The sequence below is a fragment of the Anabrus simplex genome, chromosome 1, assembly GCF_040414725.1.
Source record: "Anabrus simplex isolate iqAnaSimp1 chromosome 1, ASM4041472v1, whole genome shotgun sequence".
Taxonomy (NCBI): Eukaryota; Metazoa; Arthropoda; class Insecta; order Orthoptera; family Tettigoniidae; genus Anabrus; species Anabrus simplex.
Genome location: NC_090265.1, coordinates 1,779,680,569 through 1,779,752,657, shown reverse-complemented (window position 1 = coordinate 1,779,752,657; position 72,089 = coordinate 1,779,680,569). Strand labels below are relative to the sequence as shown.

The 72,089-nt window shown below is 40.5% G+C and overlaps 1 protein-coding gene across 1 annotated transcript; it reads right to left on the bottom strand.

The window, feature by feature from the left end:
* Nucleotides 1–17,630: 17,630 nt before the first annotated feature.
* Nucleotides 17,631–69,931, bottom strand: LOC136883158 (lysozyme). The gene is made up of 4 exons (XM_067155342.2): nt 69,814–69,931; nt 23,514–23,696; nt 22,215–22,288; nt 17,631–18,453 (listed from the first exon to the last, which is right to left on the bottom strand). Exons 1-4 carry the CDS (start codon nt 69,878–69,880, stop codon nt 18,319–18,321), a joined length of 459 nt encoding a protein of 152 aa, XP_067011443.1. The 5' UTR covers nt 69,881–69,931; the 3' UTR covers nt 17,631–18,318.
* Between the last annotated feature and the right edge of the window lie 2,158 nt (nt 69,932–72,089).

The following is a 72,089-nucleotide window of genomic DNA, read 5'->3' as shown; positions in this document are numbered from 1 at the left end:
AACGGTAGGGGTAGACCAAGGTATGAATATGGCAAACAGATTAGAGCAGATGTAGGATGCATTAGTTACGTAGAAATGAAAAGGTTAGCACAGGATAGGTTGGCGTGGAGAGCTGCATCAAACCAGTCTATGGACTGATGACTCAAACAACATGTCTTAATACGAGTTTGTCTCTCGGTCATGGCCATCCATCAACGGTTGCTAGGTAACATCGCGTTACACATTTTGTATCGCTACTGCCAGATGACCGCCAGTCGTACGACATAGTCTGAGCGGTTGCTAGGTAACATTGCCTGCCATCCACCCAAACTTTACATCGCAGCCTGCGTGGTTGCCAGGTGACACCTCCATTACACGATTTCCGACGGTAATTTTTCAGTTGATCCCCATCCCTTAAAACATATTTATGCCAAAGGATTTTTCTTCTTCTTCTTCTTCTTCTTGTGGTGCCTTCTCCATGACTGTAGGTTGTCCACAATCAGAGCGAAGTCTGTGTGATGTTCGTCTGTCCTCATCAGTACACCAGAATGTAGTCCTGTCCAATAACATAAGTTCCTCAGGCAAATGTGTTTCCTTTGACCGCGACCCCCACGTCCATCAATTTTACTCTGCAAGATCAATTTAAGTAGGTTCTACTTTTCATTCCTCGTAATATGCCCACGGAAGGCTATCTTTCTTTTCTTGATTGTTCACATCAACATTCGTTCCCTCCTCATGAGTCTGAGTACGGCAGCAATGGAGACGTGGACAGTCCGCGAGATACGTAATATCATTCGGAAGGTCCACATCTCGAAGGCTTTTATTCTCTTAGTGGTGTTACTTTTCAGCGTCCATGTTTCAGCGCCGTACAGAAGCACTGAATATACTGTACACTAGCGGAAATGAACAATGTTACACCATGAAGTACCACTCCAATACTCATCAAACTTTGTGGAGATGTTCACCATATAACAGGTATTAAATAAATAAACTTTCAGTCCATTCGGAACTGCCCCCCATCATCATCAACAGTATGAGGTATGACCCCCACGGGCACGAATACACTCTTGTATTTGGTGTGGCATGGAAGCAAACAGCCACCGAATGTCATCTTGATGGATTTCTCCCTATGTCTGAAACACATGCTGTGTCAGTTCGTGACGATTGCTGGCTGGACGCTGGTATGATCATATACGTCTTCCCGTCTCCCAGACATGCTCTATGGGTGACGAATCAGGAGACCGGGCAGAACAGTCAACGATCCATACATTCCTCAAGTGGTTTCTGGTGTGAACTTCAGTGTGAGCTCTTGCATTATCCTGCTGGAACATGCCATTTGGTACCCTCGTCATGAAGGGTATGACAACAGGTTTTACCATTCTTGCTACATACTGGTGATCATTTAATTTCCCTTCAACAAGTACCAAATCCGTGCTGTTGTCATATCCAATTGCTTCCCACACCATGATTACATGAGTTGGAGAAGTATGAACCTTGATAATCGCTGCTTCCTGTGACCTTTCACCAGGTCGTCTACGAACATGTTCACGTCGATCTGACCGCCACAAACAGAAGCGAGACTCATCGGTGAACACCACCAAATGTCACTCAATGTCCCAGTTGACTCTGCCTCTACACCATGCAAGTCTCTGTTGTCTGTGGTTTGGTGTCAACGGTAAACAACGTATGGCAGCTCGAGATCTCAACACAGCTGTCAGTAATCTGTTCCCGACGGTTCGTGGTGACAGTCTGCCTGTATCCTCTGCCCGAATTTCAGTTGTTGTCATCTGTCTGTTCGTCAGATCCAGCTGACGAATCTTACGATCTCCTCGTGGTGTAGTCCTTCTGGAAGTGCCTGCTCTTCGTGCCACACTGTTGTCCTGAGTCCATCTCGTCATTACTTGTTCTTCAGTCATTGCACTACAGCCAAATGTCAGTGCAGTCTGTCGATATGATGCTCCCTTATCCCTCATGCCAGTGATTCGACCTTTCATTAAGTCAGAAGGATGACGATAAGCTGCCCTTGCACGGCCTCTAGGCATGCTGTGTTGCGGTTTCTTCCTGAAAAGATACAGTAACGTTGGACACGCCCAACAGCAATCACGTACACACACCAGCCGCCATTTTTAGGAATGGTGTTTTTCTGTACTAGCAATTAGGTCTTATGAGGATGAAATTATAATCAAAATATTTCATAGGCATGGAAATGCTGGGGTATCAGTTTGGTGGCATTCGGTCAAGGTGTTCATGGTGTAACACTTCCCCTTTCCGTTAGTGTACATAGCATATGACGCTGTGTCTCCAAGCTGAAGTTTACGTCACACAGTAGATTCCTCATTCTCAAAAAGCTAACACGAGACATTTCTATTCGTACAGGGGTCTCTAAAACCGGGTCTGAGTCCTCAGTAATCCAGCGCTAAGGTACTTAAACTTCCGCACTTGTTCAATTGCATCCCCCATAAATGGTCATAAGAATGTACGTGTTAGGTCTTCTGGAAATGGCCATCACTTTGGTCTTGTTGGTGTTAATTTTGAGAGCAAGTTTATCCCCTTCTGCCATCATTCTGTTTACCAGACACTGAAGACATTCAGTACTGTCAGTCAAGATTGCAGTGTCATCTGCGTACTTCAGATTGTTGATCAGCCAACCATTAACTTTTACTCCATCCTCCAGTTCTTGAAGAGCAGCTCGGAAGATCTGCTCAGGGTACATATTAAATAGCAGAGGAGATAATGTACATCCTTGCGGTACTCTCTGTTTGATCCTGGGACGCAAGTCTCGGAGTTTCCAATTCTTACGGAAGCTTCTTGATGTCCATACAGCTTTTTTTTTTTTTCATTTTACAAATATGAGATCTTCACTACTTATTCCAATTGTGTTCAGAATTCGCTGGAGTTCTGAATGTTTGACACAATCGAACGCTCGAGCATAATCAATGAAGCGGACGTATACATCTTTAGACTAGTCTCTACAATTTTGTTAAAGTATATCAAAGTTGATATCGTGATCGTAGCTATGGGACCTCCAGTTTTAAGTGGAATATGAACCGCAGACACGTGATTTATTATTTGAAAAATTATAAATGCATTGTGGTTGCCTTCGAACCGTGGCCCTCTTCCCCGACAATCTAGCGACAGTATCAAGTGGACTAAACTTTATGAAGCATAAGAGACTATAATACAAGTGTACGCTCGTCCAAGCTTCTAAAACCTAGAGATCATAGCTCAGCTTGTTGAAGATAAGTCGCAGTTGATAGGAAAGGCCACGAGGTCACAAGACATTTGAATGAGTCTTCCAGACGAACTTCGTATTGTGTATAAAGATAGCTCAATGTGTCATATACATGTCACCAGTCGAGTACGAATATATACAAGTGATCCAACAACATGTATCTAAACCTATCTTTCTAGCTAACCATATTTACACCGCACGATAGGACTGGGAAGCTGTCTTGTCCCTGGAAATCGGGCTCTGAACTGTGACCTTAACAATGACAATCTTATACGCGCTTTTTCTTCGAGGTTTTCTGTAAATCAATTAAAGAAATTTCGGAGGTGTTCCTATCTGATTCTTCATTCTTGCGATGTATGCAGGAAATTGAATACCAGGAATCCGTTATAATAGATTAGATTAGATTAGATTCATTTTGTCTGATAAGATTAGAATCATAAGACTCTGCCTTCCCTCTAACCATAAAATTACAGAAAGTATATACATGCATACATACTTCATCGTTATAGAATGTTATGATTAAGAGCGCTCCGACAGTAAAGAACAGTAAATGAACTGAGCGTCTCCACAGTTTTGCTCTCTGGCCTCGGATAGTTTCCAATGTCTTCCTTTAAATCATTATAAGTTACATCACACCATCGTCACTTTGGTATCCCTGTCTTTATCTCGCCTACCGAGAGCCAGTCCATTATTCTCCTTAGGTTGAGAATGTTCTGTGATCGGGCCTCTCCTCTTCACCGTCTTTGTTCTCGATCTCCCAGGTTGTGTCTCATCCTCAATGGCCCAATATGCCGACAATACTCTGCTCTACAGGTGTATAAGAAAGACGCCCTTGCTCTACAATCTGATGTGGAGAATCTGTCGATGTGGTGTGGTGCAAATAGCTTGAATCTAAATGTAAATAAGTGTACATATATGAGATTTAGTAGGTCCAGAAATCCCCTCAGGAACATTTATAAATTAGGGAAATATATCATTCCGCAGTTCAAACTACTTGTAACTCTCTGTGACAATTCAAAATAGTGTGAGAAGGCAAGGTGCAAGGCAACAAAAATCATGCAGTTCCTATAGAGGAATTTAAGGGAGTTCAGTCCACGAGCAATACGGTCAGCTTACCTTTGTATGGTTCGGCCCATACTGACGTATGTTCTACCTGCTTGGCATTCCACAACAGCGGACAACATGCGTAAGGTGCAGAGACTACAACGTCGTACCGAAAGGCTAATATAACCGTCACTCACCCTCCCATCCAATAAAGTTACCTTCCATTGAGATAATAGCCAAACAAACTGACCTGATCTTTCTCCGGAAATCCCTCTCTACCTCTGTACATATTGATCCCTTCCAACGCCTATCGTTTGTTTATGCTCAGCTCAGAGAGGAGGAGGAGTTACCCTTGCCCGCCTTTCGCCCTTACCTCTCTCTGCCTTTCAGAAAGGTTTCTACTGGCGTTCCGCAAAGGTATGGAACTCGCTGTCGAGCGATGTCAAGAACTTGCCTGTTCCAGTATTTCAAATGTATATAAAGAGAAATGCAATTTAATGGAACTGCCTCAAATGTTTGTGGATATGTGGGTGAATGATTGGTAGAGTGAAAGGAAGTATACGAGCACAGGAATGATCGAATGAATGACCGATTAGCTAGCTATCGATAGACAAAATGAACGAGCAGTAAGAAATTATATATATATATATATATATATATATATATATATATATATATATATATATATATATGTATATATCTTGCAGACTACAATGTAAGCATGTTGTAAACTATGTACCTCGTCTCATCTCAAGATAGGTCTAGGGAACAGTTTATATGTACATGGCGCTCACACTTTTCTCTAGACCTTCCATATTTCTGAACAGAATTGTGGTAAATAAATCATACTAATACTAACTAGCCGGCCCCGAGGTGTAGGGCTAGTGTGCCTACTTCTTACCCGGAAGCCCTGGGTTCAATTCCCGGCCAGGTCAGCGATTTTTACCTAGACCAGAGGGCTGGTTTGGGGTCCGCTCAGCCTACGTGATTACAATTGAAGAGCCTTCTGACGTTGAGCTGGCGGCCCCGGTCAAGAAAGCCAAGAATAATGGCCGAGAGAATTCGTCGAGCTGACCACAAGACACCTCATAATCTTCATGCCTTCGGGCTGAGCAGCGGTCGCTTCGTAGGCCAAGGCCCTTCGGGGCTGTTGCGCCATTTGGTTTGGGTTTAATACTAATTAAGTAAACCGGTCTCCTCCATTCGCTTGAGAAGACTCCACCACCGAAGCACTCTCGCACTCACATCTTCGTCTACGCAGTTTATTATCAACGTAGCCTTACCTTCTCATTGTGAGTGCCTTCTTCCATTTTCCCCACCCGGACCTTCTTCAACTGGCCACTTGTTCAGAAACATTGCTATTTTGCAACTCTCGCTGCGCCATGTTTCTGGTAATCGACTTGTGCACATGCACGCAATGCATCAGTGTGAACAAAAACTATTGGACACATCGTTTGGAGAGATTTCTTTTTGTTTCTTTGTTTACAAGTTGCTTTACGTCACACCGACACAGATAGCTCTTTCGGCGACGATGAGACAGGAAAGGATTACGAGTGAGAAGGAAGCGGCCGTAGACTTAATTAAGGTACAGCCCCAGCATTTGTCTGATGCTGTAACGGTTCAAATCCCGTTACAAGATGATATCTGTATCTTTATTATTGTATGATTTTATCTGTATTTTATTATTATTATTATTATTATTATTATTATTATTATTATTATTATTATTATGTCCGTATTATTATGTTATCTGTGATATTGTTACTATTATTGTAATTATCCGTTTTATTCAATTCGATTTTGCAATTGCCTGTTGCTTGCAAGATTGTACTTAGATGTATGGATATATACGTATGTGTAGAGTAACACTCAATACCTGTACAGTGAGAATTGTTGTATATATCAGAGATTGGAAGTGACGTTGTTATATTGCTATACCATTGGCGATTCTGCCAAGTCATCGCCACTCCATGGCTACGTCATCGTATTTATTTAGCAATGCGCTCACGGACTCAGCCGAGCCGGCGGCGGCTTCACCACTGTCTGTAATATCTGTCGCGTAGGTGGGAGTATGTCATTCTTATTTCTGGAGATTACGTAGCTGTGTCAACTAACGTCTATAAAAGGTGGGTGCATATTGTAGCGTCAGTCATTAGTTATACGGATGCAGTACAGTGAAGTAGTCTACTAGATCAAGAGGCCTTAGTTGGTCAGTCAACCAGTGTGAACGAGAGATGGTGAAGACTCAGTGAGCTATTATTGGTCATTGAGAGAGTGAGACCAAATGGTTGGTCCGTCACTTAGTGGAAGACACGGACGCAAGGGCTTACCATGGAGTCAGAGAGGGCAACCCTGGACCTGCCAAGAGGTCATACCATATTGACTTACAAAGAAGTCAGATGATATGGAGAAGAAGCAGTCACAAGGATGTATCACCAAGTTAGGCGTGACACATCTACAGTAAACACCAGATCAATGGATTACGTCGTAATTACACTCAAAGTGTTGAAGGTACAGTCAAGTGAATCAGTGAGGGAAATATTTCGTATAAATTGTTAAATGTCCGGTCAAGAAGAATTCAAATTCATGCCTAGTTTCTTTCAGTTGCAATGTCATAATTTCATATTTTCATCTGTTTTATCGCAACAAGACTCACTATTTTTTGATATATTATTTAAAGAATATATATTGTTCTATCAAACGAATTCATAGTTTCATTTCATTGACAGTAAAATATCTTAACCTCAAAATTAATGGGGAAACCGAACGCCAATCTCCTTTTCCCAGAACTGATATGGCATGTTGTCAAAAGTAAGCTTATTACCCCACACCCTAGAGATAGTCAAGAGTCTCATTCTATTATTGCTGTGCTGAGTGACAGCTGGCGCCCTTCAAATAACGTATGTGTAAGTAAGCAGGTAACTAGTAAGTGTGAGTACAAGGTTCGACGAGTGTGTATTTTATTTAATAAATGTTAATTTTCATAATTTCCATTTTAAATGCAGATATTCAGATTTCCCATATTAAATTCAGATTAATATGTTTGTAAAATTAGTCAGTCAGCGACTTAGAAAGCTCACAATGCGAAAATTGGGATCCACGGAAAATCATCTGCAGAGCTGCCGACAGTGGGGTTCGATCCCACTATCTCCTGAATGCAAGTTCAACTTAACTTTTGACTTACTTTCGTAGATCACAATGAAATATTAAATCACATACGAAATTAGAACATAAAGATGTATTATAACGCTTTTTATATCTAATAATAATTTCGTGTGGCTATTTCTAGCCGGGTGCAGCACTTGTAAGGCAGACCCTCCGATGAGGGTGGGCGGCATCTGCCATGTGTAGGTAACTGCGTATTATTGTGGTGGAGGATAGTGTTATGTGTTGTGTGTGTAAGTTGCAGGGTTGTTGGGGACAGCACAAACATCCATCCCCCGAGCCATTGGAATTAAGCAAAGAAGGTTAAATTCACCGACCCAGCCGGGAATCGAACCCGGGACTCTGTGGACCAAAGGCCAGCATGTTAACCATTTAGCCCCGGAGCCGAACTTTATATCTATAATAATAATATTATTTGCTTTACGTCCCACTAACTACCATAACGGTTTTTGGAGACGCCGAGGTACCGGAATTTAGTCCCTCAGGAGTTCTTTTAAGTACCAGGAAATCTACCGACAAGAAACTGACCTATTTGAGCACCTTCAAATACCAACGGATTCAGCCAGGGATGAACTTACCAAGTAGGGGTCAGAAAGCCAGCGCCTCAACCGTCTGAGCTACTCAGCCTGGAACTTGCTATATCTAAATATTGAACCCATGACCTTTGAGTCATAAGGAGCTGGAGTCCTAAATTCATTACATGAGGCACCATATAAATTACAAGTCATGAGGAGCCCTAGTTGCAGTTATATTTCAATTACTACTGATCTCCATTTAGGGCAGTCACCCAGGTGGCAGATTCCCTATCTGTTTTTCTAGCCTTTGCTTAAATGATTGCAAAGAAATTGGAAATTTATTGAACATCTTCCTTGTTAATTTATTCCAATCCCTAACTCCCCTTCCTATAAACAAATATCTCTCCACTGACAACAGGGAACATACCACTTACGTTCTGACCAGAGACGGGACGTGGAGAACAGGTGGGTTATTTCTCGTTCTGACGCTACAAAAATTACGTCACCCACACGTGAAGAATGTTCAAAGTCAATTTTAAGAAGAATTGGCGACGAAACGTCAGGAAATCGTACGTAAAACAATTTGGATGTTAATGGTAAATAGCTCCAGAAGAAAAATTGACGAAGAGGCGCTTGTTCGTTTAAACTCTGTTGCATCGACTATAATATAGTGCCTAGCTTAGGAGTTAATTTAACGACTGAGTTGGTTAAGAGAAGCCCTTAATGCTTATCATCAGCACCGCTACTAAAGTAAACATTTATATGTAAGTTCAGAATCGGCCATAACTACATTTTCTGAGAGGTGGAAACTATGTCTGTAAACTTTTGGCGGTAAGTGCGGATGGCATTGTAGTGGGAGAAAAATTAAAAAATACACGCCGCGCCATTTGCAATCCTCGCGTTGTGTCCAGTGAATTTGAGACGACACTGCGTCCTTCAGACTAACATCATAAACTAGTTGAGAAGACTAAGTTCCGAGTAGGAAGATAGTTTTGGCCAAACGTGGCTGTATAACGTCATCTGCACGTGGAGATAGAAGGTAAATTAACGGTATTCCGACATGTGGAACCGTCATGTAGATTCACATCCAGGCAACAGACCGTCATTATAATGCCGAAATCCTTCAGTTGAATTAGAAAATATCATTTTTTTTTACTTTATTGCGCGTGTGGATCGGTGATTGGATGCACGTGTTCGGTTCGCGAGGAACAGAACGTGTGAAAGGCATTTTTTTCTATGTCGATATTTTCAGATGAGTGATATAAATTAAAATAAACATTTTTACCCAGGATAGGAATCCTGATGAAAGGAAGAGTATATTTTGTAAAGCCACTATTTGTCGAGATTGAGAGAGGCTGGTGAACCTGTTAAGATGCAAGGTCACGTACGAGTTCCAGGTATGTAAACTACCTTTTGAAAAATTCATTTGTTTATTTCATTATGTCACCATTCCATTTGTGTGTCTATGGCACATTTTGGTCACCCTTTTTATTTCGTGAAAATTTCAGATGAATACGACGAAAGGTCATTTTATGTTTCTTGGATAATCAGTAGTAACGCGAATCTAGCGTGTAAATATTGTATAGTAGTAGATTTGATGGCTGTAAAACGAATATAATGTCCAGAGCGAAGTATCATTACGGTACGTTTATTTCCAATATTTGCAGTTTGCCCAAGTGAAGATATTAATTTATCACGAAATTCTGTTCAGTGTAAAGATGAAATTTCCTGTAAGTGTAATCCATGGTGTACCATTTAGAACGGTTGCGTAGTAATGATCTTGCGGAAAGCACACCATCCTGTGTTCGAAACTGTGAAATTTGTCAAGTGAAGGTACGAGGCGAAACTGGCGTGTGATTTATGGAAGGGAAGTCTTATTCGAAAGGTCTGTTAAAATCTGTGTATAACTGATGAGAGGAAAATAACGGTAACATTTTGTAAGTCAAATTGTGAGCTCCGGTTTTGCAAATAGTTTTGTTGTTAAATTCAGATATGCGAGGAGAGTTGGTTATATTGCCACAGATTGTTTTATGTAACAACATAGTGAATCACGTAAGTGAGATATTCCATATTATTATAGTGTAGAGAATTTGAGGTAGCAAGTGGTTCAAGTCTTGCAGTGGTAGGAAGATATGTGGAACAGGTGATTGAAATCCTGTAGTGTTGAAGAGTCTTCTTGTGCCGGGATTTTCATTGTTGGGAACCCGAGGATTTATTTTTGTGTAATTTAATGATATGGAAATAGGGTCATTCCATAGTTAGGGTCACACGTGAAACCGTAGGACCGTGGTGGATAAGAATATTTCAAGTGACGTTTTAAATTAAATCTCTTCGCATATTCTGTGTTGGTTAAGAATTGTACTTCACACGAGTTGTCAGCGAGGCGAGATTTTCATTTGATACAGTTCAAGATAACGTGTGTGTTTTTTAAGATATAGTGAGAAGGGGTCTTCTTTCCAGGTAATAAGGCACCTGTTCTCGACCAGCGAGGCAGTTCATTGACGAAAATAAATTGTAACTGAGATTTTGTCCTTTATAATAAATGTTTGCAATTAGCTTTAATTATTTAAGAAGATAATCATTTAGTAGAGAACTTCAATTAGCTTTAATTATTTAAGAAGATAATCATTTAGTAGAGAACTTGAGATTCACTATCGCGACGACGGAAAGGACACGTTATGTTGTGAATAACCATTTTCAGGGGTGTCAAAATTTGAGAATCTGTAGTGATGTTGCTTCGTATTGTTGAGGGTTGTCCAAAGTCTTGCGACTATTTTTTAATTGAATGTTACGATAGCTTGTCAATCCATAGAGTTCGTGATGGATGATTGTATTGTTGTTGTTGGTTTCCAAGGCACAAATGTAGGTTCATGTAGTATGAGGTCATGTTTGTGGAGCACATGGGGCGCAGTAGTCCATCCACCCTAGAGCTGGGTGAGGTGTATTACGACAATGGGGTCTCATCGGCCTGAAATCATATCGAAAGAGGTGCCGGATTTGACATGGGTTGTTTTATTTTGCGTTGTGGGTAAATTTATGCAGATTATAGGATTTAAGATTAGGATTATCCAAGCTAGTTTCTTAATAATTATTAGTGTTATAATGTAAACATTTTGAGTGGCAAAATGAAATAAATAAATGGTACCGATAGTTATGACAACGTATTTCGCATTCCAGCTGCGGAACAAGAGAATTATGATCATTATAAAGAAATAAATAAAATTAAATATTTCTTCAAAAGAATGTTTCTGGTAAACATGTCCAAGTGATAACGTAAATCTAATTGAAGCAGTTAGGGAGTTTAAAGAAACAACTTCGTTCGTGATAGTTAAATTTCTTGTTAATTAGGATTATGCGGTTACTTCATTAATTAATTAATTAATAAAATTCAGTGGAACCGTATTTTGAGAATTATCTTAAAACCAAGTGACTAGCTTGAAAATGTGTTCTGGAAATCTTAGTTTTATTTGCTGGGAAATTTCAACTTATTAACGTAACGATTAAGGGGACATGTCCGATGGCAAGGGACTTTATTGCCACAAGTATTGTGAGCGTTTTGTTGTTGTTGTTGTTGTCGTTGTTTTAATTTTGATTTGTTGAGCATCAGATGTGCTGGGGATTTGTTAATGTGGTGGTCATCAACTACTTGAACTTAATTGCGTTCAGTCTTAAGCTTAGAAGTTGGGATGATGATGGGGTCATCAACCTCAGTGACTTAGATTAGGGCCATCTGCCAGTATAGCATCATTTAACTTGCGGTCATCATCCGCAATGACTTTAACGTAAATCACAAAGATAGATGTCGGTCCATGACATAGTCGTGGGACACATCGATTCAATTAAGAGTCCATGCCGAACAACCACTGTGTGGCACATACCGATTGGACTGCCTTAATTATACTAAGAGACCAGAGCTCGAGTTACGGGGGTTGGATCATCACGAATCATTATTGTAGTACATGCATTCTCACGTGGAAACCGATCCTAGGGATGTCCAGACTTTCTTTATTTCCTTCTTGAATTAAGACGGTGGTTTATAGTAAGGATGCCCCTCAGGCAATTGAGTTAAGGTCTCCAAAGCCAGCGTCTTTCATCATCGTTGTTATCATTCTTTTAACGAACAGGACTGAGTTCGTTGATCATGCTGTTGTGAAATGGCACAAGTTTCTCATTGTAGACATTAGTTTAAAAATACTGTACCCACCTCTTACCTAAGCAAGTGAGGAAGAACCCGTCAACGACCCAAGAGAATAATCTCATGCCGATTAGCTGATAGGTAAGGAAGGTAGGTATCCTTCGAAGGGCCTTAAAGGGTTCAATATAATCTTTTTCTAATAACGAGACAATCGGAGTGAGTGACTCAGACTGTAAAGCACTCGACTTCTGAATCTAATCAATCAATTAATCAGTCAACCAATCTATCTATCTATCTATCTATCTATCTATCTATCTATCTATCTATCTATCTATCTATCTATCTATCTATCTATCTATCTATCTATCTATCTATCGATCAATGAATTAATCAATCAATGAATCAATCCCTACTGATCTGTATTTTTGACAGTGGCCCAGCTGGCAGATTCCCTATCTGTAGTCTTTTCTTAAATAATTATAAAGAATTCGGAAATTTATTGAACAAGTCCCTTGGTAAGTTATTCCCTCACTCCTCTTCCAATAAACGAATATTTACCCAAATTTCTCCTCTTGAGTTTGAACTTTGTCATCATATTGTGATCTTTCCCATTTTTGAAAACACCACACAAATTTATTCATCTGCTAATGTCATTCCACGCCATCTCTGCATTGACAGCTCGGAACATACCACTTAGTCGAGCAGCTCGTCTCCTTTCTACCAAGTCTTCCTAACCCAAACTTTGTAACATTTTTGTAACGCTACTCTTTTGTCGGAAGTCACCCGGAACAAATGGAGCTGCTTTTCTTTCGATTTCTCCAGTTCTCTAATCAAGTAATCCTGGTGAGGGTCCCATACACTGGAACCAAACTCTAGTTAGGATTTTACCAGAGATTTATATGCCCTCTTCTTTACATCTTTACTACATCCCTAAATACCCTGGTAACCATGTGCAGAGATCTGTACCCTTTATTTACAATCCTATTTATGTGATTATTCCAATGAAGGTATTTCCTTATATTAACACCTGGATACTTACATTGTTCCCCATAAGCTACTTTCACCCCATCAACACAGCAATTAAAACTGAAAGGACTTTTCTTATTAGTTAAACTCTCAACCTCACTTTTAACCACATTTACTATCATACCATTGCCTGCTGTCCATCTTATAACATTGCCGAGGTCCTTGTGCAGTTGCTCACAATCTTGTAACTCATTTATTCAAGTTTTGCATTCGATCTAGAAAATATCCTAAATAGTAGTTCAGGGAATAATTCAATAATATTTGGAGATGCAAATATATACTTGCTCTCAACCTCCAGAAACAGAACTTGGTATGACAATTTAATAACAACGTATGGCTATATGAGGGTTGGGGCAAAAATCATGGTAACAATTTTTTTTCTTGAAGATACCAGTCCGGTTGGAAAATGTGACATATACAGACGAAAGGACAAGGTGTTAACTACATATGTGGACAATGAATAGCACTGAACTATCGTAACTCACTAACTTATTACGGTAGTATACAGGGCAATATGGCCTTCCTGGTGCAAAAGAATGACAACACAGTACACATGAATTTGACATGACAAGCCTGGGCCTAAAGAACATCAACGTAGTCCGCTGCTACTGACACCACACACTGCCAACAATGTGGGAGGCGCTGAATACCATCTGCCTCAGCATTTGCCACACCATGTGTGAGTCGGGTCACCTGTTGGCGCACAGCATTAGCAATGTCATCTCGTGTTGAAAACCGCCTACCACGTAGTGGTTCCTTAATCTTTCGAATGAGATCAAAGTCACATGGCGAAATGTCGGGAGTAGCAGTAGCTGCCCTACACACTCTGCTTTATGTGATTTTGCATTGTCGTGCAGGATTATTGCACTGTCCACAAGATCCGGACGTTTCTTCCGAACGCCACGACGTACCTTTCGCACCAGGAAGTCCCTGTAGTACTGTTCGGTCACTGTTCTGCCATGTGGAACAAAGTGGCAAACAATGACACCCCTGACGTCATACGCGACGATCACCATCAATTTGACTGGGTTAGGATTCTGATGGACCTTCTGCCTCCTTGGTGATCCAGCATGTCGACACTCCGCGGACTGACGTTTCAGTTCTGGTTCGTATGCCCTGGCCCAAAATTAATCGATGGCGAATATTCGTACCAAGAATTGATCGCCGTCCTGTTGCTAGCGTGCAAGGTGGTCGGAACATATTGCATAGCGCACCCACCTTTGAACTTTCGTCAGTGCATGCGGTACCCACCGCGACGCGATTTAGCGCAGTTGCAGCTCATTACGCAATATCCTGTGGACGGTGCGTTTCTCGATGCCACTTGCCCTATCTAACTCCAGTAGCGTCCATCGTCTGTCTTCATCCAGGAGCTGCTCGATGAAGGCATGCCACGTCGGTCCGCACACTGACAGGTCGTCCCGAACGTTGCTCATCACTGGTTGACACACGTCCTTGCTGAAACTTTCCTACCCACCGTGCTACTGCACGGTATGGTAGGGCATTATTCCCAAGGGCTTCCACTAATTCACTGTGACATTCCATCGCATTTCTCCATCGGAGAACGGCTGTTTTGATGTAAGCGCGCTGCTCAACACGGGTTACGTCCATCTCGCACGATACTCACCAACTGACTAATTTCACAGCCGTCGCTGAGCTATTATCAGCTATCACAGAGCCATATGTTGTTCTGCATACACACTATGCCTGCATAACTTCCACACGACACATATACGTTTGTGATCCGTTCACATATCTACAAGAAAAAAATAGTTACCATGAGTTTTGCCTCAATCCTCGTATAACATGTAATAACAAATACCTAACTAGAGTATCGAAAACAACCTCCACATTAATTGATCACATACTGGTCACAAACAGTAGTAAAATATGTAATATATTCAATATAACAAATAACTTAAACCATCACTGCCTATTGGTATGTGCAATTTCTAGTGGAAAATCAGTTCCAGAAGTACCAATAATCAAAGATAGAGGCAAGCAATTTGTAAATTACAACGAATGAAATGAGCATATACTAAAAATAAATTTAACTGTGAGGAAATAGACATAAACACCTATTAAGTTATAATAAATTCATCGAGTATATTAGCAAGGGAAGTTAAACCAGCTTAATTTCAATAAAAAGAAAGAACCCCAAAGACATAACCCTAAAACCGTGGATTACCCAAGAATTACTAACACTTATTCACACCAAAGGCTCACTATTTCCGAAAACAAAAGTAAAAAGCCACTCTTCAGAAGTAATTGAAGAATACAAAAGAATCAGTAATAAAATAACCAAATTTAAAAGAGAGTTACAAGAAAGGTATTATGAACGTAGATTTCAGAATTGCAAAAACCAAAAAGGAACATGGTATGTAGTCAATGAAGTGTTAAATAGGAATCCTGGATACAAGCATGAAATCAGCCATCTGGTGGTAAATGATATCAGTATTACAAACACGGAGGACATATGCAATAGTCTAAATGAACTATATGTTAACGTAACTCAAAATATAACAAAAGGCCTTCCTGAAGATGAGCAAGTTCATGGTAGCACAACAGCTGAAAGTCAAACTAATAGTATTTACATATCTCCAACTGATGAATGTGAAGTGCTCAAAATTATCACTTCTCTAAGGAATAAAAATAATTTAACGGAAGTTAAAACAACCAATGTCAAGTCAAAAACCTGTGTTGAAAGTTTAGTGCCAAATATTGTGGAAATTGTTAACCGTTCAATGCTCAGTGGAGAAATACCCCAATTACTCATATGCTAGTGTTGTACCTATCTTTAAATCAGGAGATAATACAGATCCGTCCAATTACAGGCCAATTAGTATATTGTCTGCGATTGGAAAACTCATAAAAACGGCAGTAAAAATGAGATTGATATATTTTCTATGTAAAACTAATTACTTTTCCGATAATCAATATGGGTTTCTCTCAATTAGAGGAACTGATAATGCATATTTAATACAGTGATAGATTTTCAAAAGACCTTAGATGAACATAAATTAGCAGCAGGGGTACTCATAGATCTTAAAGAAAAGCATTTGAGCTGGTTGACCACAGCGACGTCTGAACAAGTTAAAAATAGCAGGAATGAGGGGTTTAGCATACAGAAGGTTCCAAAATTATTTATCAAACAGAACACAATATGTGATGATTAACGATACTAAAAGTTCCAAGCAACAAACAAAAACGGGGTACCGCAGAGCTCAGTACTGGGTTCTGTTCTGTTTTTTATTTATATTAATGATGGCATGCAGTCTTTAACACTAAAGGGAAAACGTGAATTACTTGCCGATGATATCTTCATAACTAAGCGAAACACAAATTATGGAAGATATAAATTGTGACTTGAATAAGTTATCGGACTGGGCTTTATCTCAAAAAATGATCATAAATGTGACTAAAACAAAATACTTAATCTTTTATAAGACAGCCCATAAGATCACAGCGGCCAACACTGTTACAACCGAATAATAGAGAGAGACAACTCAGCTATGTGTCTTGGTATAGTATTATACTCAACACTTTCCTGGAAAAGCCATGCTGATTACGTAATCAGCAAAATGACCCCTTTGGTAGGAATAATATACAGATTAGGATACAGTAATTTCTCTCACCAACAATTGAAGTGTATATATTATGCAATGATCCACCCACATCTAACATACATAAGCTTCATTTTGGGTAAGATATAGGAAGAATTATGTTAATAATTTTGAATCGTACAAGAAGGATTCCTCTTCCTCAAACAGTCACATGAAGTTTTTCAGAGTCAAATATTCAGCCGTTCCATAAGCAAATTGCATTTTCATCATCAGTCTTTATGTATAAGCCAAACAGGAACTTAACTCACTCCGCTGTTATTTTCTTCCATTGTAATGAAATTCATAGATATGAAACTAGAGGAGCATTAAGGATATATCCTTCTCACTCCAGTTCAGTAAAGTATGGAGTGAAAGGCATAGAATCGTCAATGTTTAGGGAATATAATGTATTGCTTCCTATTATAAAGAACTCAAAATCTGTTAAATGTTTTAGGAAAACCTGAAGGAATATTACTCCTACACAGATATCTTAATATAACCTTTATATAACTTACTTTAATTAATACATTACTATATTGTCCATATTTAATATCTTACAGCCATGAAATATCTGAATATACTTCTGAAAACTATGATGCTAACATGTTGAAAAAAAACAACTATGTCATAGTTATCTAAAAACTTACTTGTCACATTACTGAATAAGCTCGAGTATATGAAATGTAATTATTGGGTCGCCTTAACAAAAGTATGTACTGTACAGTGCCCATCACGAATCAGAGGCTCGTGGGCTTTTGTCACAATAAATAAATAAATAAATAAATAAATAAATAAATAAATAAATAAATAAATAAATAAATAAATAAATAAATAAATAAATAAATAAATAAATAAATAAATAAATAACATCATCTGTAAGATCAAAATTAGAGGATGCTGTATCAGGTAGCCAGAATGAGCAAAAACCCCACAAATTTCACAAAAAACATTTTTATTTCATAAATAAAATACATGTAAATAGAACATAGCCATAGGTGTTTATGATACGAGATCCACTTAGATGAAAATATCTATAGTGAGTCTTATCCTTAATACCTATAGACATGATCAATCCAACATAACACAGTATACTAAACTCATATAGTTATAGCTCTCCTGTAACTGAATAATAGGCTTGTATAGATCATAGTAATATATCATAGTTAATGACACAACTCTGGCAGTGAGCAAAATATTATTGTAATTTACTCTACAATTGTCTCTCAATATGAACATATTGTGATGTCTTTTATAGCAAAGCAGGACGACACAGTGCATGTTGAATAAATAATCCTGGCATTTCCAAGAATATCCTTAACTTTTTCTTTTCGTTACTTTAGATAAATTTATAAAAATATTGAGGGATTTTCTTCCCCATTGAAACAGCTGAGGTAAGAAATAACAAACGTCAATAAAAGGAACATAGGATAAAAATTTTGTGTAGGATATATGCTGACCGAAATTAGGAGAATTAGTACAATGAAATTAGATGATAGGCTTTATGTTTGCTACAAAATTTAGAAGCATTAAAATTGGAAGACTTAATAACACTGTGTCGAAGTTAAGACGAAGTTTATGAACAAGATAACTCCTTAATTAGAGTTTCTAAGTAGCAGATTTAGTTTATCCAACTTGGTTCTGGCAAGCCAAGAACTTGTTGTAATAGTTGTAGTCCAGGTTTCCGTTGCATCCGTATCCTCCCAGTCGATGTATGGCAGCATAGTCGTAGCAGTCCACAGCTCCATCTCCGTTACAATCCTGCAAAATTGAAAAGATCACAGATATAGTAATTCTAAGAATCCATCTCCGAGATTTGCTCGATCAAAGAATTCCGTCTGTTTCAATCTTGAAGAGTTCAGGAACAGCACATTAAAACATTAAATTACGTAGCCCATACAGCATTTTAACCCTTAAATGCGCATTTTATATTTATTTTCAATATGATAGTTTTCATTCCAAAAATAGTAGATTGTTACCATAAACATATTTAAAAAGTTATATGTCAAAATTAATATATTTTTAATTATTTGGATGAGTTAAGGGTTTTGAATGTTTTGCGTTCCGGTATATGCAAAGCTGTACGATTATTGTAGCTACTGCCACACTTCAATCTTAGAGATGTCCTGCTTCACGAATTCTCTGAGGTAAACAACATTTTATTTGTTTTACTTTAACTGTTTATAGTTCACACCACTCCAATTGATTAGCAAGAAAAGTCATAAAATAAAATATTGTTCATTTTATAATACACTAGTGACCCCTAGCGAGTTCGTCTGTAAGGCAGAAGTAAATGGACACTTGCAAAAATTATAACAAGACTGATTCTGATGGTTCGGTCAGCTTCCGCTTCGAACACTAGCGCTGTGCCCCGTCCGGGGAACCATCTGGTGACGAATGAACGTACCATTTCCACTTCTATTATAACGTCTAAATTTTAAAAAAAGTCATTGTTTAAGAAGCATTTCTCATGGACAGTCGTGATTTTCTTCTGATGAAGCAGAGCACAGTTCTCTGCGAAACGTAAAGAATTTCACCTTATTTTCTTGACACGGCATAAGCCTAAAAGCCTATACAATATCATGTATATTAGTACGGGCCGTGAAAGCATCAATGGCAACAAGTATATTCTCCTTTCCACATTTGCAATGTTGTGCATTTAAGGGTTAAAATATATTAATATACTTTGATCTATTTCCATCAACGTGGAAATCATAATATCTAGAGACAATGTCTTTCGGATATAAAATAAACGCAGCAGTGTACAGGATGAGAGGTGTTTTTGTTCACATTCCTAAAGATATTGTCAATCTATTTTCATACTCTCAAGGGGAGTCACGACCGAAATATGGAACTTCTACAATTTATCATTTATCACAACCAAATTTAAAACACAAGGATATATTAATAAGATGAAGCACCACATAAAATTACAAGTCGATTAGTTAATATGTTGCAAAGTTATTCACAAATACTGTTTACTATGTTGCATGGAAAATGCTCCTCGCGGCACACTTCTCATTATTTTTGACACTGACTGGAATGAGCAGTGTGCACACGGAATAATGACAGAGGAGTGTTCGCGGCTGTCTACGGCCTGGTCATTGTAGCTCTGGAACTTTGAACTGATAGATCGGCAACGTAGAAGTTTTCGTTAAAAGTGAGAAAATGTGCGGTTTTTCATTAGATCGAGAGTTTCATATGACAGCATTGCTTTTAATCGCGACATTCGTACTGACGTGGACATAATTGTAATGACCTATGTTGACTTCAGTTGGGAAAAACCATAAAGCAGTCTTTCTGAGAATTCCGTAGCGATGCACGGGCACATCAGCTAGTCATTTATATGTATTAGAAAACACAGAGGTCTAATAATACTGGCTTGAGGAATTCACCTCTTAATTATTACAGGGTCAGATAAAGCTTCGCCTACTCTAATTCTCTGAGTTCTATTTTCTAGAAATATAGGTACCCATTCGGACACTATTTTGTCTAGTCCATTTGCTCTCATTTTGTGCAGTAGTCTCCCGTGATCTACCCTCTCGAAGGCTTCAGGTAGGTCATTCGTGATACAATCCATTTGACCTCCTGAATCAAAGATGTCTGCTATATCTTGCTGGAATCCTACAAATTAAGCTCCAGTGGAATAACCTTTCGTAAATCCCAACTGCCTTCTATCGAACCAGTTGTACATTTCGCAAACATGTCTCATATAATCAAAAATAATGCTTTCCCAAAGCTTATATGCAATGCATGTCAAACTGACTGGCCTGTAATTTTCAGCTTTATGTCTATCATCCTTTCCTTTACACATAGGGTCAACAATAGCAACTCTCCATTCATTTGGTAAAGCTCCGTCATGCAAACAATAATCAAATAAGAACCCATTATCTTTAGGATATCCCCAGAAATCTTATCAATTCCAACTGCTTTTCTAGTTTTCAATTTTTGTATCATATTGTAAATATCATTGTTACAATAGGTAAATTTTAACACTTCTTTAGTATTAGTTACCTCCTATATCTGGGCATTAGCCTTGTAACCAACAATCTTTATATACTGCTGACCGAATACTTCTGCTGTTTGAATGTCCTTGCATACACACTCCTCATGTTCATTAATGATTCCTGGAATGTCCTTCTTGTAGCCTGTTTCTACCTTAAATTACCTATACATACCCTTCCATTTTTCACTAAAATGTGTGTGACTGCAAATTATGCTTGCCTTCGTGTTATCGTTATCTGGCTTCTTTGCTATATTTAATTTCCTAGTAAGTTCCTTCAAGTTCTCCTTACTTCCACAGCCATTTCTAACTCTATTTCTTTCCAACTTGCAGCTCCAGCTTAGTCTCTTTACTGGTACTTCTCTGTTATAATAAAGCGGGTCTTTACCTTTTTACCACCTTTAAAGGTACGTGCCTGTTTTCACATTCTTCAACAATTGCTTAAATCTATCCCGGAGTATGTTTACATTTTTATTTACTGTTTTCCAGCGATCATAGTTACTTTTTTTTAAACTGCCTCATGCCTGCTTTATCAGCAATATAGTACTGAAAAATAGTCCTAATTTTAAATAACTTCCTTTATATCACATTTATGCTTAACTACAGTACTACAAAACCAGTTTTGTGATCACTAATACCATCGATTACTTTGATTTCTCTATAGAGCTCATCTGGTTTTACCAGCACCGCATCCAGAATATTCTTCCCTCTAGTTGGTTCCATCACTTTCTGAATCAGCTGTCCTTCCCATATTAACTTATTTGGCATTTGTTGGCTATGCTTCCTGTCGTTCGCATTATCTTCCTAATTGACATTTGGTAACTTGAGATCACCCGCTACAGTCACGTTACTTTCTATTTCGTTTCCCGAGTGTTATCTGCAGTAACAGTGCAATAAGAAGTCTGTACAATAAAGATGTGCCGTAACTAATTCATGTCGCGAAAGCTTGTCAGTGAGCGGGTCACTTGAACTTCCGGAGCGAAACTCATCTCTCACAAACACGTCGGTTTGTACAGCTCGAATGAATAACATATTTTCATTTAACGTAATTTTAATGGAATGGATATGTTCAGTGCTTTTCATCTCGCCCAGTAACCAGCTGACCTCCTCGAAAGCATTCTTAGAGGCGTGGCGTGAAATGAGGTCTAACTGGATTCCCGAATCATCCGGCATGATGTGAGTGAGATCTATTAAACTGAGCTGTGACGTGTTTTAACTTATTTTTGAATTAATATTTAAATGGAAGTTTATCTTAAAGTCACCCAGTGGTCATTTTATATTTGAAAGGGTAACAGTACTTTTCTCTTTGTTCCTCTTATTATTTATGGTATTTTCTTTTTTGATTGGAATAATGAGTTAGATGATATGTTTGAGGTTCAATAACACATTCCTTGGTATCTACTTCAAAAGTGGCATGATGTTTGTGTACCATTGGCTAGTTGGCCCTAGACTAAAGTAGTATTACTTATGGAACTATCATAGTTCAGATTGCTGGAGGTTGAATGATGATGGTACTCACCTTCCCGAACTTTGCCATGTAGCCCTGCACAGTTCTTGCAGCACAGTACACATCAGTAACACAACGAACGTAAGCTGTTGAAGAAAAGAGAGAAGACACGTGATTAGATAACACGAATTCTGATCTGCAGGGCAAGTGACTTGCACAACACAGTATGCATTAGAGAGATAGTTAATGGATTCCCCTCACTGCGGAGAAAAGTGTATTTTATAGACAAGTAACAGAAAAGTGTGATTTATTGATCCGTAAAAGTATATCTACTCCTTAAATCTAAATACGAGTAAAGAAAAAGTGAAAAATCGGTAGAGGATTTCTTAAAGTTGTCACTTTATTGTTATTTTATAAAATAATATTACTGGCCGTTTTTAATTTTTACTTTTGAAGTACAAAAATTTCACTTTTCCTTACAACATTTAAGGCAGAATAGATACTAACCAAGTACACCAAGACTCAAGTTACGCATAGTTATGTGGTAGTCTTACTTTATTAATCAGTTTACCCTCCAGAGTTAGTTTTCCCTCGGACTCAGTGATGGATTCCACATTTACCGCCTCAAGGGCAGTATCCTGGAGCGTGAGACATTGGGTCGAGGTTGAAACTGGGAAGGAGGACCAGTACCTCACCCAAGCGGCCTCACCTGCTATGCTGAACAGGGGGCCTGTGTGGGAATTGGAAGATTGGAAGGGATATACGATGAAGAGGGAAGGAAGCGACCATGGCCTCAAGTTAGATACCATCCCGGCATTTGCCTGGAGGTGAAGTGGGAGACCACGGATAACCACTTCGAGGATGGCTGAGGTGGGAATCGAAACCCTTCTGCTGAGTTGACATGCCGAGGCTGAGTGGACTCCGTTCCAATCCTCGTACCACGTTTCAAATTTTGTGGCAGAGCCAGTGATCGAACCCGGGCCTCCGGGGGTGGCAGCTAATCACACTAATTACTACACTATAGAAGCGGACTGTTATGTGATAGTAAATTTTAAAATGAAATTTAGGTCTAGAATTCCGCTTTGACATAATTTACGAGTAGAAATCGTGGAACAGTTTGTTATCCCAAGTCAAAAATTGAGTAACTATACCTGTGCGTTTCTGTGTTAAATATTTAGATAAAAATTGTCTAATGAAGTAAATTTTGTTTTGTCATCCTGCACCTCCATGGTCACCTTGTGTGCAAGGCAGACGTCATACTTCTCGGCCAATAGCCCATACATTTTTTAAACCACTCCTGTATGTCACATCAGGCTCAAGTCAGTGTGAAAACGTTGTATAGCTGACAATGTAATTGATGTGTTCACTCACCTCCTTCGTTAGCAGGATCATCTTGAGCAATTACAGGCTTGCCCGCATCAGACCAATAAGCCCACGTGATTCTGAAGAGACCGCAAACATCTCCAGAACAACCCATAGTACGGTTGCAGCCGGAAATAGCTTCGCAGATACATCCTAGGCAGATGTCAGTCACTGGACCACCCCCCTGCTGGGCTGAAATTAAGAAAAAACACTCTCTTATGTTCTGAGACAAATTTTTATTTATTTATTTATTTATTTATTTATTTATTTATTTATTTACTTATTTACTTATTTATTTATTTATTTATTTATTTATTTATTTATTTATTTATTTATTTATTTATTTATTTATTTATTTATTTATTTATTTATTTATTTATTTATTTATTTATTCTGAATACAAGAGACCATTAGTCCCAGTTACAATATTCATGGTGAACCTTACCTATGCGTAAAATAATTAACAAAAGTAATATTTAAATTATTTATCACTGACAAACAAATAACATGAAACATAACATAACTCTAATACCACACCACAATACAGCGTGCTGTTTTTCAATCATCATCATCATCATCATCTGTTTACCCTCCAGGTTCGGTTTTTCCCTCGGACTCAGCGAGGGATACCACCTCTACCGCCTCAAGGGCAGTGTCCTGGAGCTTCAGACTCTTGGTCGGGGGATACAACTGGGGAGAATGACCAGTACCTCGCCCAGGCGGCCTCACCTGCTATGCTGAACAGGGGCCTTGCGGGGGATGGGGAAGATTGGAAGGGATAGACAAGGAAGAGGGAAGGAAGCGGCCGTGGCCTTAAGTTAGGTACCATCCCGGCATTTGCCTGGAGGAGAAGTGGGAAACCACGGAAAACCACTTCCAGGATGGCTGAGGTGGGAATCGAACCCACCTCTACTCAGTTGACCTACCGAGGCTGAGTGGACCCCGTTCCAGCCCTCGTACCACTTTTCAAATTTCGTGGCAGAGCCGGGAGTCGAACCCGGACCTCCGGGGGTGGCAGCTAATCACGCTAACCACTACACCACAGAGGCGGACATTTATTTATTTATTTATTTATTTATTTATTTATTTATTTATTTATTTATTTATTTATTCTGAATGCAAGAGACCATTAGTCCCAGTTGCAATATTCATGGCGAACCTTACCTATGCGTAAAATAATTAACAAAAGTAATATTTAAATTATTTATCAGTGACAAACAAATAACATGAAACATAACATAACTCGAATACCACACCACAATACAGCGTGCTGTTTTTAATTATTAAGAGAAATTAAAATATAATATTTAAAAATATATTTAAACAAGATTTTTCACCTAGGATATTATTGAGAAAAATTATTTGAAAATGTCATGGTCTCTATTAAATTATATTGAGAATTATAGAATTACATGAGGGTAAAATGTAGCTTCTGGAGTACCGGAATATCAATGTATGGTTAAATACTATTGTACCGGGCGAGTTGGCCGTGCGGTTAGAAGCGTGCAGCTGTGAGCTCGCATCCGGGAGATAGTGGGTTCGAACCCCACTGTCGGCAGCCCTGAAGATAGTTTTCTGTGGTTTCACATTTTCACACCAGACAAATGCTGGGGCTGTACCTTAATTAAGGCCATGGCTGACTCCTTCCCACTCCTAGGCCTTTCCTATTGTATCGTCGCCATGAGACCTATCTGTGTCGGTGCGATATAAAAGAAATTCTTAAAAAAAGATACTGTTGTATATTGTTCTATTATGTTCAGATGTAGACTTTGAAACAAAGGAGATATGTCTTCAGTAGTTCGATACACTTTCTGCGATGTAAACAAAGAGATGGACCACAGTTAATTACCTTTCTGAAAAATCACAGCTTTCTGCTAGTCGATTACATTGCAAATTTTCTTGAACGTTCTTTTTTAGAAAAGAAATTATAATTTCTTTCCAAGATTTTGGAGAGAAGATACTGAATTATGCTGTTGCGAGAAGAACGAGAAGAAGAATTTAACCAGAAGAAGAAATACTATCACAGTCAATAAGTTCCTGCACTGGCACCTAAAATGTCAGCAGCCATTCACAATTACGCATACTTACTACTCTATGCCAACAGCCGTAGCCGTGTTGAAACACCGGATCCCGTGAGATCTCCGAAGTTAAGCAACATTGGGCGTGGTCGGGAGTTGGATGGGTTGCCACGCGCTGTTGGTGGGGGGTAAGGGAATGGAGGAGCGGAAAGGAACTGGCCACCCTACCGCACGTAAACTTCGGCTCAGGAACACCTCTGTGGAGGTTCGGACCTGCCTTCGGGCAGAATAACCCTTACCTTACCTACTACTGTATATCATCCCTCAAAATAGATGCGCCTGGGCAGTGTTCATCTCTTTGCTGAAATGGAATCAAGCCCACGTAGCACCGCATGGTGCGAGAACAAATATGGAAATGTGATTTTGTCTATGGTCATTATTGAAATGATCTACTACACCGGGTGATGAACCAACACGACTCTGCCCACCATCTTGAATTATGTTCCATCCTTACACCACAAAGTTCTGCTGCCTGTAAACCAGCTTGAAGTTCAAATGTAAGATATAAGATGACATCACAGCATAGAGGCATGAGGAGACACCCTGTTTCGACTGAAATCTCACTTTTCATCCTTATTCTGGGTAGGTCTTCAATTGAGGAGCTATCTGACGGTGAGATAGCGGACCCGGTCTAGAAAGCCACGAATAAGAGCTGAGAGGATTCGTCGTGCTGACCACACGACACCTCATAATCTTCAGGCCTTCGGGCTGAGCAGCGATCGCTTGGTAGGCTATGGCCGTTCGGGCTGTTGCGCCGTGTGTTTTTTATATTATTATTTACCGGATGCTGTCTAAGCTTAGGTGAAAGGTTAATTTGATGGTGGTTGTTGAAACAAGAGAAACTACATTTTTTTAAATACCAATTTCCTCGATTATCAGTTACACTCTCGTACAAACACATTAACTTCGAAACGAGCCATTATCTAATCTTTACTAATCACGGAGACATTCACCTGGATGATCACCTCCAAGATCATTGACACAGCCAGAGCTGACCTTCACCTTGTAGTCATTTGGCTGCCACGCCCTAGAGAACACTATGGAAAGTTTATGTATTATCATACAAAGGTGTCTTAAGAATGCTAGCTGTCTACATTTAGGGTGAGTCAGCTGAAATGTTTACCTGAAAATATTCACCGTTTAAGGTATCAAAAAATAATTTTCAGTTTCAGTAATGTTACCTAGAAATTCAGAATCGAATTTGCAGCACTGCTAAGATAACTAAAATAACCTGATATTTTTAAAAGAAACTACACAGTTGTCTAGGCCTAGCATTTAACAATACTCTCGAGAAAATGGCATGTTTCTAACCGTGCTTCGTTCAAAAGCAGTCAAAGAAAACCACGTCTTAAACAGCGGACGTCTATGAAGTTCCATGTGGTTGTGCTCGCTCATATACTGGCATGAGAAAACGGCCTGTTAGCACCAGGGTGAAAGAGCACGAAACACGTGCCTATGTCCTGGATGTTTTGGACACCACAATATTCGACACATGATGGCCGGCACCCTCAAAGAAGGAGGAGTGGAGCAAATGGAAGCATCAGACGAATAGATATCATAGCATTTAAACCGGAAAGCAAGAACGGAATGATCATTGACCCAGCTGTGCGATATGAGTGCCATTCTGGTCAACCGGAACAACTAACTTAGAGAAGAAGGGCATTTATGAACATACAGTCACGTATTATAAAGAGAAATGTGGACTCTAAAATAAATCTGTCACAGCGTTAATGGTGGAAGACCGGAGAACAATTCCTAAATTCCTATTCCAATTTTGGATCTGATTAGGCAAAGGAAAAATCTCCTGCCAACCGCGGGTCAATATTAATTTTGTGAAACCATTTATACAGTGAATAGTATCGTGTGTCGCGTTCTCTTTACTTCTTGGTCCCTTTTATATTTTATGTGAAAGATGTGATCATATTCCACACGGATACGATTTTTATTATTTTATTTACAAAACTTCCCTCAGTCGAAGGCCACAATGGACAAATCATAACGAAGAAATGAAATTATAATTTTGATTTATAATAATTTTGTTGATTACATTATTCTCATAACGTTTTTAAACTATAAGAGTTATAGCACGTAGCAATGATTTCTCACTAATGAAACTGAACGTCGTAAAGCTAATAAAGGCATAGTTTGTAGTTCCATAACTTCTAAATTAAACTGCTTCCAAAAATTCACAATGAATCGAGGAATAGTCCCCCGAGCTCCTATCATTTGATAGTAATGTTTATAACCCGTTAAGCAGTGATGAAAGTTTGTATATTGGAAATGAAAAAGAATGCTTTGTCCTAGTGACAAAAGACAAAGTCACCTCCATACAGGCCATGAAGACCCTTGGAAGAGTGGAAGGTAAAGGCTTCCACCGTTTTTAACCGCGGCACGTGATGGGGTAGAGTGGTTAGCTCTACGCCCGGCCGCCTTTGCCCCCAGGAATTAGCTTGGTACTCATTTTTGGTGTAGGCTGAGTGAATCTCAGGGCCATATGCACCTCCGGAAGTGGAAATCTTGTTTCTTAAATTTTACGACTTCCTGATTGGGATTCGCACCCACGTCCTTCCGGGCGAACCGAGCATGCCTTTACCGCCTCGGCCAGGCAGCCCCTAAATTATAATAAGGGAAGTTATAAAATATTATATTATTATTTTTATTATTGTGTAAAGAAAATTTATTGTGTGTACTTCAGTAAACCCACTTTGGGCCAAATTAGACGAATAAAATAAAAGCACGCAGAAATGAAATGAAATGAAATGGCGTATGGCTTTTAGTGCCGGGAGTGTCCGAGGACATGTTCGGATCGCCAGGTGCAGATCTTTCGATTTGACGCCCTAGGCGACCTGCGCGTCGCGACGAAGATGAAATGATGAAGACGACACATACACCCTGCCCCCGTGCCAGCGAAATTAACCAATGATGGTTAAAATTCCCGACCCTGGTGGGAATCGAACCCGGGACCCTTGTAACCAAAGGCCAGTCCGCTAACCATTTAGCCATGGAGCCGGACAAAGCACGCAGAAATAACACAACATAAATGAAAGGTCGATGACATTAACAGGAGTCAAAAATGTAATTTGAAATATGTTGGTAACTCATTTTCATTGTGAACACTTTGAAACTTTCCTGCTGCTCTCGAGGCCTTCATGATCTATATGGAGAAGACTCTAAATCTCATTATAATCCCATCAACCTACAATCAAAGATATAAAAAGAACCTTGTACGTAGAATGTGACGAGTCAGAAGCTCTCCCGCCCCGGAAAGACCAGCAATTGTTTGGTAACCTCGAGTCTACCAGGTAGGATCCGCCTACAAGTACCGTGCTATTCCACGAACCAACTGCTCCCGACTTACTGACGTACTGATGACGTTATAATACTCACGAGTCGTCACGAAGAACTCGCTACAGTCAAATACTAAATTACCATTAGTTAACCTCTCTCCTGAAGGTGAGGAGACCTCAGTGAATTCGTACACTTGAAATGCTCACCGCAAATCGTGCTTTCGAAGGGTGTGATGAGATGGGATTTAATCATTTCTTGGTGCTCAAATACGTCAGCCTCGTGTCGGCAGATTTATTGAACTCCCGTGGGACAAAATTCTTGCGTATCGACGTCTTCGAAAACAGTAAAACTGGTTAGAGGGACTTAAAAGCAATAGCATTATTATTAAGAAGAAGTTCTTAGTACATTTCCGAAACGTTTTTGAAACGAAGATTTATAAGCATTAAAAATTCCCAAAATACGCAAGCAAATATGTACCTAAAAATCACAAAATAGGCACTAACATTTCGAAAACAGGCACTAGAAACGAACTCCAATATACAATCTCCTTAGCATTTAAAATAACTCAGTATATGTGAATCATGCCACTTCGTTCTCAGCTAAAGGTTCTATGCTAAGGAAAAAGTAGTCACTACAATCACGAAAAGGTAAAAACTATTATTATTATTATTATTATTATTATTATTAGTAGTAGTAGTAGTAGTAGTAGTAGTAGTAGTAGTAGTAGTAGTAACGGGCGAGTTGGCCGTGTGGTTAGGAACGAGCAACTGTGAGCTTGCATTCGGGAGATAGTGGGTTAGAACCCCACTGCCGCCAGTCCTGAAGACGTTTTTCCGTGGTTTTCCATTTTCACACCAGGAAAATGCTGGGGCTGTACCTGAATTAAGGCCACGACCGCTTCCTTCCCACTCCCAGGCCTTTTCTATCCCATCGTCGCAATAAGACCTATATGTGTCTGTGCGACGTAAAGCACGTTGTAAAAATATATATTGTCGGGCTGAGTGGCTCAGACGATTGAGGCGCTGGCTTTCTGACCCCAACTTGGCATGCTCGATCCTGACTCAGTCCGGTGGTATTTGAAGGTGCTCAAATACGTCAGCCTAGTGTCGGTAGATTTACTGGCACGTAAAAGAACTCCTGCGGGACTAAATTTCGGCACCTCGGCGTCTCCGAAAACCGTAAAAGTAGTTAGTTGGACGTAAAACAAATAACATTAATTATTAAAAAATATATATTATTAATATTATTACTAATGCAATTGAAGACACTTTTATCTCTTCCAGACAATAATAATGCCAACAAGACACTTCAAATCAAACTTTGTCAGGACATGTTACAATGGACAACCAGATATTGTTCCAAATTTTGAAAAGTAAAACTTTGCTCCTGTCGGTTATTAAATTGAGAAAATGACCTTTCCACTTCACATGAGGTCAATGGATAGTATGTAATAGCAGCTAGCTCTGCAGGGGAGAACTTCCGCTTCGAGACAGCGGCAATGGCCAAACAACCCTTCCAGCCGGGATTCCCCTGCATTATACTGTTAAACTTGGCACTGATCTCATCTCCCGTCAGCAATGGTCGCCTCTACCTCAAGAACAATCCCTACAGCCTTCACTAGAGGTAATTCTCTCTCTTTTTATTTTGGAAGGTAGCTGTTCAAACTTGGAAGAAATGTACGTGAGACTGCTGAAAAATCTTGGGGTTGTCCAGTGCAGGGTGCAGATTCGAGTCCAGCTCTCTCCAAGTCGAATCAGAGGACAGAAAGAACGTTGTTGTTGTCGTTCAATGACATTAAGTGCCTGTCTTTGTTAGCTACCTGCAAAGAATGCCTGCTTTCAGCGGCTATCTGGTAAAGAAATCTAACAAAGCAGAGATTATGCACTTATGAACTTGAGATGCAAATATCTTTAAAATAGGCATTAATGAACGAAATAGGCATTTATTGGCACTATAAAACCCATGTATTTCCCTCACAAATCAACTGAAACAGATTTTAGACTTATGAGCCTACAATTTTAGGTTGAGGATAAATATAGGCATGTATGGCGAAATCCTCGCCTTACTAATAAATGTCCTGAATACTTCAAAGGATATATAGGAACACATAATAATCCGTTACTTCATTTCATTATCTTCAGCATAAGACTTACGAATGCGTAACGTAATTATACAATTATGATTTACTTAATTGGAGGTGTCAGACAGAGTGACTAACAATGAACACGGAGTCTCCAAGAACAATGAACACTCTCTCAAGGACTCGTCGTTCCACGAAGATCTTGACCGCACAAACAGATACGCCTGCCTTTGTTATATGAAACTTGTCAGACCTCTACCGCCAACGTGCTGCGAGTGACATTACGTCAGACCTCTGCGCTAAAGAGATCTTTACAAGGGAACTTCAGTGCACTCACATTGGAACCTACCTTGAGTTTCTTCTAGAGAAGGTCATACATTTTAAAAAAATGCACAGTTCTGGCCCTGCAGGCAAGCAACTCAATGTTGAAAGCATCCTAGGGATATGCGCTACGAATTTTAGGTGAATAAAATATAATAAAGTATGAGAATATTTTCTTTATTTATTTCCAAAAATGACAATCCTTTTTTTAATCATCGTTATCCGGTCGATTAGATTAGCATTTTGCCTTTGTTTACCACTACGAGCGCTAATGTGAGTCAATGCAGAGTCAATCAATCAATCAATCAATCAATCAATCAATCAATCAATCAATCAATCAATCAATCAATCAACCAATCAATCAATACTGATATGCATTTAGGACAGTCGCCCAGGTGGCAGATTCCCTATCTATTGTTTTCTTAGTCTTTTCTTAAATTATTGCAAAGACATTGAAAATTTATTGAACATCTCCCTTGGTAAGTTATTCCAATCCCTAACTCCCCTTCCTATAAATGAATATTTGCCCCAGTTTGTCCTCTTGAATTCCAACTTTATCGTCATATTGTGATCTTTCCTACTTTTATAAACGCCATTCAAACTTATTCGTCTACTAATGTCATTCCACGCCATCTCTCCGCTGACAGCTCAGAACATACCACTTAGTCGAGCAGCTCTTCTTCTTTCTCTCAATTCTTCCCAACCCAAACTTTGCAACATTTTTGTAACGTTACTCTTTTGTCGGAAATCACCCAGAACAAATCGAGCTGCTTTTCTTTGGATTTTTTCCAGTTCTTGAATCAGGTAATCCTGGTGAGGGTCCCATACACTGGAACCATACTCTAGTTGGGGTCTTACCAGAGACTTATATGCACTCTCCTTTACATCCTTACTACAACCCCTAAACACCCTCATAACCATGTGCAGAGATCTGTACCCTTTATTTACAGTCCCATTTATGTGATTACCCCAATGAAGATATTTCCTTATATTAACACCTAGATACTTACAATGATCCCCAAAAGGAACTTTCACCCCATCAACGCAGTAATTATTACTGAGAGGACTTTTCCTATTTGTGAAACTCACAACCTGACTTTTAACCCCGTTTATCATCATACCATTGCCTGCTGTCCATCTCACAGAGTTTCATTTAAGCCCTTTTAACTACATTCGGTGTGCACATTTAAAAAGAATTCACCTGAAAGAATTATGTAAATAAGTTAATTTGGCTAGGATTTGAATCAAAATGAAAACGAGTAAAGAAACAACTTTTTAGGCTGTTTTTCCGCAAGTGATTTTAAATTTTTCCTAAATTTGATAGAGCTATAAAAGACTCACAATTTGAAACCTTTTCGAGCCCTTTAGTCCCTCAACGTTCCGCACAATTGAAGAAATTGCTTAACTTTACGTTCTTTTTGGTATGAGGGAAACTTTTACATGAGGGACTCCTACTTTCCTAAGAAATATTTTCAACATTTAAAGAAAAGATTCGTGTTTGTGGCTTACTGTAGTCACGTCCTAGTTCGTGAACCATGGGCAACGGCTGAGTGGCCTAGTAAGTGGTCCTGAGTGTCGGGATACCAGTTGCTATGGACTGGGAGTGGGCATCTCGGACATATTATGAGTCATGGCCCTCCTTGTGCTCAGGCGGCTAGGACTATACAATTCACCGGTGGTCCATAACCCGTTAGAGGAGAGATCCTCACTTGGACTATGTGCAAGTAGGGTAGCATCCTGCTTCATGAATTTACCAAGCTGAGAACATTTTAAGCAAGCCTCGGACCTATGGGAGTAACGGAGTCCCACTCCCATTTGACAGGCGAGGGACTCCTTGGAAACAACTTGGCGAACGAAATGGAATTCGATGGGAAGCTATCAATATTAATGGGGCTTATGGAAGAAGGAAGGTAAAACTGGCTGAGTCAGCGAAGAGGATACCAAGACGACGATGGTTAGACTCGGTTTCTAACGATTTAAATATAAGAGGTATAGAACTAAGTGGGGCCACAACACTAGTTGCAAATCGAGGATTGTGGCGACGTTTAGTAAATTCACAGAGGTTTGCAGACTGAACGCTGAAAGGCATAATAGTCTATAATGATAATGTATGTATGTATGTTAAAGAAAAGACAACTGCAAGGTCGCAAGGTAGAGATCGACATCCTTGCTAGGGCTTTAAGCTTGGTGACCAGGAAACTCATATCTGTGTCTCAAATCTACCACTGAGATCACAAGTATCTTGATAAGTTAAGTGAATCAAAAGAGACTGGCAACTGTATAAAGAGCTAGGTCGTCACTAATTAAATGTATGTGTTGCACAGCGGTGTTTCCCAGCGAACTCCCACAATATGACAAAGAATATGTCGTTGTTCTTGGAGAATAAGTTAATTTACGTAACATTTCTCACAATATATCAAACTAACCGACCATCTATTCTGCGATATTAAGAATTACTTTTAATTAAATAAACTAACGGAAGTCATAAATTAATGACGTCTCGTCAATGTTTTGGACAATGGGAGATCTGTAGCGTTGAGTAACTCAAAACCAAGGAGAAGAGAAATGGTAATTAATTAGTCTTTAAATAATACCGGAACTGCTAGAATTCTAATTATTTTTAAATAATTATCTTACATTATTCGTGTAAGACAAGAAGTCTCATGAGCATGCAATGCCGGGCTGAGTGGATCAGGGTTGAGACGTTGGCCTTATGACCCCAGCTTGGCAGGTTCGATCCTGGCTCAGACCGGTGGTATTTGAAGGTGCTCGAGTACGTCAGCCTCGTGTCGGTAGATTTACTGCCACTTAACTCCTGCAGGACAAAATCCCGGCACCTCGGCGTCTCCGATAACCGTAAAAGTAGGTAGTGGTACGTAAGTTAAATAACATTGTTATTAACATTTTATGGAATAAAAGCTCGCTGGTAAAGAGAAAATGGTGCCAATCTTCCCTTTGGGAAAATCAAATTATCATAAATATGTATTTCAATAAAATTGTAAAAATCTCATGGCGCAACAGCCTTGAAGGGTCATAACCTACAAAGCGACTGCTGCTCAGCCCAAAGGCCTGCAGATTATGAGGTGTCATGTGGTCAGCACGACGAATCCTCTCGGTCGTTATCTTGTCTTTCTATATGTAGACCGGGCTCGCCATCTCACCGTCAGATAGCTACTCAATTGTAATCTCGTAGGCTGAGTACACCTGAAACCAGCCCTCAGATCCAGGTAAAATTTCCTAACCTGGTCGTGAATCGAACCCGGGTAAGAAGAAGGCGCGCTAACCCTACACAGTGGGGCCGGCTGTCTTTTAATAAATGAAACTCAAATTGATAACGAATGTATTTGCAATTAAGGAATCGTTTTCGAGAAATTTCTGTACGGAATTTGGAGGCGGCAAGTTTAGGATTCACTACATCGAGGGGGGGAACTGACTCAGGGCCCATGAAACTAGCACGAATGAAACAAATCTGTTCTCTAGAGTGTGATGAGATGAAATGGCTATCCATCAATTCTTCTCATCACAGCCTGCAAGATCAGATCGACCATCTGAACTCTGACGCTTCAATGTGGAAATACATCTCATAGTCATGGCCATCCATCACATCACAGCCTGCAAGATCACATCGACCGTCTGAACTCTAACGCTCCTCCTCTATGGCAATACGTCTCACAGTCATGGCTATCCATCAATACATCACATCACAGGTTGCAAGATCAGATCGACCATCTGAACTCTAACGCTCCTCTATGGCAATACGTCTCACAGTCATGGCTATCCATCAATACATCACATCACAGGTTGCAAGATCAGATCGACCATCTGAACTCCAGCGCCCCTCTATGGTAATACATCTCACAGTCATGGCCATCCATCAATACATCACATCACAGGCTGCAAGATCAGATCGACCATCTGAACTCTAACGCCCCTCTATGGTAATACATCTCACAGTCATGGCCATCCATCAATACATCACATCGCAGCCTGCAAGATCAGATCGACCATCTGAACTCTAACGCCCCTCTATGGTAATACATCTCACAGTCATGGCCATCCATCAATACATCACATCACAGCCTGCAAGATCAGATCGACCATCTGAACTCTAACGCCCCTCTATGGTAATACATCTCAGATTCATGGCCATCCATCAATACATCACATCACAGCCTGCAAGATCAGATCGACCATCTGAACTCTAACGCCCCTCTATGGTAATACATCTCAGATTCATGGCCATCCATCAATACATCACATCACAGTCTGGAAGATCAGATCGACCATCTGAACTCTAACGCCTCTCTATGGTAATACATCTCAGAGTCATGGCCATCCATCAATACATCACATCACAGTCTGGAAGATCAGATCGACCATCTGAACTGTAACGCTCCTCTATGGTAATACATCTCATAGTCATGGCCATCCATCACATCACAGGCTGCAAGATCACATCGACCATCTGAACTCTAACGCCTCGCTATGGTAATACATCTCATAGTCATGGCCATCCATCAATACATCACATCACAGCCTGCAAGATCAGATCGACCATCTGAACTGTAACGCTTCTCTATGGTAATACATCTCATAGTCATGGCCATCCATCACATCACAGGCTGCAAGATCAGATCGACCATCTGAACTCTGACGCTCCTCTATGGTAATACATCTCATAGTCATGGCCATCCATCACATCACAGCCTGCAAGATCAGATCGACCAACTGAACTCTGACGCTCCTCTATGGTAATACATCTCACAGTCATGGGCATCCATCAGTTCTTTAAATCATAGCCAGGACGGCTTCTGTATAATTATATTTATTTATATGGCGTTACGGAATTATTTTAAAAATATCGCGTTCCCCCGTGTATTTGCAGTTCGTCTCACCTGTGACACGATGGAGAGTTATATGAGCCATAAACTAAACTAAACTATGCTATAGTTTTATATCCAAGTAACTACTTTTACGGTTTTCGGAGACGATAAAGTTCCGGATTTTTATCCCGCTGCAGATCATTTACGTGTCTGTGAATTTACCGACGCTAGGCTGACGTATTTGAGCACCTTCAAATACCACCGGAAGGAATCGGTATCGACCCCGCCAAACTAGAACTCGGAAGGCCAGCGCGCTACCGACTGAGCTACCCAGCCCGGCTAGTAGCCGGTGTCAATCTGGTTACTAATTGTTACTGAAAATGAAAAAAAAAAAAAAACCTACAACCTGTTTTCCAGTCTTTGCCGGGTCAGGGATGTAATGAATGAAACATATACAGGCTGTTATTACAATGGGGTCGCCACTCCCAAGGTGATTTATTAAGGAGTGATAAATGCTATGAAATGATAATGGAGAGTGTTGCTGGAATGAAAGATGACAGGGAAAACCGGAGTGCCCGGAGAAAAACCTGTCCCGCCTCCGCTTTGTCCAGCACAAATCTCACATGGAGTGACCGGGATTTGAACCACGGTATCCAGCGGTGAGAGGTCGACGCGCTGCCGTCTGAGCCACGGAGGCACTAAGTGTTACTAAGTTACTAATAAAATGCTACTTGGACTTGCAGAGTCTATAATCTATTTTCTTATAATTCATGTACCATTCAAAAATATTTACTTTGAATCTAGACAAGAGTATCCTGTCCAATTTGGTTTTTTAATCCTCTACTCCGTGTGAATACAGTCTGTATCTGTCTGTTGTAGAGGAGCTAATAAATGCCCACGATGTAGGACAACAGCCTGTCATCTTCCTAAATTATGGTAGCGAATACCCAAGCATTGCCTCAAGCTACCGACAGGATGGGATAACGGAATAGGTGACCTTGAGCCTTCATTTACGTACTCATTAGTCAAACAAGAAAAGAAAAAAAGACTGTAAGAAAGGTCCCATGACGGATTGAAACACACGACTGTTACCTTGAAAATAAAAGACTAAAGAGATTTCTCGCCAATTCAGTCCGCTTAAAGCAGGGAAGATGGTTAATCATAACTCGTTGTAAGAAACACCGGAAGCAAAACTTACTGATTACTGGTTTACGTCGCAGACTCTTTTCAGAAGTGTATTATACCCAGGGCTATTTTTTTCTGCCGGTACCGGTAGACTTTAGATTGTAATAATTATGAAGATTTGGATTTATCGTTTAAAAGTGTGTCTCCACTTCGGTGCTGCCATCGTCGCTTGATGTCATATTGTGACGTCGGCAAGTGTCGATAGATTAACTCTCATCCATAGTTATCGACCGTATGATATCTATCCTGTTCCATAGCACTATTCTATCGACTATACGTGTTTGTCGCTTAAAATATGGGAAATTCCTTCGTGTGTCAGTTGTACAACATTGGAAGAATCCTAATTACTCGTTTGGGTAGGTTCAAGTTACAGAAGTATTTCTGGAGTTTGGAAAAACTATGGATTACTCGTGACACATTTTGAAGGAGCAAAACAGTATAAAAGCAGGGGTAAGTGCAGTAGCGACCGGCCCTTAAGGACTCCCGGACGCTGTCCTCTCTAGAAAATGAAAAGGTTTCTTTTTAAAGTCAAATATTGAACTCGAATAATGCTAAGAAAATTACATTTCATTGTGAAGCTGTAAATTCTCATCAATAAGGAAGACTTTTCGGCAATAAGTTATCAAACTTTCAGCGCGCAGTTCACTAATAAATGTTTTGCGGTTGAACTTCCGTCCAAAGATATAGTGTGGGTGAGATGTAAGGGGGAAGCGTGCTGGTGGATGGTTTCGGGTGGAGGAAGGATGCGGGAAGAGGTTTTCACGTGGGTAGAGTCCGTAGCAGTGTAGCAGTAAAAATGTCCTCACCAAACCCTATATGAGCATGCGCCAGCCAAATCATTGTTGGATGAAATAAAATTAAATAATAATGTATGACCTTGTTTGCCTTATTATTTATATTTTAAGAAGAAACATAATAATTATATTGAAATGTAACATTTGAGACCAGGAATTTTGATTCACGTTTTGTGAAGGTTGGTAGCAGTGAATTAGTTTGTTTTCGCGCGGAAGATTTGAATGAGTGCGGTGGTACTGGTCAGTAGCAAAGAAAGATTTGTGGGAAATAATACTGTGGCCGTCCCCCCCCCCCCCGGCCTGAGAGTCAACCAGCCGCCACTGAATAAGTGTGAAAGAGTTACGCGTGTATGATGGACTCTTAAAAAAAAATTACGAATGCTACTTTTAATCTTAGTCTAATGTGTGATGCTCTTCACGAGTTGTCAGAACTCAGTGTTAAAATACAAACACGCGATATGACTCCTTATAAGTCTCTTAAAGTTATGAAATGAAAACCCACAGCCTGTTTCCAGTCATTCGACCGGGTCAGGAATGAAATGATTGAGGCCCCCATCTAGCGGTGAGGATATGAATTGTGCCGGCTGCCGAAGCCTGTCGCACTCCTCTGGTTCAATGATTCATGAATGACAGATGAAATGAAATGATAATGGAGATTGTTGCTGGAATGAATTACGACAGGGAAAATCGGAGTACCCGGAGAAAAAGCTGTAAAACATCCGCTTCGTAATAGGCATAATAATAATAATAATAATAATAATAATAATAATACGTTAAGCAATTTGTAATTTTTGGCTATGCCTTTGCTGGCAGGACGTACTGTTGGGAGATCAGAAGAATGCACATGCCCGGTGAGGCCCGGGGCGAAGGGGTTTTCACCAGCAGAGCCAATGACGCAATGGTTACCATAGCAACTCCGCTACTACCCAGGGGACTTTGTATTATCTTCTACTGGCATGTCTTCGCTCTTGTCAGTTGTAATCCAGCAAACTGCAAAGTGTGAGTCAATATTTTCGTGTAGCAGATAAGAGTCGATCTGTCTGAGCAGAGCAGGAAGTTCGTGCTTGCAGGTCACATTCTTCATTCTTGCATTCTTCTCATCTCTACACAGTAGTGTTTACAGTGCACTATGTCTTCTGGTATAGGCTAGAGCAATTTTGTTACTTTCATAGATCTGTCTCTGTCTTATCCTTGGCTTTGACAATATGAAAGTGAGTGAGGTATGAGCGATGCTAGTAATACCAATCCTTATGCAGCCAGTTCCTGCTATGAGTGGTGTGAAAATGTTGCTCATAGGGTCGGCTGGTGTATGCATTTCAGTGGGCTTGGCAGACTGATATGTAATAGCAACTCTGGCTCGGTGAGGAAAGCAACGGGGAACTACCTCACTCCTCATTTCCCTAGTACGCCTCTTCAGTGATGCCTAGGCCATCTATGAGAGCTGATGGCAGAGCTGTTGAGGATCCCACCAGCGGTATCGCTGATGGACTGAACATACATACAACGTTTGGCTGCAGTGCCTGAGGGAGGACGTGACTAATATTCCACCACACAGGTCTACAATATTGCCGACAGCTGAGAGCAACGGAATTCAAACTAGTGAACCTTCGCTTTCTATTCCTATCGTCCTATGCAAATCTACTTACACCGCAATGCATAAGGACGATGTCAAGGTTTAACGATTGGAATACAATCAAGGTCTTGTTCGATATTTCATATTCTTGTCACTGCTTTCGGTTCACGACCGCGAACGTGCCGTTAGATTTCCTGATTCTATCACAGTCGATGCTCTAGCGTTCAAGGAAGTTCTCATGGCTTTTCTCTCGAATTAAAAGCCATGTAGTAACCATGGCCTTTCTCTAATGGTTGTTATCGCTTTGCGAAGAAGAAAGTCGAAAGTGTGATTCAATGTAGTCATAATTTAAACCGCGTTGGTCTGTGTAATTTACTTTTAATGATTATCACTTCCTATATCAGCAACTCATAGCAAAATTTACCACCTGTGAAGATGATTCACAAAACTCATCAAATACATTTCATGTATGTATAAAAAAGAATAACGAGAAAGGCAACCGTCCATGTAGTCGCAAATGGTCCATTTTTTTTGAATTGCGTAAATTCAATAATTGTTATCCCTTATTCATATAAAAGAGCTCTACGTTATCACTGAAGATGTCTCCCATAGTTTCAGAAAAAAATGTCGCTCATCCCATGTAACAACAAAGTAAGTCGACAAATTCAAATTCTCAGGGAAACCTTTATTTTTAAACAATACGAAATCACCGATTCACCAAATGTTGTCAATCTTAATCTGCTTACCCTTCAGGGTTGGCTTTTCCCTCGGACTCAGCGAGGGATCCCACCTCTACCGCCTCAAGGGCACACTCTAGGTCTGGGGATACAACTGGGGAGGATGACCAGTACCTCACCCAGGCGGCCTCTCCTGCTATACTGAAGAGCGGCCTTGGTGGGGGATGGGGTGATTGGAAGGGACAGACAAGGAAGAGGGAAGGAAGCGGCCGTGGCCTTAAGTTAGGTACCATCCCGGCATTTGCCTGGAGGAAAAGTGGGAAACCACGGAAAACCACTTCTAGGATGGCTGAGTTGGGAATCGAACCCACCTCTACTCAGTTGACCTCCTGAGGCTGAGTGGACCCCATTCCAGCCCTCGTACCACTTTTATAATTTCGTGGCAGAGCCAGAAATCGAACCCAGGCCTTCGGGGGTGGCAGCTAATCACACTAACCACGACACCACAGAGGGGGACATGCGTTATAACTAGAGCCCGGATTATATGTAATGACATATTATGTTTCCATATATGTAACTACAAGTAAAGTTAAAATGTCGGCGAATAACACTAAAACGACCATTCATTATTCAAGGAGTTTAAAGTTACATATTTTGATGCGTAATAAATATTTTGATAAATATTACATATTTTAAATATTTTGAAGGATATAGTGCATTTGGAAGAAAAGACCATTCTTTTTTCACTAATTTTATATTAATTTTGTAATTGAACCCTTGAAAATAGTTTTAAAAGCCGGTACGTCTCTAACATCTAAAAATAATTTAATAATTTAGAGTGAGGTATTCTGTCAAAGAATCGCATCCATTAGTTATGTTGACGGTGCAAGTCTTGGGTGTCTCGAGCTGTCTCTATCAATCTTCCCTTACACAAACTTTGTCACGCTGCTCTCCTCTCAGATTTAGTGACTCTTCTTTTGAGCCAATCCTCGGTTTAAAGTCATATATCAAAAGCGCCCTTTTCCTTCCTTTCTTTCTTTCTTTCTTTCTTTCTTTCGTTCCTTCTTTCTTTCTTCTTCTGTTATTGCCCATGCTTCACTTCCATAAAGGGCTACACTCCATACAAAAGTCTTCAGAAACAATTTCCTAATAAGCATATTTGTGTTTGATGAGATCAAATTTCTTCTCTTTTAATAAGGACCTTCCTTGCTTGAGCAACTCTACAATAATTAAATATTTATTTGCTTGACAATTTGAAATACGCACCAGTGACTTCATGTGAAGTTGAAAGGTCATTTTCTGTAAGAACATCCTGACAGACAAAAGGCATTCGATAACCGCAGAAAATTAGGAAAAATATTTAGTTATTAATTGTACCTCCAAATGAAAATTAGAAGTCGAATAACAATTGCAGCTTTTTTTATCGGATTTGTTTGCTTTTCGGCGTACAAGATTACATCAAATAAAGTTTGGATGTTAAGTTACATATTTTTATTCATCACATATTTAACAACATATTTTGTCAATTTTAGCTAACATATTTATGTACATATTTCTCATGTTTATGCTACATATAATCCGAGCTCTAGAACAAGCATAATTTTCAATAATGGATTTGGTTTGACTTTGTTTAATTCAAAGAAGAATGAAGTACCTGCTTTGGATCTAGAATGAAACTGTGACTTGTCCTATTTTAAGCAGGCATGATTGTTTTCTTATGTACACCAGTCAAAAACAAAGCGTGTAAGTGACATTTGTTAGCTAGTGATATTTAATAGTTCTCTTTAACAGAGTCAGCTGTGTAAATTCACTATCAATAATTCATTTGCAAGACAATAATGTCCACGTCCACAATAACCATAGAAAAGGTATTACACGTAGCACAAACAGCCTTATACGGTTGAGGCCACTTTTATTTCAATATTCAGAATATGAACACGTTAACTCAACTTATCTGGTTCTTACCGGGGACCGTTCTGTACTCTTGAATAATCTGGAAGTAATATTGGCTATTTCTTCTACATCATGACGAAATGACTTATCTTGTTAGTGTCAAAGGACAGAGAACATTAACCTTAGTACGTTACTGCAAACATTCTTTTAAAAAATTGAAAAAGACTTATCTGGCTTTTCCCCGGAATGAGTGATATTTCTAGCGGACTCCACAGTCTGAACTCTTTTATTATCGCCGAAAATGGAAGTTTAAAATGGTTGACTGAAATAAATTTTATTTCACTGGGATGGATTGATCTCTTGCTGTTTTCTGTCTCACGGTTGTTGTAACTAGTTATGGAAAAACTGAGGAACTTGATTTGTACGTACTTTTCTCAGACGACATCACATACTGTAGTTTGCAACTACAAAACTTGAAATGAACTGAATGTAAATTTTATCAAAGTCTGCTTTCCGTAAATTCGTTTATTTTGCACTTTTTGAAAAATGTATTTGATTCAAATCAAGTACCTGTTTCGTTTGTTTCGTTGTTTGTTTGTTTGTTTGTTTGTTTGTTTGTTTGTTTGTTTGTTTGTTTGTTTGTTTGTTTCTTTCTTTCTTTCTTTCTTTCTTTCTTTCTTTCTTTCTTTCTTCCACCATCACGATCCAATATATTTCGACTAACTTCATATTTGGAATCTCCTCATCCGTAGCAAGTTTCAAGATATATGTGATTTCAAAATGACTCAACGGCCAGGAAAATCTATTGATTTTCTGTAAAGTCTATAGACTGTAAAATATTAGTTTATTTTAAATTGGGTTTTTCCAGTAACCTTTCCTGTTTAATCTTGAAATAACGGGGTAAATTAACGTTTTCTGCAAGATTTATAATTCTGTGGTTGGCTTCCTTGCAGCTCGCTCGAAGATTGAGACGGCAACGTTGTTGTTGCTTACATACCACCAATAATATACTATTTTTATTTCCCAATGGCCCTAAACGAGAAAAAGAATATCGGGATGACATCCCGAAAATCTCGACTAACAAATCAAGGTATGCGGTGCGTGCCTCCAACGTTCTCTGTCGTGACGACATCCATTTCTATTGTTCGCAATTCGGCCTTCAGGGATGAATTCATAATGTGGAATACTTCGGGAATTGATAATGTTTCCTGTATACAGAAACATCTACGCTTAGTTCATTGTTCAAGGATATACTCATTTTCATTCTAGGCATATCTTGGTTTTCGAGGAAGATATTAAGGATGTACACGCGCCGAATGGAACAGAGAATTTAGTGTTTATTGCTTATGGTCAGTTAACGATGCAGATCACACCCTGCTTTATTTGTTTCCAGGGCCACCCAGCCCAGACGGTAAATGTGTCACTGAAGAATATGGTTTCGGTTTCCTATCGGAAAGTCGAAAAATTTAGAAGTAAGATTTCAAATTTTTGAGAGGCACATGGCCTCGATATTCACTCACAGTTTAAATTAAAATAAAATTACAGCCACGTCTTAAGTTGTGATCTCGGTGATGTATTACTACAGTGGTTAAGTGTAAAGGGGGCCAAGAGCCCTAACTTCGCCACCTACAAAGACATAATAAATAAATTAATTATTAACTAGCTGAAGTCCGCCTCTGTGGTGTAGTGGTTAGCGTGATTAGCTGCCACCCCCGGAGGCCCGGGTTCGATTCCCGGCTCTGCCACGAAATTTGAAAAGTGGTACGAGGGCTGGAACGGGGTCCACTCAGCGTCGGGAGGTCAACTGAGTAGAGGTGGGTTCGATTCCCACCTCAGCCATCCTCGAAGTGGTTTCCCACTTCTCCTCCAGGCAAATGCCGGGGTGGTACCTAACTTCAGGCAAAGGCCGCTTCATTCCTTGTCCATCCCTTCGAATTTACCCATCGCCCCACCTGGGCGGGGTACTAGTCCTCTTTCACAGTTGTACCCCCGATTCAAAGTCTCACGCTCCAGGACACTGCTCTTGAGGCGGTAGAGTTTGGATACCTCGCTGAACCCTACGGAAAATCCAACTCTGGTGGGTAAACAGATTAAGAAAGAAAGAAGAACGTGACAATTTCAATGCTTCATCCTTTGTTTTTCCTTCTTCCTCCTCCATTACTCCTTCATCTGCTCACTATGCCTCCTTTTCCTCTCCTTAGACCATTTTGAGCCTGTTTTCTTTCCCTCCCGACCTTGGAATCCTTCCATTTCTAAAATTATCTCTTGCTCTGTTGCTTTTTCTTGCCTTATGTTGTTTCTTTCTAAATCCTTCTTTACTTCATGAATCCAGGTTATTGTCGACTTCTTCTCTTCTTCTTCTGTTTAACCCCCAGGGTCGGTTTATCCCTCGGACATAGCGAGGGATCCCACCTCTACCCCTCAAGGGCAGTGTCTTGAGCTTCAAACTCTGGGTCGGGGGATACAACTGGGGAAGATTACCAGTACCTCGCCCAGGTGGCCTCACCTGCTATGCTGAACAGGGGCCTTGGTGGGGGATGGGAAGATTGGAAAGGATAGACAAGAAGTGGGAAGGAAGCAGCTGTGGCCTTAAGTTAGGTACCATCCCTGCATTTGCCTGGAGGAGAAGTGGGAAACCACAGAAAACTACTTCCAGGATGGCTGAGATGGAAATCGAACCCACCTCTACTCAGTTGACCTCCCGACACTGAGTGGACCCCGTTCCAGCCCTCGTACCGCTTTTCAAATTTCGTGGCTGGGCCGGGAATCGTACCCAGCCCTCTGTGGGTGGCAGCTAATCACGCCAGCCACTACACCACAGAGGCGTACGTTGACTTCTTGTTCCAAATATATTTGAAGATTTGTTTGGTAAAACTGTTGTCATCCATTCTATATAAATGATCAAATGTCCTCTCTCGCATTGTATCTGTTATGTTTTCCATGTTCCGGTATATTTCATTACTTCTTGATTTCCAGTGTTCTGTAGTTCTTGTGGGCCGAGTATTCTCCGTATAAGTTTCCTTTCAAAAACTTCTAATTTATTCAGCTTGTAATTCAGTACCAAACATTCACTCGCTTATACGCATGTTCTAGTGTTCAAATGTCGTGGCTGGGCCGGGAATGCTGTGTTCTAGTGTTGTATTTTTAGGTTTTTATATAAACACTTTTTTTGTAGATATTCCTAGTTATACCGTATGCTTTTTCCATCTTGTGTCTCCTTTCTTCTACAGCGGATTTTTCCAAACCATTTTCTTGCATTATTTCTCCCAAATATTTGAATTTCTTTACCTTGTCTATTCGACCAATTTCTGTTATGAGAAATTCTGGAGCATTTCTTATATTTGTAACAAAATTCGGTTTTTTCTACAGAAATTCTTAAACTTGTTCTGTGGCTATCTCTTCAAGGAAATTGACTTGTACTGCTGCATTTTATATTATTATTATTATTATTATTATTATTATTATTATTATTATTATTATTATTATTATCCGGCTCCATGGCTAAATTGTTAGCGTGATGGACTTTGGCCACAGGGGTCCCGGATTCGATTCCCGGCAGGGTCGGGAATTTTAACCATAATTGGTTAATTCCGCTGGCACTGGGGCTGGGTGTATGTGTCGTCTTCATCATCATTTCATCCCCATCACGACGCCCGGGTCGCCTACGGGCGTCAAATCAAAAGACCTGCATCTGGCGAGCCGAACTTGTCCTCGGACACTGCCGGGACTAAAAGCCATACCCCATTACATTTCATTTCATTATTATTATTATTATTATTATTATTATTATTATTATTATTATTATTATTATTATCATTAGAGCCTCCATGGCTCAGGCGGCAGCGTGCCGGCCTCTCATCTCTGGGTTCCGTGGTTCAAATCCTGGTCACTCCATGTGAGATTTGTGCTGGACAAAGCGGAGGCAGAACAGGTTTTTCTCCGGGCACTCCGGTTTTCGCTGTCATCTTTCATTCCAGCAACACTCTCCAATAACATTTCATCTATCAGTCATTGATCATTGCCCCAGAGGAGTGTGACGGGCTTCGGAAGCCGGCACAATTTCTATCCTCGCTGCTAGATGGAGGATTCCTGACTCGGTCGTATAACAGGAAACAGGTTGTGGATTTTTATTTTCAATATTATTATTTATATAAATATTTTGTTAATTAAAATCTATAAATTACCAAGGTCGCGATAACTTCATACTTTGTGGTCTGTACCTGGATTCTCAATAATGTGTTTTGAGGTTAAGTTACGACACCTCCTCGAGAACAGTTGTATAGCACTAGAACAGGATACGAAGCCGGACCCCACAAAGAGCATCCGGGTCGGCATCTAGAGCGTTCAGAAGTCAAGGACGTCAACCTTGCTTGGAAGACATGACGCATCTTGATATAGGGCAAGGTCTGTTCGACTGTTAAAGGCATAGCATAATTTCTTGGGCATTCAGCGTCGTGTAATTGAGATGGCCGTGAATAATTGACCGTTTCTCAGGAAAGAATTGTGTATTACTAGTGTTGAGGGGAAATTATTGATGCGCTTCATTATAAACTAAGAGTGTAATACGCGGTAATGAGGCCAGGTGTTCAGCAAAGAAAAGATGTTCTATCAACTAAACGTGTGTATTGCTATTACAGCTCGGAGTTGAGTCGTTAAGCAGGTCCTACAGATTAACACAACATACACTAAAAACCAAGTAAAAATTGATATCTTCCTTCCTCTAGCCCTGCTAATGTTGATCTTGACATTTTATTCCTAGTAAAGCTATTCTGGAATGAGTTAAGTGTAGGCCGGCAGCGATACTATAATAGCATGCGTCAATAGCAGTAAGCAGGCAACACTGTAGTTTTGTATGACTGTTGATATGATCAGAGCAACGATGTCACTCCGCTATCACGCGCGGCTTGGGTCACGTACGTGTCATTTAACATTCGGGAGATAGTGGGTTCGAACCGCACTGTCAGGAGCCCTGAAGATGATTTTCCGTGGTTTCCCATTTTCACACTAGGCAAATACTGGGGCTATTAATCAAGGCCACGGCCGCTTCCTTCCCTTACCTATCCTATCGTCGCCATAAGACCTACTTGTGTCGGTGCGACGTAGAGCAAAATTGTAAAATATACATATATATAAGCCGGCCCCATGGTGTAGGGGTAGGGTGCCTGCCTCTTACCCGGAGGATCCGTGTTTGATTCCCGACCAGGTCAGGGATTTTTACCTGAACCTGAGGGCTGGATCGAGGTCCACTCAGCCTACATGATTAGAATCATTTATGTATTTATTTATTCCTAAAAATTCCAAACCTTTTCTTAATCATAGTTATCCGGTCGATTAGATTAGCAGTTGTCTTTTTCTACTACTACGAGCGCTAACGTGAGTCAATGCATTGTTTCACTTAAGCCCTTATAACTACATTCGGTGTGGACATTTTTCAAAAATCAAGGAACACCTGGGGGTATTGAACCAAGGAACACATTTTAGAGAGAATTATGTAAATAAGTTAATATACCTAGGAGTTGAATCAAAATGTAAACGAGTAAAGAAAGAAGCTATTTCAGGCTGTACTTCCGAAACTACATTTAGGCCGGAAAAGTTTTTTCAAAATTTGTCTTTTTAGTTCGATAGTGCTCTCCAAGACTCACAATTTGTAACCTTTCCGGACCCTTTAGCCCTTCAACTTTAGCCCTACATCCTCTGCTAAGAGATATTTCCAACATGAAAATAATATCGACAAAATTGATATTGACCGGCGCAGTTTATGTGAGCTATGCGTAAAGACTATCATAACTCCAGGATTATTGCTGAATCCTCTGTGGGTGAGGCGGTTGAATAACGCCCACGGTATCCCCTGCCTGTCGTAGGAGGGGACTAAATTGGGAGGGTGAGTTGGCGATCACTAAGAACTTTGCTTTCAGGCTCCTCACTTTCATCTGTCCTATCCGATCTCCCTTACCGAGCAAGTCGGCCGTGCGGTTAGGGGAGATAGTGTGCTCGTACCTCACTGGCGGCAGCCCTGAAGATAGTTTTCCGTTGCTTCCCATTTTCAAACAAGGCAAATGCTGGGGCTATCCCTTAATTCAGGCCATGGCCGCTTCCTTCCCACTCCCAGCCCTTTCCTATCCCACCATTACCGTAAGACCTGCCTGTGACGGTGCGACATAAAAGCAACTTGTAAATTAATAAATCCGACCTCCCTTGGTCAGCTCTTGTTCTTCTCCGACACTGATGGTATTACGTATGCATAACTTGGGAGTCATTCATTTTCACGCCTTCCATGGCCCTTGTCTTTCTTTGTCTTTGTCCGATACCTCCATTTTTCCAAGTGTCGAATGCCTTCCACTTTTTCCCTCGTTTTAATGTTATATAGAGGATGGTTGGTAAGTTGTACATCCTGTTAAAACAGTCACCACCACCACGACCATGATTATTGATGCACTTCATTCAACGGTAGACGTGACATGATCATTGGCGTGGGTCTTTAGTTGAGGGACGTGCTGTAATCGCCGTGACCAGGACGAGAGCGGCCCGCCCTCCCCGCAAGGTTACGGATGCTATAAAATTATATTTCTTTTCATTGCACTTTATAAGATATTCACGATTGTTGTGGTTTATTTTGTGCTCTGATATTTTGTCGCAAATTCCTCCGCAGTGGAAAACAGACGAACTTCGGAAATATTTTATTTTTGTATCTACTCAAAGTTATTTGGGTTTGCTGACTGATACAGAATAGGGGCTGCCTGGCTGAGGTGGTAAAGTCGTGCTCGGTTCACACGGAAGGACGTGGGTTCGATTCACCGTCTGCAAGTTGGAACATGTCAGAAATGAGATTTCCACTTGTGGAGATACATACAGTCCTCAGGTTCATTCAGCCTACACCAAAAAAAGGTAAGGTAAGGGTTGTTCTGCCCGAAGGCAGGTCCGAAGCTCCGCAGAGGTGTTCCTGAGCCGGAGTTTACGTGCGGTAGGGTGACCAGTTCCTTTCCGCTCCTCCATTCCCTTACCCCCCCCCCCCACCAACAGCGCGTGGCCACCCATCCAACCCCTGACCACGCCCAATGTTGCTTAACTGAGGAGATCTCACGGGATGCGGTGTTTCAACACGGCTACGGCCGTTGGCACACCAAAAAAGAGTACCAGGTTAATTCCTGGGGGCAAAGGCGGCCGGGCGTAGAGCTAACCTCTCTACCCCATCAAGTGCCGAGGTTACGAATAGTGGAAGCCTTTACCTTCCACCCCTCCAAGGACCTTCATGACCTGTACGGAGATGACTTTATTTTGCTTTTTGACTGACACAGAATGGCGTCGCACTGTGGAGACACTATTTCACGTCACGATTTCTTCTTGGGGATTTTAACGTAAACTTTCCTTCCTCGAGAACTGTACAAGGAAGGAAACATTTTAAGACGTTTTTAGTGTTTGTGTAGAGCGCGTGTATCGCCCACAGTATTTAGCTTATGATTATGTTTATGCCTCAGTTGACAGACAAAAGAGAAAGGTACCTGTTGGGAAAAAAATTGAAAATCTGAAACGTAGTTTTCATGAAAAAGTAAGACAAAATTTGTGCTAAATATGTGACGTCACACGCCTACTCTGTTACAAGATGGCGCTGTGTTGACTTCCGCGTGCAGATGGAGGGTATCTGGCCCTCGTAATATTACTCCCGAACTCTTATTTCTCATATCACAGATCCATACTACACCGAGTGGTTACCCTCGTTCCAAGTGCACCACATTCTATTCGATAATAGTGATATAATATTTGTATATTTCTAACTAGCTGTAGTATGTGGTTCTGCTCCGGCACTTTCTTTCAATGTTTAATTTTAGGATTTGTATGAACTGTTTGATTTTTTGTAGATTTCTTTATGGTCACGGTTAGTGGTATTTTACGAACTCTATTGTAAATTGTCCGACTCATTGGCTGAATGGTCAGCGTACTGGCCTTCCATTCAGAGGGTCCCGGGTTCGATTCCCGGTCAGGTCGGGAATTTTAACCATCATTGGTTAATTCCAATGGCTGGGGGGCTGGGTGTTTGTGCTGTCCCCACCATCCCTGCAACTCACACACCACACATAACACTATCCTCCACCACAATAACACGCAATTACCTACACATGGCAGATGCCGTCCACCCTCATCGGAGGGTCTGCCTCACAAGGGCTCTACCCGGCCAGAAATAGCCACATGAAATTATTATTATTATTATTATTATTATTATTATTATTATTATTATTATTATTATTATTATTATTATTATTATATTGTAAATTAAGAGTTATTGTTGCGTATTTAATTTTTAAGTTTTAGTTTGAGATTGTAAATTTGTACATTTGTATTTCCTTGTAGCACCCGAGATTTTCAGGGAAGTATCTGATCCTTTCAAGCAACTAATAAAAGTATATTTATGCCTCGCGCAATAGATATTATGTACCTGGACTTAAACGGCATCCAGAGCGTCGCAATTCATCTCAGCGACTCCGAAAGCCATGGTTTCGACTCTAATATCGGTCGTTTTCGATTATTATTTTATATCAACCCCTCCCCTAAGAGTGCTAGTGATGTCTTGTGCTCAGAGTACTTTTTTCCAGATAGTAACTAATGTGTGTAGCAGGTTTGGTTGAGAGTTGTGCTGGAAGATACAGACATTCTTCCGTAATTTCGGTCATTTTGGACATTTTCTTTTTCACCCTCTCTAACCCCCATTCCGATTGGCGTTGAACTTTGACCTAAACGGCATTCAGAATGTCGCTGCTCATCTCAGCGATCCCGTAAACTATGGATTCGACACTATTTTCGATTATATTTTTATATACGACCCTCTTCCCACTCCCTCCCCTAGAAGTGCTAGGGATGGCTTGCTCCAGATAGTAAGTCATAAGTGTACCAAGTTTGGTTCAAATTTCTCTAGTGGTTGAGGATGAGATGTGGAAAGGTACTTCATAAAACATGGGGGCGTGTTCCCATCCTCCTATACACAGCATTTCTTACCGGATTATCGTGGTACAGAGTAAATCGCTGTCCCCTACCGACAATCTGTCCAGCAAGGTCGATCCAAATCTGCTTTGTAATTAATTAACATCACTCATCATAAAAATCTACCTGTCGGATTTCGTTTAAACCACCTCCTAAACTCTCTCAGGAGTAATAAGAAGAAATCGTAAATTTTTTAGCAAAATCGTTCCAGTACGTTTTGCGTACTTCGAACGGAATAAACAAATATTCAATTTTATATATTGTAAGATAAGTAATTCTACGAAACCCTGAAGCAGTCAAGTCACAATAGTGACAACCTACTGCCATTTTTTTCATTCTATATTCCTGTCATCAGTTTACAAATTTTATAGGAATTGTACCCTTCGCACCAAGGTAAGAGACCCTTCACAAAAATCTACCTTAGATTATGACTGAAGAAAAAAGGGGATGGAATATTCATATATGGCCTTCTTTTCCTTATCAATGTCAGTTTAATTCCTATCATGAGCAAAATGGAAGGTAGGATAGAAGGATAAATTGCTGAAACATGTAGAAATATGTTCTAAACTCTCTTACAGGTGTCGATAGTAAACATTCTTATGGCCTCTGAATGTGGAAAATCGATTACGAAAATCAATTGATAACGTTTCATCTGAAAAATGTAAATTCTGAAGCTCGGAAATAATATAATTTCACATCGCAGCAATAATATATTGTTGGCTATATTTCAATAAATATGCCTATTTGTAGGTCTCCTAGACGAATGTGTTAGTGAACTAAATTATAGGCTGCTATCGAGGCTATTGTCAAGATAATGCTGAATCAAGGTACAATCTCGTGTTCCTTGACATAGAAATACAATTGCCTTATCGATGTGGCACTTTGCCAGAACTCAAGGCACAGATACTAAATAAATAGAGGCTTATCGGGAGTACATCTTGCTTTGCTGGCTTTTGAAGGAGTTGCAAACTGTAATGACACTACGATTCATATTCACGGGGTAAATGCACTTAAGTGCCTAAAGTTATAGATTAAACTTTATTCAGTTTATCCCAGATTTCTGGGGTCGGTGGAACCACTTGGCCAGAGGGTTTAAGGCCGGATTTACTTCTTGAGGCCAGGCGATTCTTGAGATGAAAACCTCAACCCAGGAATCGGCCGGGGTTCGAACCTCAGCCTCTGGGTGAGAAGTCAGCAGGTAAGCCGCCGAGCTGATCTCACACCCTCCTGAAGTTATAGATTAAATGTTCACTGTTGTTGTTTGAGTCACCACTCCACAGACTGGTTTCAAGCAGCCCTCCATGCCACCCTAACTGTGCCAATGTTTCATTTCTACATAACTATTGCATCCTACACCTGCTCTAATCTGCTTGTCATATTCGTATCTTGGTCTACCTCTACCGTTCTTACCATCTACACTTCCCTCAAAAATCGACTGAAAAAGTGCTGGGTATCTTAAGATGTGTCCTATCATTCTATCTCTTCTTCTGGTCAAATTTAGCCAAATCGATCGCCTCTCACCAATTCGATTCAGTATCTCTTCAATTGTAATTCGATCCATCCACCTTACCTTCAGCATTCTTATGTGACACCACGTTTCAAAAGCTTCTATTTTCTTTCTGAACTAGTTATCGTCCATGTTTCACTTCCATACAATGCCACGTTCCACACGAAAGTCTTCAAAAACATCTTTCTAATCCCTATATCAATGTTCGAAGTGGCCGTCCTTGCTTGTGCTAGTCTGCATTTTATGTCCTCCTTATTTCTGCCATCGTTAGTTATGTTACTACCCAAGTAACAATATTCTTTAAGTCCTCATTTTCTAATCTAATATAACCTAGATCACCTGCCTTCGTTCGGCTGCACTCCATTACTTTTGTTTTGGAATTATTTATTTGTATGTTGTTCCTCTTACCCAAAACTCCGTCCACACCATTCAGCAATTTCTCCAGATCTTCTGCAGTACGATATAAGCAATAGGGTTGGGCAGACCGGAACATTCAGTTGTTCCGCAACATTAGGAGCTTGGAGGCGGAGCGTTTCGGTACAGAGTGCCGCAACATGGGACGCGGGACTGTAACAACTGCATAGTAGAGAGAGAGACAACATGACATGCTCCGCGTCAGCTGGAATGTGCCTGTAACGAACGTGCTGTGTCGAAGGCGGCACTAGATAAATTAGTTGGCCTTGGCTGTGTGCAGTGGGCACTTCGGACGCGGGGCTGTAACTACGCACTGCGCAGTAGAGAGAACTTCGAGAGGCAACATTACATGCTCCGGGCCAGCGGGACTATGCCTGTATCAGTGTATCGAACGTGCTGTGTGTAGTTTCTAATGGCCATGGCCAGCATAAAGCTGCACGAAACGCGAACGAACAGTTGGAACACTGAAATTCGCGCACAATAATCTCGTTTAAAGGCTGCGTTTAGGTCAAGATTTTTTCGGTCAATACGAAATACAGATAACACAGTTACAATGGCAGTACAGGTGTTTAAAAGTAACTAATCTAAGGATATTTCCACCAGTTGAATGTATCGGCAGGTATTGTGAAAAACCAGTCGAAAATCTGAAATATGCACCCAGAAATATCATGTCTAAAATGTTTTTAGGATAAGAATGTCTTCATTCATTCTGAAATACACCTGTCATAATTACACTGGCAGTAGATGTGTTTACAAATGTCACAATGTTATTTTCACTAATTAAACATATACTCGCACAATTAAAGACATATTTACCGAGCTCGATAGCTGCAGTCGCTTAAGTGCGGCCAGTATCCAGTATTCGGGAGATAGTAGGTTCGAACCCCACTGTCGGCAGCCCTGAAAATGGTTTTCCGTGGTTTCCCATTTTCACACCAGGCTGTACCTTAATTAAGGCCACGGCCGCTTCCTTCCCACTCTTAGCCCTTCCCTGTCCCATCGTCGCCATAAGACCTATCTATGTCGGTGCGACGTAAAGCCACTAGCAATATATATATATTCGTCAGTACCGGTACTCTATTTACGTACACGATATTAAAGCAGAACACTAAAATACAAATTAAACAGTATATACTATACAAGGAGAATACGAAAATAAAAATAAAACACTATATTATACTGTACTAGGAGAACACGAAAATAAAAATTAAACACTATATACTGTACAAGGAGAGCACGAAAATAAAAATTAAGTGAAACTACCGACAAATGTTAATCTTCCAATAGGCTACAACACTTTAAATGGTGCTCAAAATGTTCACGGCATATTTTCATTCAGGAACATGAGTTTAGAAACTTTGTCACTTTTCAGACGTGTACGGTTTTCTGTGATGGTCTGTCCCTGCTTTGAGAACACTCGTTCACAGGGAACTGATGTCGCCATAATGCAAAGTCTCTTCTTCGTTAAGTCGTAGAGGGCTGGCAAGGTATCTTTGTTGTCATTCCACCATTGAAGAGGATTCTCTAACCTATGCAGAAGAGGCATATTTAAATACTTATCAATCTGTATGATACTTACTGTTTTTGGATTAACAGTTGGCGCTTGAACGAGCTCTTCAACGCCTGCATCAAAGTTTTTCCATAGTATGCTCGAAAATGATACTGTAGACCCATATGCCTGACTCTCATTTTATGAGGGCTCTTGTGTTCCACTTGATGTGTTAACAGCTGTCTGTTGGTGTGCAGTGCCAATAACGGTAGCGGCATCATTAATAAGTTTTTCCTTTATTTCTTTAAGTTTGCTTTCATCCTTCATAAAACCATACGTGGATCTAAAAGTGTTGCTTCCCACATTATATTTATATTGTGGTACTTATTGCAAATTTTACTTGTCAGTTCTTCACATATCTTGCCAAGGAGTCGAGAAATGGCCGGACTGTCATATTCCACCTCTCGCAGCTGTTGGTAATGAGTTCGAAGGTTCCTACTCATCAATCCAATTTTTGAAAGGATAACGTGCTTTTCACTGCTGACTTCCCTCGTCATTTCATCGAAGCACCGAAGAATTTCAACTGATTTCTCAATTATGTACCAGTCTTCATTGTTTAAAACTTCCACAGAATTATTGTTCATTATTGCAAGAGTACTTTGTAGTGGTTCTTTGGTCTGAATCACTCTATTCATCATCTTGTATGTCGAGTTCCACCGTGTTGGACAGTCCTGCTTTAGAGTCAGAACAGGATAACCCATCTGTTTTTGAGTGCTGTGAAGTTTCTCCAAGGATTGTGGGCTCCTTTTAAAGAATTCGACAATACGTTTTACCTTCTCTCTCTTTGGCCTTATTTCTTCCAGGCTTGATTGTGCTACTAGATTCAAACTATGCGCTAAATACGGAACGTGCCACCAGTTGCACTTCTGAACCGCACTAACCATATTTGAAGCATTATCTGTTGTGCAGGCCACGATTTTGTCCTGAAGATCCCATTCTATTACCACTTTCTTGAGTTCTTCGGCAATGTTGTCTGCTGTGTGTCTTCCTACAAACTTTGAGCAGGACAGAAGCTTTGAAGAGAGTGTGCCATCACTTTTACATATGAAATGAGCGGTAACTGCTATATAGTTTTCATTTTTCAATGAAATCCACCCATTTGTTGTAAGGGTACATATGAAGCATTTTCTGACATGTTAGCCTTGACATCTTGCAATGTTGTGTCATAGAGTTTATTCAAGAGACTATTCGAAAGTGTTTTACGGCTTGGGATACTATAATTAGGATTCAACATCGATAAAAACTTCTGAAACTCCTCAGCCTCAACTATATTGAAAGGTAAAAAATATTTTGCAATCCATTTCAACAACTGTTCAAGTTTCTCTTTCTTAGTTGTTGACATAGGCCTGGATGAATAGGCTTGTATTCTATTTTGTTTCAATCTTTGTACCTTCCCTCTGCTTAATGTGCTTAACTCGAGTGTATGATCGGACGTACCTGTTGTAGTAGTGTTGGTGGTAGATGATGATGAAACAGCTTGCATTAGCGACACAGGAAGATAGGTTTGTCCAGTTATTACTTGAACAGATGTGGCAGGCACAGGACTTGAAGCTTCAGTTGTTGCCTTTTCGTCTTCTGAGTCATGATGCACCGATAAGAAACTACTTTGATAAATGTCTGTTGTGGGATGTTTAAGTCTGAAGTGTCTCGTCATTGTGCCGGTTAATTTAATTTCGTGTGGCTATTTCTAGCCGAGTGCAGCCCTTGTAAGGCAGACCCTCTGATGAGGGTGGGCGGCATCTGCCATGTGTAGGTAACTGCGTGTTATTGTGGTGGAGGATAGTGTTATGTGTGGTGTGTGAGTTGCAAGGATGTTGGGGACAGCACAAACACCCAGCCCCCGGGCCATTGGAATTAACCAATGAAGGTTAAAATCTCTGACCCGGCCGGGAATCGAACCCGGGACCCTCTAAACCGAAGGCCAGTACGCTGACCATTCAGCCAACGAGTCGGACATTGTGCCGGTTGAAGATCCCTTTGCACACAAAATAGAAAAACATATATTGTATTTCACTCTGTCGGGTTTTATTCTAGTAAAAAAGTCCCAAACAGGACTCCGGTGCGACGTCATGGAAAGTTTACCGTCCTTTGTACGGTGTATATTCCTAGGCTTCAATGAAAACACACTTATAGAACAGTTGAACACAAAACAGAACACATTAAGTTATTCGCATGTACCGATTTACTACCGAAGGCCAGTGGCAGGCTGCAACGGAACTCACAGAACAAAGAGGATATGACAGAACATGGAACACTCCAACACGAGCAGCACATGGCGGGACTGGCGGCGGCACGGGCACACTGCACTTCCGTCTAGCGCCTGACACTCAGGAGCCGTCATGAGCCGTCATCGGCTATATCCGCTGTCACTTGACTCATGGTGCCGAACGCATCGTGTCGTCACAGGTCCCGCTTACCTTTGATTACTGCGAATCTCGAAGTGAAACCAATTAAACTAGTGTATTATTTAATTGTAAAATAGCCAAGTATAACTTCGTGTGCCCAGTATGTTGTACCCGTACTTCATTTTATTATACACAAGACTTTCTTTCTTTTCTTTCTTATAGTGTAAGCATTCTCGAAGATCCCGCGTGAAAAGATGCTTCCAATCAGTTAACTGTAGCTTGCGGTAATGAGGTGAAGTTTGTTAAAACGTGGACTTGAGTTTCTTTCTTTCAGAATGTTCAGTGAAATCATCACTTAAGCTAGTGAAGTGTATTATTTAATTCTCTAATAGTTGTGAATAACTTGGTGGGCTCAGTATGTCAGAATGTTCTACATCCTTTAATTATAGGAAAACTTGAATTGTCATTTTAAGACGAAACATTCAGGTGAAGAAGTGATATTTACAAGTCATGTAGATGTAAGTGTTTCAGAATAATATTAGCGACTTAGTTTCTCTTTAAGGTGTTAGAAATAATGAATGTGTACCTAGTAGCATTAGAACCGATTACAAATTGGGCAAGCGATAGCATTGTGAGCGTTCAATTATATCACTGAGCCTGTAATTCTGTTCACAATACACTCTGAACTCGAGGAAAGTGAAAATCATAAGTTCTGAAAAGCTCAAGCAGAGGGAGAGTGTGGTGGCTAAATATCCTGCTACGCGATCATGCACAAACTTAGCCGATAAAAATGAAATGGCGTATGGCTTTTAGTGCCGGGAGATCCCAGGACGGGTTCGGCTCGCCAGGTGCAGGTCTTTTGATTTGACTCCCGTAGGCGACCTGCGCGTCGTGATGAGGATGAAATGATGATGAAGACAACACATACATCCAGCCCCCGTGCCAGAGAAATTAACCAATGATGGTTAAAATTCCCGACCCTGCCGGGAATCGAACCCGGGACCCCTGTGACCAAAGGCCAGCACGCTAACTTAGCCGATGACGGTTCCTGAGTGTCAGACGCTAGAACAAAGTGCACACGGCCGGTATCGACAATCAGCTAGTAGGCGAAAGGGAAGGGCGCTTCTGACGGGATAGCAAGTCAATATCTCGGTCTCGCTTGAGAATGTTTCGGAGCAATTGACACTCCGTGTTCCGGAACAGCGGAACATAACGGTGCACCGGCACAGTGTCCCGAAACAGGGACATAGTGCCCAACCCTAATAAGCAAGTAACCAGTGACATAGCATCTATCACGGCCGGAAACTGTCCGATGAAACACTGGGAGCTGCTTATCAAATTCGACGACGGCCTACAAGACTGAAAGAAGTACAGGGTGGTTCAAAACTATACCGACAAAGCATGGCATGTAATGCGGGACAGCAAATGGATAATTTCTCATGGAGAAACCCTTGTTCGGAAATCCATGGTTTGGAAGCTGTGAGGGATCGAAGTTTAGTAACGTCTCGGATATAGCGGAGTGTGTGCGTTCCAAATTTTGTCAAGGAACCTCCAACAACCCAACAGGAGGATCTTATTTTTCTTTCTTCTTTCTTTCTTTCTTTCTTTCTTTCTTTCTTTCTTTCTTTCTTCCTTCCTTTCTTTCCTTCTTTCTTTCTTTCTTTCTTTCCCTATCAATGGTTTACCTAGTATTTTCTTAAATAATTTCAAAGAAGTTGGGAATTTATCGAACATTTCAATTAGCTCTAGTCGCTTAAGTGCGGCCAGTATCCAGTAATCGGGTGATAGTGGGTTCGAGCCCCACTGTCGGCAGCCCTGAAGATGGTTTTCCGTGGTTTCCCATTTACACACCAGGCAAATCCCGGGGCTGTACCTTAATTAAGGCCACGGCCGCTTCCTTCCACTTCCTAGGCCTGTTCTATCCCATCGTCGCCCTAAGACCTATCTGTGTCGGTGCGACGTAAAACAAAGAGAAAAAAACAGATATTTCAATTGGTAAATTATTCCAATCCCTAACTCCACTTCCTCTGAATGAATACCAGGCCCAGTTAGCAGTCCTCTTCAATTCCAACTTCAGTTTCTTTACTTCTTATTTTTCTTATTACTATTCTTCTGCTTCTACCATTTTTCCCTCATTTGCATCTGGCTCTGTTTTTCATTATGCTAACCCTACTTTTTTTTAATCCACTGAATAAAATCCTGTCTCTATTATATTGCAATACCCTTCCATCCGCCTCACTTATCCCTTTCTCCTTCTTTATCAAGGCCACTCTCCTGGCCAGAAAGAGGGTGTTGCCTTCTGAGTGGCCCGTCTCATCCCTTCAGGGTGAGGAATGCAAACAATATTTTTTTAAAAAGATTTCGTTGTCTCCATTTAGATCTTTGCTGTGCTATGTCAGGGTGGAGACTGACGCTCTTCAGATCTTTGTGAAGAGCATCGGCCCATCGCACTTTACGACATCCTTTTGGTCTCTTACCGACGACTTCATATGCGTAACCTGTCTTATCGACAATATTCGCTCCTGCCATTAATACATGTCCATCGTACACGACTCTCAAGCATTTCATCTTGAATCGGTGCAACGCCGAATATGTCTCTGATGGTTTCACTGGATATGCGATCAAATTTAGTGACGCCTCCTGTCCATCTCAGCATCTTCGTCTCTGTTACGCCTACTTGACACTCTGCCTCAGTCGTAGTCGACCAACATTCGCAGCCATACAATGCGTCTTCGCAAACCGTAAAAGTAGTTAATGGAACGTGAGAACAGTAACGATATCATTACAGACTCGAGTAACATCCACATTCAGTGCAGAAGATGCCAGCATTCCAGTGCTAATTTCCTCACATGAGTTCATTCTGTTAACAACACGATGCAGCGCCTCACCTGGACTTGTGAAGTCGCTAATTGAACACTGCTGCCACGTCCAGCGCGACACAGTGAAATTATCCATAGGTAACATTTGAATGTGGCAAATTCTAGGAGACTACGAACCTAAACGTCAACTAATTAAAGTTAAGACTAAAGCCAGTCCACCGGGCGAGTTGGCCGTGCGGTTAGGGGCGCGTGGCTGTGAGCTTGCATCCAGGACATAGTGGGCTCGAATCCCACCGTCGGCAGCCCTGAAGATGGTTTTCCGTGGTTTACCATTTTCACACCAGGCAAATGCTGGGGCTGTACCACGGCCGCTTCCTTCCAACTCCTCGGCCTTTCCTAACCCATCGTTGCCGTAAGACCTATCTGTGTCGGTGCGACGTAAAGTTACTAGCAAAAAAGCTAGTCCGAAGCGCCAAAGCCATATGAATCGTGAAATGGATCAGCTTGTCGTTCTGAATATGTCAATGATCGATGACCACTTGGTCGTAGGCACTTCACACACTATAGCTGTTTGACGACAGGATAATCCAACAGAATAATTCGCCAATTACTGGCCCATGCGTTCCGGAACTGATTCGAGGAACATCTGACCATCACCTTCGTCCAGAAAAATTATAAAAATCAAACAAAAATGTAAAAAGAAGGAAAGCCAAATGTACTTTTTACTGCCCTGCAAAAATCCGATTTTCTCTGTCGCGTTTGAGGAGAATTCGATTAAGGTTGTGACTATCGCCATTGCCTGACATGAACAGCCCCGAGGAGGATTCTATGTAGTCATCGCAATCTCCCGACATTGACAGATTCTGGGAGAATTATATGAAAGAAGTGGACAGAATCATTGCCCGACATGAAAGACAATCGAGCAATTAAGGGACGTAGTGGAGTGGTCCAGTAAAACCCAACATCCATTTCCCATAAGTACCAAGGAGAAATGGGTCATTATCCCATATACACGTAAATTAAGGGCTTTCCAGTCTGTCAGACACATTCAGTATAAATTATGACACTTTAACATAGGCTACCTGTAAAAAATTCACACTATTAAACAAAAAATGCTGAAGATGGTTTTCCGTGGTTTCCCATTTTCTCACCAGGCAAATGCTGGGGCTGTACCTTAATTAAGGCCACGGCCGCTTCCTTCCCACTCCTAGGTCTTTCCTGTCGCATCGTCGCCATAAGACCTATCTGACATGTTTCCTTCTACAAGAACATCGTCAAATCCTATCAAATCACTTAAATCATGTGTATATACAGTATGGTTTACGTAGAGTACTGTACATACATGCACAGGCGTACATATTACATTCTTCCTGGGTCGAGCGAATTGGTTGCATGGTTTAGGTCACGTAGTTGTGACCTTAAACTCAGGAGATGGGGAAGTCGAACCCCATTGTCGACAGCCTGAAGATGTTTGTTTCAATTTTTCCCATTTTCACACCAGGTAAATGCTGGGGCTGTACCTTAATTAAGGCCACGGTCACTTCCTTCCCACTTCTAGCCCTTTCCTTTCTCATCGTCGCCGTAAGACCTATCTGAGACGGTGTGACATAACCAATAACAAAATTTTCATTATTTCGCTGCAAGTGAATACGAAGTAGCCATCCTGCTTCGTAATATTTATAAGATAAGACAACGAGATCCCTTATTTCTTTCATCCTGTTCTTACTTCCTTCCGGCAATTGGGGACGAATTCACAATATCAAAAGCAAGTATTCAAGCTACTGAACCTTCAGTGCTGTCAAATTCAGTAGGTCGACAGAAAGGCGGTTAGACTGTATGTCTGGGAAAACTGATGTCCTAGGATATGACGCACCTTGTAGTACACGATAATCGCATGCCTCTCATCTGTGGGATCTAATGCCAAGGCCTCCTGGTTTGCTTGTTGCGTGCAAGTACCGCATTCTCTCAACAGACGGTGCATGAAAGAAGTTAGTGGGGATTCCCGTCTAAAACAGCTACAATTAAACCTAGTACTTGTCTTTATAATTATACCATTAAATTATGTAAGTACAGAAACAAGAATATAACACAGGACTACGACATTTTGCACGCTCTTCAACTGTGTGAGCAAATTAAAACGTCCACAAGTTGTTCTTCTGGCATTTTGCGTATTGAACATTCCGTCAGATATCTTTATTGCCGGTTTATGTTACGGACTTTGGTCACAGCAGTTCTCACTTATCAGTGTGTATGTGAAGGCTGTCCCATAGCTTGTGTCTTTTTAAACACTGAAAATGTTTCTTAGATCACACAATACAGGGCCCTACTTTAGCAAAAACGTAAGGTTAAGCTATTTCACTCAATTGTGACTAAAGTATTGAAGGTAGAGAAATAGTGAAGGTGTCAAATGGAAGCTCTATCAAATGGAAAATAGAATTTTGGAAATCATATCAAATAATCAAATAATATTTTCGAAAAACCCCCAAAAAGGGGCAATTTCAAAAATGAACTTGTTCCACGATTATTATCCGATGTTAATTTTAAATATTTCAATAAATATATTAATCCTTTGTTAAAAATCCGTTTGTCAGATTTGTTAATTTCGAAAAACTAAGGTCCTCAGTTCGATTTGAAGGGGGTCATGGATGATGTGACAATAGAGTTACTTGTGGTAGAATTAGTCAACCAACGAGTTTCTGGTTTGAGGTTATGTTATCTTTTTTGCTAGTGGCTTTACGTCGCACCGACACAGATAGGTCTTATGGCGACGATGGGATAGGAAAGGCGTAGGAGTTGGAAGGAAGCGGCCGTGGCCTTAATTAAGGTACAGCCCCAGCATTTGCCTGGTGTGAAAATGGGAAACCACGGAAAACCATCTTCAGGGCTGCCGATAGTGGGATTCGAACCTACTATCTCCCGGTTGCAAGCTCACAGCGGCGCGCCTCTACGCGCACGGCCAACTCGCCCGGTGTTATGTTATCTAACAATGAATCATGTGAGTATGTCGTTCGCCATTATGACGCCAATACGTAAACGTCGTTTGGTTTCAAACAATAAATCAGAAAAGTGGAAAAATCTTAAAATGGTGAAATATAGTGATGAACTTCCGGATGAAGATGTGATAGAAGAGCGATCAAGAAAGACAATTGGTGAAGATAATCGACTTTCAAATACTTAAAACGATATCAAACTGCAGAAGCAACGTCAGCTTCATCAACAAGAACAACCCAAACGAAACGAGAATTACATCATGTAAACAGCATCTGGATACCAATTTCTTCTCGGTCAACCTCAATTAATCCTGCCATGTGTGTGAACTATATGGTGGACGAATCGACTCCGAAAAGTGAGTGGAATTACTTACTTAAAATTGCTTATGAACTCCTAGTGCTGACTTTCAAAGTTTTCCCTTCATGTCCTAAAAGTTCTCTTTTCCACATTTCGTGAAGGAACGTTTTCAGTGTTCAGTTGCTTGTCCAAAGGACTAGAACTCTGGATATTTGTGTTTTCTTTCCAAATTTGGCGAACTGTTGACCTCATTGAACTTAAGGCTTTTTGGCCTTTCTTCTCATCTCTTCCCAATTCCACTTCTTTCTTTTGCTTCTCTCTTTCCGTTCGGGCCTCCGCTTTAGTGGTTTCTCTTCTAATCTGTCGACTTTCTTCTTCTGAACTCTTTTCTGTTGTGGATCGTCTGAAGTGTAATAAGCACCCCTCCCGACCTCTTCTATCCACTTGGAGATGGATGGCCTTTAACCCCATGATGTATTGGAGATTTTTGGTCAGTCGTATGTCATCCATTCTTGCTAGGTGTCCATAGAATTTTAGCCTTCATTTCTGCATTGTGTCCGTGATCTTTTATTATGCGTACTGGTGTGAATGTATTTGTAATACATTTGGACGACAATGAAACAACCATGGGTTATACGTTAGTTAGCTTTCCATTATATTCGATTATGTATTATGTAATTATGTTTTAACACCACGTGTAAGTATTGTAATCCGTAGTGTTAAGCACTGGAAATACTTACGTTGGGTGTGAATTTCTAAATGATGATGATGGATTTAGGATATTAAACTAGTAGTACTTTTTTAATGTTTCCTTTCCATAGAATTACTTGTACTCTTTATGTTGTTGTTTTGTTGTTGTTGTTGTTGTTGTTGTTGTTGGGTAATTATGTTTTAACTTTACTTTATTATCACACTACTCTAAGTGACCATTGACATCGGGATACTTCCCATTTGCGATGTACTTGTTAATAATAATCTTCTTCTCCTTCTTCTCTTCTTCTGCTGCTGCTTTTTACCACACCTTGTAGGGTCGCGGGTGCGAACTGTGTCGCACAGGTGGACTAGACCCCGTTTTACAGCCGGATGCCCTTCCTGACGCCAACCGTATCTAGAGGGATGTAATCGCTATTGCGTGTTTCTGTGGCGGTTGGTAGTGTGCTGTGTTGTCTGAATACGAAGAAGAGAGTACAACAACCAGTCCCCGAGCCAGCAGAATTTAAAAATTCCCGACCCGGCCGGGAATTGAACCCGCGATTTCCTGAATCGAAGGCCTCAACGCTGATCATTCAGCCAAGGATTCGAACATGTTAATAATAATAATAATAATAATAATAATAATAATAATAATAATAATAATAAAACATACTCCTGAAGTTAAATGAGAGAGAATCTAACGGCATGTGACATCTTTGAAATCAAAATCCTCGTTCTTGTGGTTTTGGTTCTACGTTAAACTGTAGGTTTGAGTCTCTCACAGAATGAGGATGTTTATACAACTAGAAATATAGCTATGAAATATGAAAATTGAAGAAATATCCATGCCTATGATAATCAAATAGCCTGTAGGTTGGGAGTGAATGAAATGTAATGCCGTGTGGTCTGATGCAGGTCTTTTGATTTGACTCCCATAGGCGACCTGCGCATTGTGATGAGGATGAAATGGTGATGAAGACAACACATACACTCAGTTCCCGCGCCAGGGGAATTAACCAATTATGCTTAAAAATTCCCGACCCTGCCTGGAATCGAGCCCGAGACCACTGCGACCGAAGACCAGCACGCTAACCATTTAGCTGTGGAGCCCGATGGGAGCGAAATAAGACTTGACAAAGGAATAGAACAGAAAAGACGAAAGTATAGTTTCCATTCTGGATCTCATGGTTGTCTTGCACATGTCGCGATTTACTGAGGTAGTTATACCAGGAGTCGTCGATCATCATGATAATGATTAATTACAGTATACCGAATGATGGCCTTGTACTAGGTCAGGTATGCTAATTTCACGATCACATGGAACATACTTTGTATGGCCAATAGTTCGTATTTAAAACAGCACCCGTTATCCTTGAATGTATTTTACATAAAAACTGTCTCTTTTAAAATTCCGATTGAGGTCGTTGCTCTGTATCCGAGAGACAACAAAGTGAGTGTGACTCTATGAACTTGAACTTGAGGCATACACACAGTGTATTGTATTTGTTTGTATTCAGTTGATGTTCAGTAGTGTAATTATTAATTGTAGTGTATATTATGAACATTGTAATTAGGCGACAGCCTGTTATGTTCATCATTCAATAAATAAATAAATAAATAAATAAATAAATAAATAAATAAATAAATAAATAAATAAACCTCATAAGTGTCTACCATCTTAAAGGAAATGTTTAACACGCCCCGATCGGAGACAGGGTATTAGAGCATAAGTCCCAATGTCGGTTTCTATTTAAGCTCTGGTGCATCGTCAACTGTATCTTGACTGGAAGATGACTTCATAGAAAACTATATCTTCATCAAAATAACTCAATCTCTCCCGCGTTGAAAGTCCTGGCACAATCGATGAACGCAGGAAATTCTCGACCGTTGTCATTTCTTAATCTGTTTTACCCTCCAGGGATGGTTTTTACCTTCGACTCAGCGAGGGATCCCACCTCTACTGCCTCAAGGGCAGTTCCCTGAAGCGTGAGACTTTGGGTCGGGAGAACCAGTACCTCGCCAAGGTGTCCTCACCTGCTATGCTGAACAGGGCCTTGTGGGGGAGGGGGGAGAGATTGGAAGGGACAGACAAGGAAGAGGGAAGGAAGCGGCCATGGAGCAGAAGTGGGAAACCACGGAAAACGACTTCGAGGATAGCTGAGGTAGGAATCGATCCCTCTAAACTAGTTTGGCCTCCCGTGGCTGAGTGGACCCTGTTCCAGCCTTCGTACCTCTTTATAAATTTATCTTTTTAAATTTCGATCCCGGCACTCCGGGGGTGGCAGCTAATTACACCCATTTCACCACAGAGGCGGACAGTGTGTCTTATACAGGTGTTATAGTGTTATCATTAGAGTTTCAGTCCGACTCGTTGGCCGAATGGTCAGTGTACTGGCCTTCGGTTCAGAGGGTCACGGGTTCGATTCCCGGCCGGGTCGGGGATTTTAACCTTAATTGGTTCATTCCAATGGTCCGGGGGCTAGGCGTTTGTGCTGTCCCCAACATCCCTGCAACTCACACACCACACATAACACTATCCTCCACCACAATAACACGCAGTTACCTACAAATGGCAGATGCCGCCCACCCTCATCGGAGCGTCTGCCTTACAAGGGCTTCACTTGGCTAGAAATAGCCACACGAAATTATTATTAGAGTTTCAAATGACAGTAATACTTTAAAGTTGTATTGTAAGTTGAATGAGGTTCATAGAGGATATTCCTAAATGTTTCGTACATATGTTCGCAATGGTGAAAGAAATTAGCATATAAGGAAATATGTAGGAGAAAATGGTTTGAATCTTCTGTTCCATTCACTTTCCGAAAATCGTTTCTTGAAATTTTTCACACCGAAAAGTTTAAAATATCAACAATAACATTTAAGTGACTGTTTATTGTTAATTGAGATGTTCTGTGTTTCTTCTCCTCCCACTCACCTCCACTAATATCATTACTACTGCAATAATACAAAAACTAAGCTCTCGACAACGGTTATAGTACAGTAGGTAGTTTATCAAGAACCCATCTCCATCAAATATCTTTAACAAACTCACCACTCTCTTTAAAAATAGCATTTCCTCCCCGTTCATTTAAGGGGACTGCCATGTTTTCAGACTTCAACGATAGGAAAAATACCGGATGGACAACAGTTTTTACCATTCCACACTAGATATGTTCCATTTATTGTAATGATATGAATTTAAATGGTTTTCGAGAAAAACATCTCCGAACGCGGTTGCGATTCTAGGAGAGATATCCAATAATGTGACTCGAACCTTCCCATCTCCGGACGGAGAAGACTCCATAGACAGTTAATTTCAATATCAGTGCCTCTCTTGTTCGTTGGTCTATCTATTGTAAACTGCTTAAATCACCCGTCTCGATCGACTGATATATTAGCTGTCAAATTACACAAATTAGCCTATTTATGGCGTAATAAAAGTTAATTTCTCTAACTAAACTTGTTTTCAATTTATTGTAAATTCCAGTTTCCACTGTACGTTTACAGAGAGAACTCCTAGGATTGTTACATTCACAAGTAGAAGATACAATGATTCAAGTAAGAGCCTGTTTTTCAGAAATGACAAGAAAGTCAAAATTTGAGCACATCATTTGGAACAAAAAATTTTAATACGTTATCCTGAACCAAAATACGGAAGGAGACAGCATATTTGTTTTACTAGGGACAGATTGTTTAACACCTGGTTAACAAACATACTTCTTTTTCAAAGTTTCATTTATAACTATGATTCTGAAATTATATTCTTCGATAGTTCGCAATAAATCCATTGTAAGAGTTCTCAGTAAAGTGAATCGTTTAACTGCACTATAATTTTTCTTTTGTAATCGCAAATGACCCTGAAAGTTCCCATAGTTACATGTTATCTTTGGTATTTTAGTTACATCATCACTTCAAGTAACTCAAAGGCAGTTATTGGCAAATCTAACTCCTCTGCTTACTGAGGAACAAGTTATGAAACTGAGCATTGCGCATCAACATAAAACTTGCCACTCCTGGAATTAATGGCATCAGATTTTTTTTATATTTTTGTAAATAATGTTACATTTAAGGCACCTGTCTGGCTAAGGCGGTAAAGGTGTGAAAAGTTCACCCGAAAGGACGGAGGTTCGATTCCCCGTCAGGAATTGGAATAGATCCGAAACGAGATTTCCACTTCAGGGGAAGGATATGGCTCTCAAACTCAGCCTGCACCAAAAATTAGTAGCCTACCAATTTAATTCCTTAAGGTACAGCTGGTCAAGCGTAGGACTAACTACTCTACCCCACTAAGTTCCGAGGTTACGAATAGTGGAACCCTTTACTATCTTCATGGCCTATACAGATATGGCCTTGCTTGGCTTTCGAACCCACTATCTCCCGGATGCAAGCCCACAGCTGCGCATCACTAACCACAGGGCCAACTCGCCCGGTAATAATAACAATAAATTCGGGGTTGGTTTGAAATTGCTGGCATTAATTAAAGCCACCCAGACAGATAAAAAATCCAAGATAAATTTCCAAGGATGTCTCTCGGATTCCTCTGAGGTCAAAACAGGTGTCAAACAAGGCAATGCTTTTCAATTGGATTCTTGAGAAGATCATCCTGACCTGGCGAACGAGATTAACGGAAAGCGACTATAGCCGTCTGAGAATGGGAACTAAATCCAAGGGTATCGTGGTAGATTGTCTATCTTCTGCCAATGACATCGCCATTCCGAGCGACGTAGAAACCGCTAGGATTCAAATCTAACTGTTACAGGAAATCACCGAACAAACTGGCCTGCAGAAGTAATGTTTAACAACAAAGATGCACCAGCAAAACTTGGGACGAAATAAGGGGATATCAGGCGAGTAGAAAAATGTAAGTACCTGGTTGAGCTAATCATGAAAACTGGACTGGACAATGAAGCACTTAAGGAACGAATACGCAAACTGTAAGTAGCCTATCAAACGTCACATACGATATACAACAACAACAACAAAAAAGGCCTTTCCCAAAATAGTAAGAAACGGTTCTGAAGCCAGTAGTTATGTATGCAGGTGAAACTCTATCCCTAAATGCCAGTAAAGGACTCTTCGAAGAACTGGAAGAAAAGTAGCGCAGAATAATTAGGGGAATCATGGGATCCAACTACAAGAATGGCGCCACTAAACAAAATCCAACAAGGAGCTCTATAACAAAACAGAGAAAATTATCGACACGATCAACAAAAGACAGGAACGATTTTGTGTCCACCTCAAACGAATGGACGGAAAGATGTTGACCAAACAGATCTTTCGCCTAGTTTTCATTCAATACCTAAAGCCACGATGCCTTGGTTTAGAAACACCAAAAAAGGCCTTCAACTGGTACAGATCGAACCGGAGGACGCCTTTGACAGACGTCTTTTCCGAAAAAGTTAGGGACGAACGGGCTAAACCGAGAGGAACAACTGAAAAGAATGCACAGTGTCCCTTGGACAGAGGAACGCAAGCAGGCGCATTCAGAAAGAATGAAGTTAATTCTGAACTCAAAAGAAAGCAAAGTTCATTCCCAAATGTAACAGGACATAACGTAGTCATTGATGGCCCCGGCAAATAAATAAATAAATAAAATAAAATAAATAAATAAATAAATAAATAAATAAATAAATAAATAAATAAATAAATAAATAAATAAATAAATAAATAGTACAGTTCTTCCAAAATGTCGTAACATTGGCATATTTTAATCTCATTCAATAAACCTTAACTTAACAATAATCTAGTATTTCATCCATTCCGTATTCATGGTCTCTCCAAATTTAACAAACTCGCATGTTATTAGAGTGATACACTTTATCCTATTTTTATAGTGTATGTTTGTATCAGAAGCCATTCTTAGCTATCAATTTATTGGTAGTTAATTAGAAATCATGTCATGTAGCACTTAAGTTTTTGTAGACTTTTTGTTTGTTCGGAGAAGGTTTTTGAAGTTGTTCTGCATTGTGTTATTTGATACTCAATCTGAAATATCCCCAAGAAACTTACCGGCTACAAAGACGACAGCCGCAGCGCAGAACACGGCGAGGACGACAATTGTTCGTGTGGTTGCCATGACGATGAACTAACAGACTGAGCACAAGAGTAGCATGCCGTCTTATAAGGCTAGCTAACCTTGGATGATGCTCCCCACCCAACCAAGCGGTGAAGTCTCCAGATGCACGAACACCTACAGCAAACTCGCGGACTGCGGAATTCCCGTGTGTGACTGTCCTAATTCTAAATTTGAGGCTTCAAATAATTACAAGTTTATCAATCTCAGGGCGAAGTATTTACATGAATCAAACCTATAAAATGCCTTTAACTTGTTGCCCCATCACTATCTTTCTAATATAAAATAAAATTCAGAGCACTTAGCAATTCAGTATTTGTATATTCAGAGTAAAAAGTATCTTCCAGAGCAAGTGGCTGTGGGTAGCTATCAGCTTGCATTCGGAAGATGGTGGGTTCGAACTGCACTGTCGGCAGCCCTCAAGATGGTTTTCCGTGGTTTCCCATTTTCACACCAGATAAATGCTGTGACTGCACCTTAATTAAGGTCACGGCCGCTTCCTTCCCACTCCTAGGCCTTTCCTATCCCATTGTTGCCATAAGACAGCTGTGTCGGTGCGACGTAAAACAAATTGTAAAAATAAAAATAAAATTTTCCTTCAATTTAAATTCGTAATTTTTTATGATGTATACTCTGGATATTTTAACTCAGTCGTGATAACATCCCTTCAGCCATGGATTCTTTCCCACCTAGCACGAGATCTCAATTTTGGAGTGCGAGTTTGTGAACACAGAGTCACTAGCTGTGTCTGTCATTGCTTGCATTAACTGTGCAATCATCTCACCTATTCGACCTCTCTTGGTGAACTCTAATATTATTATTTGATTTATGTCCCACTAACTAATTCGGAACCACCGAGGTGCCGGAATTGTGTCCCGCAGGAGTTCGTTTACGTGCCAGTAAATCTACCGAAACGAGGCTGACGTATTTGAGCACCTTCAGATACCACCGGGCTGAGCCAGGATCGAACCTGCCAAGTTGGGGTCAGACCGTCTGAGCCACTCAGACCGGCAATATTGTTCTGAACGCTAAGTTAGCGTGTTTGCAACGTCTATGGAGATTTTCATTTTCACGATTTCCATGGCCTTTCCCTTCAGTTTGTGGACATTTTCATTCTTCGGAAAATTCGGGTCTCTTTATCTTTCCCTTATTTTTTCCTACTGGCTTAACGTCGCAAAAATACATGGAATACAGTACATCATCCGCCTCCATCGCTAAATGGTTAGCGTGCTGGCCTTTGTCCACAGGGGTCCCGGGTTCGATTTCCAGTAGGGTCGGGAATTTTAAATATCATTGGTTAATTTCGCTGGCACGAGGGCTGGGTGTATGTGTCGTCTTCATCATCATTTCATCTTTATCACGACGCGCAGGTCGCCTACGGCGTCAAATCAAAAGACCTGCACCTGACGAGCCGAATATGTCCTCGGACACTTCCGGCACTAAAAGCCATACGCCATTTCAATTTCCATTTCATTTCATGGAATACGTCGATGATGCGATGATGGGAAAGGGCTAGGACTGGTAAGTTAGTGGTGGCCGTCTTAATTAAATTACAAATCCAGCATTTACCTGGTGTAAAAATTGGATTCCACGGAAAACCAACTTCAGGGCTACCGGCGCGGCGGTGCGATACAAGGCCACCATCTGCCGAATGCTAATTCACAGATGTGCGATTCGAACCTCGTGACCAACTAGCTCGGTTTTTACCTTTTCTTACATTAACTTTATGAATATATGATTATTTCACTGTATTTCCCTTTAAAACACTAATTACCACCACCGTGCATTCTGCCTCAACTACATATAACTAATTTTGGATTAACATTTACGCTTAAATGAGAGGGACTCGCTCAGAATTTAACATTAAAATAGTATTGTATAGCTTATTCAGTATCCTTCATTTTTCATCCTCGTTTATCCCCCCCTCCCCGCCGGATTGGTTATTCCCCTGTACTCAGTGAGGGGAGACATTTGATCGGGGATACAACTGGGAGGAGGTCTAGTACCTCGCCCAGGCAGCCTCGCCTGCTATGCTCAACAGGGGCCTTGTGGGGGATGTGAAGATTGGAAGTGATAGGCAAGGAAAAGGGAAGGAAGCGGCCATGGCCTTAAGTTAGGAGACCACAGAAATCCGCTTAGAGGATGGCTGACGTAGAAAACGAATCCAGGGGTAGCAACTGATCACACCAACCACTACACCATAGAGGCGGAT

What these genes read in the sequence shown, in the direction of transcription:
- LOC136883158 (XM_067155342.2), bottom strand. Translation starts at nt 69,880, where the DNA reads ATGGCAACCACACGAACAATTGTCGTCCTCGCCGTGTTCTGCGCTGCG. An exon ending in GGCTGTCGTCTTTGTAGCCG is followed by an intron (nt 23,697 to 69,813) that starts GTAAGTTTCTTG and finishes TCTTAATTTCAG; the next exon opens with CCCAGCAGGGGGGTGGTCCA. An exon ending in TGATCCTGCTAACGAAGGAG is followed by an intron (nt 22,289 to 23,513) that starts GTGAGTGAACAC and finishes TTTCTTCAACAG; the next exon opens with CTTACGTTCGTTGTGTTACT.